This window comes from Phoxinus phoxinus (genome assembly GCF_949152265.1).
Source record: "Phoxinus phoxinus genome assembly, chromosome: 20".
NCBI lineage: Eukaryota > Metazoa > Chordata > Actinopteri > Cypriniformes > Leuciscidae > Phoxinus > Phoxinus phoxinus.
In genome coordinates this window covers 4,385,621-4,457,709 of record NC_136895.1, presented here as the reverse complement: position 1 = coordinate 4,457,709, position 72,089 = coordinate 4,385,621, and the positions used below count along the sequence as shown (strand labels likewise).

The following is a 72,089-nucleotide window of genomic DNA, read 5'->3' as shown; positions in this document are numbered from 1 at the left end:
AAATATTACTTGTTGGCGAATTAACATTTCTCTCAAATCAAAATAATATAAATAAAATGGTAAAAGTTGAACAAAGTGTAAATGCCATTAGATGTCGAAGACCTAGTCTTTTGAAATGTACTTCTATCAGATATAACCACTTTAAGAGTGTGTAGGCCTATGTTTTATGACTGTATGAGTAGCAGGCTTTTCAGGTCCTTCAATCAGAAAACATAAATTATGATTATCTCCACCCCTACCGTAACGCCTGCTCTATCGCACACACACACCACCTTAGTTTTGCTCCCCTCACCAATGTTGCGCTCTTTCGGATTTACTCAGCTCTCCACACGGACATGCAGCTGAAGTCAGAAGCTTTTTGAGACTTTCTTCACAGCTTTTGGCCCAAATATAATTAAGTTTAATAACAACCGAACCTTTACGTTAGATCATAATTTATAAAGTGGAGCGCGCTAGACCGTATTAATGCGAAAAACACACACACAAAATACAGGCTAATGATTTAAATATAATTGAACAATAATGTATTGAATTATTTTATAAAACATACATTTTACAACATGTTTTAAATAAAAACTATTTCATCTTCAAGTGTGCAAAATTAGTTTCTATTAATTTATACGGGGAAACCGGGAGTACCCCACTAACACTAACGTTTAGGGAACGTTAGTTTATGGTTCTCTAAAGGTTAGTTTGAACCAAACCAAAAACGAACGTTTAAGGGACGTTCCCTCAGGGTTATAACGTTCCCTAAACATTAAGGGAACCAACCAACTAAAATGTTCTCCTGTGGTTGCACTGTACCTCCACACAATGTTCCCGTTTGGTTGTTTTTGGTAATGTTTATTTAAACAAGCTCCATTTAAGTTTTTGACGTAGCATATAAAAGGTTTGCAGTCAGTTGATTTAATTCACTCAAAAATGATTGGTCTTATGAAATCCAAGTAAAATAAGCAGATTATCAAAAGAATACATTTAATTTTAGACTGATCAATTTAGCAAACAATACTTTTGTGCTTGATTTCGTTTTTTTTTACTGTATTAGTTGGAAATACTTAAAACAAGAATCTATCAATCGAACGATTTTCACAAATAAGAAAATTCACTTCCAACAAAGTAGCTAAGTTCAGTGTACAAATTCAACCGTTACACCCCCACGCCAGTAGGGGCAAGTGCCTCTGTTTTCAGGTGACCGATTGAAATCCTGTCCTGTGTCCTGACTTCCGTGTTCTGCGATTTACACCAAAGTCCTTCTGGATACACAACTTGGAATCCGTCTTCTTTCAGTGGCTTTCGTGTAAATGGACGCTCAAGATAAATTGTTTGAGCACAGGTATGGACCCCTTAACGTTATAGTGCTAGTTCATTTTGTATGAGGATGTTATAACACACTTCCTGTTTCCAATATTCGCCATAAATTAGTTTCCTCACCACGACCAAACCGTTCGAGATATCAAAAATCCCCTGGCAATTTTTCATCCTCAATGTCTTGACTTCATGCACACCGAGTTTCGTGGCGATTGGTTGAGTATTTTAAATTCCATTGCATGTGTTTTTTAAACTACCCCAAATAGCCGACTTCCTGTTGGGCTGGGGTCAAAAGTCAGAGCATGAAGGATATATGAACCGATGAGATCTATAAGTGTACCGAGTTTCATATTATTTCATGCAAGCGTGTTTGATTTATGGACCAAGTTTTCGGACCCCGTTCCAGGGGGCGCTGTCGAGCCCCCCTGCCACGCCTGGGTACCAGCTTCAGTCCGGCTCTAATGGCCGCGGGTTCTGACCCGTGTGCAAAGTTTCAAGAGTTTTTGAGCACGTTAAGAGACCCAAAAGTGGCAAAAACCTTGAAAAAAAATGTATTATAAAGAAGAAGAAGAAGAAGAAGAATAACAAAAAATCCTTAGAAGAACAATAGGGCTCTGCGCCCTTTCAGGGCTTGGGCCCTAATAACAAATAATCCGAAGAAAAACAATAGGGCCTTCGCCTTTTTAAGGCTTGGGCCCTAATAATAATACAGGCTAATAATAATGCGGGTGAAATGGTGGCTCAGTGTGCATTGTCTATGCTAAGTTTAATGGTTTCTCATGCGCACACGAAAGTCTGCATATGTGTTATTTTTGCAAAGATCGTTTAGTGGCTCTGTAATACGCTGCTAAGAACATCATGAGAAGAAACAAAACGCTTATAACCTGCATATTGATGCCGCAGCCAAGGCGACATCTAGTGTACACATCTATGGCCTATTGGAACGAAAGTGGCGAACTTCTGTCAACCTCATCTATAAGCAAGGACAAAAATGTAACAATTTATTTTAATTCTCTACTAAGCAATACATTAAAATGTAGCAAAATTAATAAGCGCTCCAATCATGAGCACATTGGATTATCTAAGATAATAAACTGAATGAATGTCAAGTGACCTTAATCTATATATATATATATATATGATGACGTTATAATTTGCATCAGATGACGTTATTATTTCCTCAGACTAACATTACTGTACCCTCGACATTTTGATCAATTATCACATTAATAACCAGTAATTAGCAATTAACTGTATATATTTTGTATCTGTTCATTCGTTATACGTGTTATTACTCCTGTTGTTTTATTAATTCATTATTAGCCGGCTTTAAGTTTGTTCTTCATCGTCAGTTCGTCAAGTTGTAGGTAAGTATGAATTAAGCAGCCTTTTGACATCTTAAAGTTTATTATAAAGAATTATTATACATTAATATAACACACAGACACAAACCACAAACACCGTAACTAAAACAAATAGCGGAAAATATTTTGCGTTTTTTCCTTTCCTCACACAACAGCGGTGAGTGACGACAACACAGAGCGGGAAAAAAGCTGCTCTGATTGGTCTAGACCGGGGCGCCCAAACTCGGTCCTGGAAGGCGCTGTCCCGTACAGTTTAGCTCCAACCTGCCTCAACACACCCAATAAAAGCTCGATAAGCTGGTCCGGGTGTTTAATTGGGTTGGAGCGGATTTCTTCAGGACAAAGGCTCAACAGGAGCAAGATTGGCCGCCCCTGGTTAGACGAGGAGAAAGAAACAACTGTGAAGCGCTGTTCTACTTAACACTGGTTTCCGAAACCTTAGTGGACGTTATCGAGTGTAAAATCACTCCCATGTTGCACACTCAACGAGAAGGGTATTCCTGCACAACCGGAGGCTGCAGTTTCAGGACCCTAGTTATTTTGTTACAGCGCCACCTACCGAACTGGATCACCAAAAACAGTAATTTATGATGGACGACATGGACACCAATCAGACTGTGAGTATTCAATTAAGTTTTATTTTATAACGTTTAAACGAAGCAGAGTTTACATAGCCAAAGTGAGAGCTGCTAACTATGAATTAACTAATTTGCATGAATTTAGAATTCTTGTTTTAGTTGTATTAATTACTACGACGTTCGTGGCCATGATGTAATAAATCCTTGTTGGGTTTTATAAGTATATCTAGCCAGCACATTAATTAAACTTAAAAAGATGACACTAGCATGTTGATGTGAGGTGTGTAATATTGACCTGCTTATTCTGTATTCGTGTGAAAACTTGCTTGTTGTTTGACCATATTGGTTAAGTATAAAATAATTAAACTGCCTGGTTGCACAACAATATGTGTTATTGTCGTCTTGGCGTTGTTTTGCAGTCATGAATGAGACGTTTGGCAGTTTTTATAGTTACAATTTATAACAGTGCATAAGTGTTAAACCAGAGATTTCAGTTGAACATGTTAAACAAATGTTTCTTATGTAATCCTCTCTCTCTCTCTCACACACACACACACACACACACACACACACACACACACACACACACACACACACACACACACACACACACACACACAGAGCTGAAGCCTACCTACAGCCATATGTCTGTGCAGCAACTGATGGAAAAAGGGGGTCTTTTTGGTGCTGTTGTTATTGATTGCAAGAATGACATAAATATATACATTTTTGAATCATTCTTGAGTCTTGTCTTGCCTCTCTACAACCTTTAAAATATCTGGCTGTATTTTAGTGACTGCATAATATGCTGATTCCATCTTTATTTTACCTGATAATGAGCTAATTAGTTAAACTTGAGGTTAATCAATATACAGTATAATTCAAGAAACTAAGACTTGTTCCACTTTTTCAGCTGTTTAAAGATTGATATACATTTTTCATTTATATTTTGTGTAAATTAATTTGTTTAAATGTAAAATTGTGACTCACTGAGATTAAATATCTTGATACTATGTACAAACTAAACCACCTGGTTCCTAGAACTGCGGTCCTGAAACTGCAGCCTCCGGTTGTGCAGGAATATACATAGACATGTCTATGGGAATATACTACTGCACTCAACGGCTGTCGAAATCGCTTACTCGTTTTCCTTGACTCCTCCGAATTAACTGTGTTGAGTGAGCCGTGTTAACGTTACCATGCAGTGGAAAGGCGCCATTGGCCCAATGTTGGGACGATGTGTGCACGAGGCGGAGAGCGGCCCGGATTACACAAGCACTAAACATGATGGTCATTATGCAAAACACACTATTTGTCAACAAGTGGTGTTAAACACGAATAAGTTACCTTCACGACGATGACACTCATCACCGTCCTCCACCGACTTCGGGACTCCCCGAAGGACGGAGGCGCGCGCGCGGACATAAGAAGAGTGACAGCAGCGAACAGCCAATCGCATGCGCTGAACCAGAGAGTCGGAACTCACTTCTCGCGAGACTAAGCGCTACTCAACTCTCTCATCTGAAGATTCGACTGAAGATTATAAAATACATAAATGCATTTAGACAGCAAGAAGAAAATATCTTGCTATAACAAAAACATTTGTTTGTCTCATTTATACTCCACAATATAAACTAAAGTCTAAATTTATTTAATAAAAAAAATGCAGTAAAACGACAAAATTGTATAACAAATTAATAAACTTTTTTTTTATTTTAAAATGCTATTTATTCCTAGGACGCAAAGCTGCATTATCGGCATCCTTACTCCAGTGTCACATGATGCTTTTGGAAATCATTCTAATATGATTTAATGCCCAAGTAACATTTCTTATTATCAAAGGATTATCACCATAACCCCTGGAATAAATACAAAAATGAGATATTTACATAAAATTACAATTGTGTTTATTTTGATAAAATATATGTACCCTTTTTTTAAACAGGGACAATGTGAAATATACATTAAGCTTAAAAGGAGAGATGCAGTATACCAGTTGTAGCACTTGTGCTAATGTCCCCCTGTCGCTGGGCAGGCTGAGGTCAACAGTCTTACAAAACATAAAACATAAATAAAAAATGAAATACACATGTTAATAATACCTTTATCCCAAAAACAGCACAACAATGATCACACCCTTCATTCATTCCACAACATTTACAAATACAATCTCACATACATATCAATTACAATACATTATGTAAACATGTTTATTTTAAAAGAAGCCATTTTTTGGCCCGATGTGAAAAATGTTAAATTGACGCATGTGGTCAGCTCTGTTGGCAGTTTATTCCACTGTCTGATGGCCACAAGAGAGCATAAGAGACTTATTTCAAAAACTATATACATATCCTTCTTACCAACTTTTGTGTAGACTTCATATGCAAAAGCCTCTACGGGCCGTCTGACCAGTTCTTATAAAAAGAGCATTTTTATCAGACATTTCTTAGGTTCAGTAATTTCACTTTAATGGAAAGGAATAGGTCCTGTTCAACAAAAAAATCACACACGTGGCATTGAATTCGTTACTAGATATACTGCGTCAGCAGAGTTCAAACCTGCCAAAAGACTCGAGGACATTGCTACGAACACTGCGTTTGAACCCTGGAATACAGGACAGGCTGGGGGCCAATGTTGCCATTAGGGATTGCTGAAGTCCAGTAGATCTGCTCCATCAGAACATCGAGCTCCTGAGCAACACACACTGCAGCTGCAGATCAACACTGACGGCCCTCTTCAAGAGTTCAGCAACACATCTGGCCCACAACTTCAGTGCTTTTAATATGAGGAACACCTGAACAAAAGACTTCTGAGGAAAACAACATGCCCTCTGAGTCAAATAATAGAAAGGTTCTCAGAGTCAAGTCACCTTTATTTATATAGCGCTTTTTACAATACAGATTGTATCAAAGCAGCTTCACAGTGATAACATGAAAATAATACAAAAAACTATTTCATCATTGTCCACCTTTAAGGCAGATCTATAATATTGTTGAATATTAAATGTCCCCAACTAAGCAAGCCAGAAGGAAGGCAACAGCAGCAAGGAACCAAAACTCCATCAGGGACAGAATGGAGAAAAAAACCTTGGGAGAACTATGAGTAAGAAATAAATCATTTTCAACACAAGAATCTGAAGATGTTTATTTTGAAACATTAATTGCTAAGTATGTAAGTAGTAGTGCATTGCGTGGATTGCAAAAGTTAAGCAGACTGGCAATTTTGTCAAGTGATACAATTTACTGCACTGCATTTACTACTTTTCAACACTAGATGGGGATGTTTCAGAATTAAATACAGAAAAAGCGCTGTATGCGTGTAATCCACAATATATGTGACGTGTTATTATATTTTAATGTAATGGGCTATTATTCAATAATTCCATAAGTTAGATGTACATCTCAGACATCGTTGTATTCATGGTGTTGCTATTATGGTAGGCCTAAAATTCAATTAAAATTTGGTATATTCAATTAAAAATAAAGGCAACCAGATATGTAAATATGCATAGGTCTGTGTACACGTCAGAGAATAAATGTACCTTTCAGGTGGATCTTTTGTCTGCGATTCCAGTGGAATGATTTGTATAATTTTACATTTTGTGTTATAGCAACTAAATGTGCAAATGTTTGTTTTATTTTGTTTTTATTTATTTAATAACACATTGTCTGATACGTCATCATCCTGTGCATGCTAAACTTATATCTAAATATTTAACAATTTTAAAGTAAATTAACATTGCTCTTAAGGGGGTCATCTTCCCACATCTTTCTACACATTACCCTAAATGTTTTTATATGAAACTTGGATTTCAAAAGACGCGAGCGCAACGGTCAAAACCAACAGAACTGTTGAAAAGCAGCGCACTGGCATGACAAAACACGTTCTTTGACACTTTTTCAAGACTTTCTTCACAGACAACAGAAGTAAGTGTTATCATAACTGCCTTTAAATTTGAACATTCACATTCAGACAAGCTAATCAAAATTGTATCTGAAAAGTTTGCCTTTAGTAGCTAGCCTACTGTTCATTAATGACTGTCAAGATGACATTAGTCAAAAGTAGGCCTAGCCTATTGTTCAATGACGTGTTCACATGGTTTTAAAACATTAATTTAAAGTTTTTGTTTAAACAATAGCTCAGTTATTTATTTATTTTATTTTTTACATTTTTGCCTAAATAATTGTGTAATTTTTAGTCACTGGCATGTTGCTTTTCATAACCTACAGTTCTGTCATTTTGTTTTACCTCTGGATTAGCAGTTGAAATGTGGAAGTTCCCGCGGACTCGTTACGCGGACTGTAACGGCTCAGAGGCGAGCGAGGAGACGGAGATTGCTGTGAACATCGGTGGTGTCAAGTACATTCTCTACGGGGACGTGCTGAACCGATATCCCGAGACGCGTTTGGCTGAGCTGGTGAACCGAGCCACGGATTCCACACGAGAAGACCTTTCTGCTCTCTGCGATGACTTCGACGACTTAAAGCGAGAGTTTTATTTCGATAGAGACCCAGCGGCTTTTAAATGCATCCTAGAGCTGTATTATTACCAGAGAAAGATTCAAATAAAGCGAGGAATCTGTCCCATTCACTTCAAGAGAGAGATGGACTTTTGGGGAATCGACGTGAAACATCTAGATGGACTCTGTAAAAGCAATTTAGATGAGACGGAAACTAAGTTGGTGCAAATAGCAGAGAAGGTCAAGGTCCTTCTGAACGCCCAGAAAGAGGATGTGACGGTCACTAGAGGCCAGAGGTTCCAAGCGTCGCTGCGGAACCTAATTGGGAAACCAAAGTCATCTTTAGCAGCGCGCGTAATCGGAATTGTGTCGGTCACGTTTATCCTGCTCTTCACTGTGACCATGTGTGTGAGCACCATGCCGGAGCTCCGAGTGCAAGATGCCGAGGGTAACCTGGTGGAACACCCGATCTTTGACTCCATCGAGAAGACTTGCATCAGCTGGTTTACAGTGAAATATATTTTGCGATTCGTGGCCTCTTCCAAGAAATTATGTTTTATGAGTTCCTTCATGAACATAATAGACTTTCTAACCATCATGCCTTTTTACTTGATGTTGATTCTGGATACTGCCAAGTTGGAGCACGAGCAGGGACATGTTCAGTGGGCAGCGCGAGTGTTGCGCGTCACGCGCATTGCGTTGCGCGTCATGCGTATTGCGCGCGTCTTCAAACTTGCGCATCATTCATCGGGTCTGCGAACTATCGCAATAGCGCTTAAAAGCAGCATAAAAGAGCTGAGTCAGCTTTTCGTATCCACGAGCGTGGTGATTTTCCTGTTCTCGGCGTTGGAATACACAATAGAGGAGAGCCACCCGGAATCTATGTTCACCAGCATCCCACAGTCCTTCTGGTGGGCCGCAAGTTCCATGTCCACAGTGGGTTATGGAGACATGTACCCTAGAACCATACTAGGCAAGTGTAGCGCCGTTGTCAGTGTTGTGTGTGGCATCTTAGCTATTACATTGGCACTTCAACGGATCATAAAGGCTTTCGGCGAGACTTACAAGAATCAACTTGAACTTGACACCATTGCTAAGCGAGAGATAGAATTCACAAAGTTACGCACGAAGTATGAAGCGCAGGGGTGTCAGGAGGCTGGACACATCTAAAAGATGCAACTTCAAAATAATAAAACCGATCAATATAGACAGTTCACTGTGGTTTATATTACAACAAGAGCATATTTTTCTCCAGCCGAAGAACATGACGCAGGGTTGTAATCGATATTTGTTATCCATACTGAAATTATATATTCTCAACACTGCAGTTAAACTTTTATGTTGACATTTTGGGATGAAATAAAACATTTTAACACTTGATAAACATGTGAGCAGCGTAGGGACTACAAAAGCTAGCCAATTGTATCACGTGGCACAACTTGCTGCCTTGCAGTGTCAACTTTTCGAAACTAGAGGGAGATATTTTAATATAGATCTAGGTGAAGTGCGCGTGTATTCTGGGGGAATGCTGTTGACACAAACGACAAGCAGAACATTTTCAAATGTTTTCTAGCGTGCACTCATTTGTATTGAGTGGAGAAAGTAGTGTTTGACACAACAAAATATTACTTGTTTTGCGAATTAACATTTCTCTCAAATCAAAATAATATAAATAAAATGGTAAAAGTTGAACAAAGTGTAAATGCCATTAGATGTCGAAGACCTAGTCTTTTGAAATGTACTTCTATCAGATATAACCACTTTAAGAGTGTGTAGGCCTATGTTTTATGACTGTATGAGTAGCAGGCTTTTCAGGTCCTTCAATCAGAAAACATAAATTATGATTATCTCCACCCCTACCGTAACGCCTGCTCTATCGCACACACACACCACCTTAGTTTTGCTCCCCTCACCAATGTTGCGCTCTTTCGGATTTACTCAGCTCTCCACACGGACATGCAGCTGAAGTCAGAAGCTTTTTGAGACTTTCTTCACAGCTTTTGGCCCAAATATAATTAAGTTTAATAACAACCGAACCTTTACGTTAGATCATAATTTATAAAGTGGAGCGCGCTAGACCGTATTAATGCGAAAAACACACACACAAAATACAGGCTAATGATTTAAATATAATTGAACAATAATGTATTGAATTATTTTATAAAACATACATTTTACAACATGTTTTAAATAAAAACTATTTCATCTTCAAGTGTGCAAAATTAGTTTCTATTAATTTATACGGGGAAACCGGGAGTACCCCACTAACACTAACGTTTAGGGAACGTTAGTTTATGGTTCTCTAAAGGTTAGTTTGAACCAAACCAAAAACGAACGTTCCCAGCCAACATTTGTATGTGGGGCCCATATGGGTATGAAATGGGCTGAAAAAATGGGCCACATGTAGGATTGTCCGCAGGTTACATTATGGCCCCATGTTAATTGCCCAGATGAATTTCATGTAGGATTGCACTTGGTACTAGGTGGGACCCAAGTGGGCAACATGCACAAGACCCATCTCGGTCCCAGCTTAACCCAACGGACATTTGTATGTGAGGCCCATGTGGGTTTGATATGGGCAGAAAAATGGGCTCTATATGGGATTGTCCGCGGGTTACATTATGGCCCCATGTTAATTGCCCAGATGAATTTCATGTAGGATTGCACTCGGTACTAGGTGGGACCTAAAAAAACTTAGGTTTGAATGAATGATTTAATTCCTCAATCAAATACAATTGTTTCATAGATGAATCAGCATCTTTGAACGAATCTCCTGAATGAACGATTCAATCACAAATGTTTTTTAAAAGTAATTTGTCGCCATCTGGTGGCGTAACAATATAATCGATCCAATCGTTATTTGAAGTGCAAAGCTACTTTCAAAAGGTGACATGGTACAGTATACAGTGTTACATGTAAAAACCGTGCTAATTTATTTATATGACCACTGATTGAAGCTTGAAAAAGTTTGCTTAACTTTTTCAAATCTGGACAGTCAGATCCCAAACAAGCAAAAATCGTTTCCGCTGATCAAAAAGGAGACCACGGTGGACACAGTAGCCTAGTATCGATATCTCGTTATTTCGACATAAGGGGACATTCTAATCTGCATTAAGCCACATTAAGCGTTCTTATAGCCTAATGGTTTTCTATGGGAGGAAAATGCTTAACCGTTCATATTATGGGCTCATCTGATTTTTTGTACATAGCATCGCCTATTTGTTAGGATTTTAGTATCATAATGATTAGGCTTATAAATGCCCGCACAATTATCCGTGAACTTGATTTGAACAAATGCCTTTCAGCTTGTGTGTGCAAAATTCAGAATTAAATTAATGTGCAGAAATGTGTAGGCTACAAATAGAGAGTAGGATATGTAGGCCTACTATACTGTTGTAGCCATTAAAAAAGCGCGTTTCATATTTGTTATAATATTATACCTTTTTTTTTTTTTTTCATTGATTTCCATTTGATTTATGAAAAGTGAACAGCACGACCGAGATAGGGTGCGGAATATGAGACATTGATTTTGACCGTTGAAGTTGAAGTTGTTATAGAAAGCCTTTCTTTAAAGTGAATTTCGTTTTGTATAAATTGTATCTTAATTTTAATCAATTTTTCATCAACCAATTGCCTGTATTTAATGAATAGGCCGACGAAACAAATATAGCCTAACGGAGGCGCCCGCGCGGTCACTTGCATTGCACGTGAACTAGAGCACATCCTAACTTAACGAAACTCAGTGTATGCCTCACACAGACATGACAAATACATCAAATACACAAAGCTTGAAATGTCTTTAAACGAAATAATTCAAAACGAAAAAAGAAAAAGGCTACTCTCTGATAATCCATTATTAGGCTTATTTATGTGCATTTCTTTCTATAAGCGCGTTCACACGGAGATGGCGATCGTCAACTTCATCTTTGCAGCCGAGTCGACACTTTTAGAGAAAACACTTGTTTATTAATAAAAATCAATACACGCGTCACCGGATTTACAGATGCACGCACACATTATTTCGAAATAACGAGATATTGTGTTGAAATAACATTATTATTAATAATAGCCTACATCTTTGTTAAAATAATTTAACAAATGAACGTGAACTAGTTCATTTTTAGATATGTGAACTTAGTTCATTTAAAAAAAAAAAGAACTATGACATGAACTAGTTCATTATCATCTGTGTGAACTGAACTTTGAGCTAGTTCTTTTTAAGTATGAACTGGCACAACACTGATCGCGATGCTGAGCTACAGTGAAAAATGATAGAAAAGACATGATCTGTGTTAGCAATTCGCCTCATTCGCGCAAACTGGATGCGCGAATGAGGCTCGCGTCTACCGCGCCGCGCTAAACACCGCGCCGCAGGACCTCTAGACGCGCGTTACATTGACTTAACATTGAAATCACTCGCGCCAGACGCTCAAGAGTGAGTGAGTAATCATTTTAAAATAAAATTGACTTTAATCAAACCACGGATCCGTGATAAGTTTTGTGATCCGTCTCGCCACTAGTAGCACTATGATCACTTTGAGGGGGGGGATAAATTTATCCCCACCGGGGATACAAATAATTAAGCAGAGGCAGGGATACATTGACCAGAAAGGGGGAAATCCCACGCATCCCCCCCGGCAAATCGCACCCTGGATATATTATTGAAAAAAATCAAACGTAAAAGGGCGGGGCCCCGTATTGAGCGGGGCCCATGGGCTTGAGCCCAGTCAAGCCCAATGGTAAGTCCGGCCTTGGTGATGAGTGTCATCGTCGTGAAGGTAACTTATTCGTGTTTAACACCACTTGTTGACAAATAGTGTGTTTTGCATAATGACCATCATGTTTAGTGCTTGTGTAATCCGGGCCGCTCTCCGCCTCGTGCACACATCGTCCCAACATTGGGCCAATGGCGCCTTTCCACTGCATGGTAACGTTAACACGGCTCACTCAACACAGTTAATTCGGAGGAGTCAAGGAAAACGAGTAAGCGATTTCGACAGCCGTTGAGTGCAGTAGTATATTCCCATAGACATGTCTATGTATATTCCTGCACAACCGGAGGCTGCAGTTTCAGGACCGCAGTTCTAGGAACCAGGTGGTTTAGTTTGTACATAGTATCAAGATATTTAATCTCAGTGAGTCACAATTTTACATTTAAACAAATTAATTTACACAAAATATAAATGAAAAATGTATATCAATCTTTAAACAGCTGAAAAAGTGGAACAAGTCTTAGTTTCTTGAATTATACTGTATATTGATTAACCTCAAGTTTAACTAATTAGCTCATTATCAGGTAAAATAAAGATGGAATCAGCATATCATGCAGTCACTAAAATACAGCCAGATGTTTTAAAGGTTGTAGAGAGGCAAGACAAGACTCAAGAATGATTCAAAAGTGTATATATTTATGTCATTCTTGCAATCAATAACAACAGCACCAAAAAGACCCCCTTTTTCCATCAGTTGCTGCACAGACATATGGCTGTAGGTAGGCTTCAGCTCTGTGTGTGTGTGTGTGTGTGTGTGTGTGTGTGTGTGTGTGTGTGTGTGTGTGTGTGTGTGTGTGTGTGTGTGTGTGTGAGAGAGAGAGAGAGGATTACATAAGAAACATTTGTTTAACATGTTCAACTGAAATCTCTGGTTTAACACTTATGCACTGTTATAAATTGTAACTATAAAAACTGCCAAACGTCTCATTCATGACTGCAAAACAACGCCAAGACGACAATAACACATATTGTAGTGCAACCAGGCAGTTTAATTATTTTATACTTAACCAATATGGTCAAACAACAAGCAAGTTTTCACACGAATACAGAATAAGCAGGTCAATATTACACACCTCACATCAACATGCTAGTGTCATCTTTTTAAGTTTAATTAATGTGCTGGCTAGATATACTTATAAAACCCAACAAGGATTTATTACATCATGGCCACGAACGTCGTAGTAATTAATACAACTAAAACAAGAATTCTAAATTCATGCAAATTAGTTAATTCATAGTTAGCAGCTCTCACTTTGGCTATGTAAACTCTGCTTCGTTTAAACGTTATAAAATAAAACTTAATTGAATACTCACAGTCTGATTGGTGTCCATGTCGTCCATCATAAATTACTGTTTTTGGTGATCCAGTTCGGTAGGTGGCGCTGTAACAAAATAACTAGGGTCCTGAAACTGCAGCCTCCGGTTGTGCAGGAATACCCTTCTCGTTGAGTGTGCAACATGGGAGTGATTTTACACTCGATAACGTCCACTAAGGTTTTGGAAACCAGTTTTAAGTAGAACAGCGCTTCACAGTTGTTTCTTTCTCCTCGTCTAACCAGGGGCGGCCAATCTTGCTCCTGTTGAGCCTTTGTCCTGAAGAAATCCGCTCCAACCCAATTAAACACCCGGACCAGCTTATCGAGCTTTTATTGGGTGTGTTGAGGCAGGTTGGAGCTAAACTGTACGGGACAGCGCCTTCCAGGACCGAGTTTGGGCGCCCCGGTCTAGACCAATCAGAGCAGCTTTTTTCCCGCTCCGTGTTGTCGTCACTCACCGCTGTTGTGTGAGGAAAGGAAAAAACGCAAAATATTTTCCGCTATTTGTTTTAGTTACGGTCAAGTCAAGTCAAGTCATCTTTATTTATATAGCGCTTTTTACAATACAGATTGTATCAAAGCAGCTTCACAGTGATAACATGAAAATAATACAAAAAAAAAACAATTTCATCATCATCCACCTTTAAGGCAGATCTATAATATTGTTGAATATTAAATGTCCCCAACTAAGCAAGCCAGAAGGCAAGGCAACAGCGGCAATGAACCAAAACTCCATCAGGGACAGAATGGAGAAAAAAACCTTGGGAGAACCCAGGCTCAGTCGGGGGCCAGTTCTCCTCTGGCCAATGAGTGAACAGTGTATGAAGTTCAGAATGAATCAGAGTATTTGTCCAGTTCCGGTTGGTTGAAGTCGGAGTGGAGAGGAGGAGAGACTGGTTGACACTTCAGGTCAGCGTCGTCGTCGTGTCCTGGCGCTGGTCCTTCATCAGATCTGGATACGGCCTGGTTCCGGAGGACAGCAGTAAACCTCGGGATAGACAGAGAGACTAATATTAGCGTAGACGCCATCCTTCTTATGATGTACCAAGTACATCAGGATTTACGGGAAGTGTTCCCGGTCCCGGCTGTTCTAAACTATGCAGCCTAATTATAGAAGTTGATAATGTGTTATGTGTATGCTAGGCCGAAGAGATGTGTTTTTAGTCTAGATTTGAACTGACAGAGTGTGTCTGCTTCCCGGACAATGGTAGGAAGACTGTTCCAAAGTTTTGGTGCTAAGTAGGAAAAGGATCTACCGCCAGCAGTCGATTTTGATATTCTAGGTATTATTAACTGGCCGGAATTTTGAGATCGCAGTAGACGTGAAGGACTATAATGCGTTAAGAGCTCGCTCAAGTACTACGGAGCTAAACCATTTAGTGCTTTGTAAGTGATCAGCAATATTTTAAAATTTATACGATGTTTAATAGGCAGCCAATGCAGTGTTGACAGAACGGGGCTAATATGGTCATACTTCCTGGTTCTAATAAGAACTCGAGCTGCTGCGTTTTGAACTAGCTGTAGTTTGTTTATTAAGCGTGCAGGGCAGCCACCCAGTAGAGCATTACAATAATCTAGCCTTGAGGTCATAAACGCATGAACTAATTGTTCTGCATTATTCATTGAGAGCATATGACGTAATTTAGATATATTTTTAAGATGGAAGAAAGCGGTTTTACAGATACTAGACACATGACTTTCAAATGAAAGATTGGTATCAAAGAGCACACCCAGGTTCCTAACCGACGACGAAGACTTAACAGAGCAGCCATCAAGTGTTAGACAGTACTCTAGGTTATTACGTGTGGAAGTTTTTTGTCCAATAATTAGAATCTCTGTTTTTTCTGAATTTAGTAGTAGGAAATTACTAGTCATCCAATTTTTTATATCAGCTATGCATTCCGTTAATTTTGTGAATTGGTAGGTTTCGTCAGGGCGTGAAGAAATATACAGCTGAGTATCGTCGGCATAACAGTGAAAGCTAATTCCATGTTTCCTAATGATATCTCCTAAAGGTAGCATATACAGAGTGAACAGCAGCGGTCCTAGTACTGAGCCTTGTGGTACGCCATACTGAACTTGTGATTGATAAGACATCTCTTCATTTACTGCTACAAACTGATAACGGTCAGATAAGTATGATTTAAACCATGCTAGTGCAATTCCACTAATGCCAACATAATGTTCGAGTCTATTTAAAAGGATGTTGTGGTCAATGGTGTCAAATGCAGCACTAAGATCCAGTAATACTAATAGAGAGATACAACCACGATCGGATGATAAGAGCAAATCATTTGTGACTCTAACGAGAGCTGTCTCGGTACTATGGTACGGTCTAAATCCGGACTGAAAATCCTCGCAGATATCATTTCTTTCAAGAAAGGAACACAGTTGTGAGGACACTGCTTTTTCTAATATCTTTGACAGAAATGGCAGATTAGAGATCGGCCTGTAATTGACTAGTATTGTAGGATCAAGTTGCTGTTTTTTAACAAGCGGTTTAATCATAGCTAGCTTAAAGGTTTTTGGTACGTATCCTAGAGACAAAGATGAATTAATGATATTAAGAAGAGGATCTATGACATCTGGAAGCATCTCTTTCAGCAGCTTAGTCGGTATAGGGTCTAACATACACGTTGTCGATTTAGATGATTTGACGAGTTTGCAAAATTCTTCCTCTCCTATAGCATTGAATGAATAAAATTTTCCCTCAGGGAGACTACAATGCACTTCCTGATGCGATACTGTATTAGACGGTTGCATAGTTATAATTTTGTCCCTGATATTATCGATCTTATAAGTGAAGAAGTTCATAAAGTCATTACTGCTGTGTTTCTTGGAAGCTTCTGGGCTTGAAGCTTTCTTTTTCGTTAGTTTAGCCACTGTTTCAAATAAATACCTAGGATTATGTTTATTTTCTTCTAATAGGGTTGAAAAATAAGCAGATCTAGCAGCTTTTAAAGCCTCTCGTTAAGCAATCGAACTCTCCTTCCATGAAATCCGAAACACCTCTAGTTTTATTTTCTTCCAGTTGCGCTCCATTTTTCTGGCTGCTCTCTTAAGGGCCTGAGTGTGCTCGTTGTGCCACGGCGTTGGACTATGTTCTTTAATCTTCTTTAAGCGCAGCGGAGCAACTGTGTCTAAAGTGCTGGAAAAGAGAGAGTTAAAAGTTTCTGTTGCAATATCAAGTTCTTCTAAGCTATCCGGGATGCTGAGATGATGAAACTGATTAGGGAGATTATTGATAAAGCAATCTTTAGTAGCAGAAGTGATCGGTCTAACATATTTATAACACGGAGTCGGCTTTGCAGCCTTGGCTAAATGTAATTTACACGAGACCAGATAATGATCTGAGATGTCATCGCTCTGCTGCAGTATTTCAACGGCATCAACATCTATTCCATGTGATAGTATTAGATCTAGAGTATGATTACGACAATGAGTCGGTCCTGACACGTGTTGTCTAACTCCAATTGAGTTTATAATGTCTTTAAATGCCAATCCCAATGCATCTTTTTCGTTATCTACATGTATATTAAAGTCACCAACAATTAGCACTTTATCTGCAGCCAATACTAATTCTGATAGAAAGTCCGCAAATTCTTTGATAAAGTCTGTATGGTGCCCTGGTGGCCTGTATACAGTAGCCAGCAGAATTTTCAAACGGGATTTATCGTTTACACTATATATTTTTACATTAAGCACCAACACTTCAAAAGAATTATATTTACAACTAGATTTCTTAGTGGTTTTGAAAATATTACTATAAATTACAGCAACACCTCCTCCTTTGCGTTTCAGACGAGGTTCATGTTTATAACCGTAATCTTGTGGGGTTGACTCATTTAAAGCAATGTAATCGTTTGGTTTTAGCCAGGTTTCTGTCAAACACAGCACATCTAGGTTATAATCTGTAATCATATCATTGACTATTAGCGCTTTTGAAGTAAGAGATCGAATATTCAGCAACCCAAGCTTTATCATTTGCTCATTTGTATTATATCTGTTTTTTATTTGTTGAAGATCAATTAAATTTTTAACCTTAGATGGGTTTGAACGTATTTTTGATTTCCAAGTTCGGGGAACAGACACAGTCTCTATATGATGATATCTAGGTGAAAGAGGCTCTATGTGATGATATCTAGGTGAAAGAGTCTCTATGTGATGATATCTAGGTGAAAGAGTCTCTATATGATGATATCTAGGTGAAAGAGTCTCTATGTGATGATATCTAGGTGAAAGAGTCTCTATGTGATGATATCTAGGTGTAGGTGAAAGAGTCTCTATGTGATGATATCTAGGTGAAAGAGTCTCTATGTGATGATATCTAGGTGAAAGAGTCTCTATATGATGATATCTAGTGAAAGAGTCTCTATGTGATGATATCTAGGTGAAAGAGTCTCTATATGATGATATCTAGTGAAAGAGTCTCTATGTGATGATATCTAGGTGAAAGAGTCTCTATATGATGATATCTAGGTGAAAGAGGCTCTATATGATGATATCTAGGTGAAAGAGTCTCTATGTGATGATATCTAGGTGAAAGAGTCTCTATGTGATGATATCTAGGTGTAGGTGAAAGAGTCTCTATGTGATGATATCTAGGTGAAAGAGTCTCTATGTGATGATATCTAGGTGAAAGAGTCTCTATATGATGATATCTAGGTGAAAGAGGCTCTATATGATGATATCTAGGTGAAAGAGTCTCTATGTGATGATATCTAGGTGAAAGAGTCTCTATGTGATGATATCTAGGTGTAGGTGAAAGAGGCTCTATATGATGATATCTAGGTGAAAGAGGCTCTATATGATGATATCTAGGTGAAAGAGTCTCTATGTGATGATATCTAGGTGTAGGTGAAAGAGTCTCTATGTGATGATATCTAGGTGAAAGAGTCTCTATGTGATGATATCTAGGTGAAAGAGGCTCTATATGATGATATCTAGGTGAAAGAGTCTCTATATGATGATATCTAGGTGAAAGAGTCTCTATATGATGATATCTAGGTGAAAGAGTCTCTATATGATGATATCTAGTGAAAGAGTCTCTATGTGATGATATCTAGGTGAAAGAGGCTCTATATGATGATATCTAGGTGAAAGAGTCTCTATGTGATGATATCTAGGTGAAAGAGTCTCTATGTGATGATATCTAGGTGAAAGAGGCTCTATATGATGATATCTAGGTGAAAGAGTCTCTATATGATGATATCTAGGTGAAAGAGTCTCTATATGATGATATCTAGGTGAAAGAGTCTCTATATGATGATATCTAGGTGAAAGAGGCTCTATATGATGATATCTAGGTGAAAGAGTCTCTATATGATGATATCTAGGTGAAAGAGTCTCTATATGATGATATCTAGGTGAAAGAGTCTCTATGTGATGATATCTAGGTGAAAGAGTCTCTATGTGATGATATCTAGGTGAAAGAGTCTCTATATGATGATATCTAGGTGAAAGAGTCTCTATATGATGATATCTAGGTGAAAGAGGCTCTATATGATGATATCTAGGTGAAAGAGTCTCTATATGATGATATCTAGGTGAAAGAGGCTCTATATGATGATATCTAGGTGAAAGAGTCTCTATGTGATGATATCTAGGTGAAAGAGTCTCTATGTGATGATATCTAGGTGTAGGTGAAAGAGTCTCTATGTGATGATATCTAGGTGAAAGAGTCTCTATGTGATGATATCTAGGTGAAAGAGTCTCTATATGATGATATCTAGGTGAAAGAGGCTCTATATGATGATATCTAGGTGAAAGAGTCTCTATGTGATGATATCTAGGTGAAAGAGTCTCTATGTGATGATATCTAGGTGTAGGTGAAAGAGGCTCTATATGATGATATCTAGGTGAAAGAGGCTCTATATGATGATATCTAGGTGAAAGAGGCTCTATATGATGATATCTAGGTGAAAGAGTCTCTATATGATGATATCTAGGTGAAAGAGTCTCTATGTGATGATATCTAGGTGAAAGAGTCTCTATGTGATGATATCTAGGTGTAGGTGAAAGAGTCTCTATGTGATGATATCTTGGTGAAAGAGTCTCTATGTGATGATATCTAGGTGAAAGAGGCTCTATATGATGATATCTAGGTGAAAGAGGCTCTATATGATGATATCTAGGTGAAAGAGTCTCTATATGATGATATCTAGGTGAAAGAGTCTCTATATGATGATATCTAGGTGAAAGAGTCTCTATATGATGATATCTAGGTGAAAGAGGCTCTATATGATGATATCTAGGTGAAAGAGTCTCTATATGATGATATCTAGGTGAAAGAGTCTCTATATGATGATATCTAGGTGAAAGAGTCTCTATGTGATGATATCTAGGTGAAAGAGTCTCTATATGATGATATCTAGGTGAAAGAGTCTCTATGTGATGATATCTAGGTGAAAGAGTCTCTATGTGATGATATCTAGGTGAAAGAGTCTCTATGTGATGATATCTAGGTGAAAGAGTCTCTATGTGATGATATCTAGGTGAAAGAGTCTCTATATGATGATATCTAGGTGAAAGAGTCTCTATATGATGATATCTAGGTGAAAGAGGCTCTATATGATGATATCTAGGTGAAAGAGTCTCTATATGATGATATCTAGGTGTAGGTGAAAGAGTCTCTATGTGATGATATCTAGGTGAAAGAGTCTCTATGTGATGATATCTAGGTGAAAGAGTCTCTATATGATGATATCTAGGTGAAAGAGTCTCTATATGATGATATCTAGGTGAAAGAGGCTCTATATGATGATATCTAGGTGAAAGAGTCTCTATATGATGATATCTAGGTGAAAGAGTCTCTATGTGATGATATCTAGGTGAAAGAGGCTCTATGTGATGGGATTTATCTGACCTTGGTGACGTGAGGCCGCTAGCAGCCGGTCGGTTAAGCCAGTCTGTCTGCTTCCTGACCTGAGCCCCAGATTGTCATGTTTTATCTCTAAGACTATGAGCCAAATTACTAGAGAGAAGAGCAGCACCAACCCAGGAGGGATGAATACCATCTCTTTTCAACAGGTTTCAATACGGTGTTTGTGGTTTGTGTCTGTGTGTTATATTAATGTATAATAATTCTTTATAATAAACTTTAAGATGTCAAAAGGCTGCTTAATTCATACTTACCTACAACTTGACGAACTGACGATGAAGAACAAACTTAAAGCCGGCTAATAATGAATTAATAAAACAACAGGAGTAATAACACGTATAACGAATGAACAGATACAAAATATATACAGTTAATTGCTAATTACTGGTTATTAATGTGATAATTGATCAAAATGTCGAGGGTACAGTAATGTTAGTCTGAGGAAATAATAACGTCATCTGATGCAAATTATAACGTCATCATATATATATATATATATATATATATATATATATAGATTAAGGTCACTTGACATTCATTCAGTTTATTATCTTAGATAATCCATGTGCTCATGATTGGAGCGCTTATTAATTTTGCTACATTTTAATGTATTGCTTAGTAGAGAATTAAAATAAATTGTTACATTTTTGTCCTTGCTTATAGATGAGGTTGACAGAAGTTCGCCACTTTCGTTCCAATAGGCCATAGATGTGTACACTAGATGTCGCCTTGGCTGCGGCATCAATATGCAGGTTATAAGCGTTTTGTTTCTTCTCATGATGTTCTTAGCAGCGTATTACAGAGCCACTAAACGATCTTTGCAAAAATAACACATATGCAGACTTTCGTGTGCGCATGAGAAACCATTAAACTTAGCATAGACAATGCACACTGAGCCACCATTTCACCCGCATTATTATTAGCCTGTATTATTATTAGGGCCCAAGCCTTAAAAAGGCGAAGGCCCTATTGTTTTTCTTCGGATTATTTGTTATTAGGGCCCAAGCCCTGAAAGGGCGCAGAGCCCTATTGTTCTTCTAAGGATTTTTTGTTATTCTTCTTCTTCTTCTTCTTCTTTATAATACATTTTTTTTCAAGGTTTTTGCCACTTTTGGGGGCCTTAACATGCTCAAAAACTCTTGAATCTTTGCACACGGGTCAGAACCCGCGGCCATTAGAGCCGGACTGAAGCTGGTACCCGGGCGTGGAAGGGGGGCTCGACAGCGCCCCCTGGAACGGGGTCCGAAAACTTGGTCCATAAATCAAACACGCTTGCATGAAATAATATGAAACTCGGTACACTTATAGATCTCACCGGTTCATATATCCTTCATGCTCTGACTTTTGACCCCAGCCCAACAGGAAGTCGGCTATTTGGGGTAGTTTAAAAAACACATGCAATGGAATTGAAAATACTCTTCCTAGATGATTCAAACAATCGCCACGAAACTCGGTGTGCATGAACTCAAGACATTGAGGATGAAAAATTGCCAGGGGATTTTTGATATCTCGAACGGTTTGGTCGTGGTGAGGAAACAAATTTATGGCGAATATTGGAAACAGGAAGTGTGTTATAACATCCTCATACAAAATGAACTAGCACTATAACGTTAAGGGCTCCATACCTGTGCTCAAACAAATTATCTTGAGCGTCCATTTACACGAAAGCCACTGAAAGAAGACGGATTCCCAGGCAAGTTGTGTATCCAGAAGGACTTTGGTGTAAATCGCAGAACACGGAAGTCTGGACACAGGACAGGATTTCAATCGGTCACCTGAAAACAGAGGCACTTGCCCCTACTGGCGTGGGGGTGTAACGGTTGAATTTGTACACTGAACTTAGCTACTTTTTTGGAAGTGAATTTTCTTATTTGTGAAAATCGTTCGATTGATAGATTCTTGTTTTAAGTATTTCCAACTAATACAGTAAAAAAAAACGAAATCAAGCACAAAAGTATTGTTTGCTAAATTGATCAGTCTAAAATTAAATGTATTCTTTTGATAATCTGCTTATTTTACTTGGATTTCATAAGACCAATCATTTTTGAGTGAATTAAATCAACTGACTGCAAACCTTTTATATGCTACGTCAAAAACTTAAATGGAGCTTGTTTAAATAAACATTACCAAAAACAACCAAACGGGAACGTTGTGTGGAGGTACAGTGCAACCACAGGAGAACATTTTAGTTGGTTGGTTCCCTTAATGTTTAGGGAACGTTATAACCCTGAGGGAACGTTCCTTAAACGTTCGTTTTTGGTTTGGTTCAAACTAACCTTTAGAGAACCATAAACTAACGTTCCCTAAACGTTAGTGTTAGTGGGGTACTCCCGGTTTCCCCGTATAAATTAATAGAAACTAATTTTGCACACTTGAAGATGAAATAGTTTTTATTTAAAAAATGTTGTAAAATGTATGTTTTATAAAATAATTCAATACATTATTGTTCAATTATATTTAAATCATTAGCCTGTATTTTGTGTGTGTGTTTTTCGCATTAATACGGTCTAGCGCGCTCCACTTTATAAATTATGATCTAACGTAAAGGTTCGGTTGTTATTAAACTTAATTATATTTGGGCCAAAAGCTGTGAAGAAAGTCTCAAAAAGCTTCTGACTTCAGCTGCATGTCCGTGTGGAGAGCTGAGTAAATCCGAAAGAGCGCAACATTGGTGAGGGGAGCAAAACTAAGGTGGTGTGTGTGTGCGATAGAGCAGGCGTTACGGTAGGGGTGGAGATAATCATAATTTATGTTTTCTGATTGAAGGACCTGAAAAGCCTGCTACTCATACAGTCATAAAACATAGGCCTACACACTCTTAAAGTGGTTATATCTGATAGAAGTACATTTCAAAAGACTAGGTCTTCGACATCTAATGGCATTTACACTTTGTTCAACTTTTACCATTTTATTTATATTATTTTGATTTGAGAGAAATGTTAATTCGCCAACAAGTAATATTTTGTTGTGTCAAACACTACTTTCTCCACTCAATACAAATGAGTGCACGCTAGAAAACATTTGAAAATGTTCTGCTTGTCGTTTGTGTCAACAGCATTCCCCCAGAATACACGCACACTTCACCTAGATCTATATTAAAATATCTCCCTCTAGTTTCGAAAAGTTGACACTGCAAGGCAGCAAGTTGTGCCACGTGATACAATTGGCTAGCTTTTGTAGTCCCTACGCTGCTCACATGTTTATCAAGTGTTAAAATGTTTTATTTCATCCCAAAATGTCAACATAAAAGTTTAACTGCAGTGTTGAGAATATATAATTTCAGTATGGATAACAAATATCGATTACAACCCTGCGTCATGTTCTTCGGCTGGAGAAAAATATGCTCTTGTTGTAATATAAACCACAGTGAACTGTCTATATTGATCGGTTTTATTATTTTGAAGTTGCATCTTTTAGATGTGTCCAGCCTCCTGACACCCCTGCGCTTCATACTTCGTGCGTAACTTTGTGAATTCTATCTCTCGCTTAGCAATGGTGTCAAGTTCAAGTTGATTCTTGTAAATCTCGCCGAAAGCCTTTATGATCCGTTGAAGTGCCAATGTAATAGCTAAGATGCCACACACAACACTGACAACGGCGCTACACTTGCCTAGTATGGTTCTAGGGTACATGTCTCCATAACCCACTGTGGACATGGAACTTGCGGCCCACCAGAAGGACTGTGGGATGCTGGTGAACATAGATTCCGGGTGGCTCTCCTCTATTGTGTATTCCAACGCCGAGAACAGGAAAATCACCACGCTCGTGGATACGAAAAGCTGACTCAGCTCTGTTGTGTTCTCTTATCACGTTGCTAATTGATAAATGTCCACTAGATGGAGATATTGTTCGAGATACGAAAGTAGGAAGGTGGAGAAGAAGAGTGTGTTGTAGAAAAGGATGGAAGAATAAAAAGTAAAGAGATCTGTTCGCTACTCGGTGTGCTCTCATTTATTTTCATGTGATTACACAACAATTGGCGACGAGGATGGCAGTTCATCTTCCTTCTACATACTTACAATGTCCTGGTGAGCCTGCAGTTTCGTTTGGGATATGGACGCAAATGTTTGAGAACTACTTGTTGGCGATTCATGCTGAGGGAGATGACTGGCCTGATACTCGTAAGCGTGCTACACTTCTTCACTGCCTGGGCACAGAAGCACAGAGAATTTTCTACACTCTTCCTAATACCGGTACGACCTATGCATCTGCTCTTACGGCTCTCAGAACGCATTTTGTACCGAAAGTTAATGTCATTGCTGAACGACATAAATTTCGTCAAAGGGAGCAAAGGCATGACGAAAATATACTTCAGTATGTGGCCGCGCTCCGTGATATGGTGTCATTATGTGCATTTGGTGACAAAGAAGATGAAATGCTAAGAGATCAAATTGTGGAGAAAGTGCACAGCAGCCGAATTCGTGAACGCTTACTACTTGAAGCGGATTTAACGTTAGACAGAGCAGTACAAGTGGCCGTTCAAGTTGAAAATGCCATGGCTAATGCGAGTGAATTTGCTAAACCTGCCGACTTACCAGTTCAACGGCTTTACGTCAGAAAAAAAGAAACGACCATGCGTAGAACCACACAAGGTAAAACCCAGAGCGATTCTGCACGCAAATGTTATCGCTGTGATTCCAGCGGTCATTTGGCAAATTCCAAACAGTGCCCTGCTGTAAATAAGACATGTAAATTATGTGGTAAAATGGGACATTTTGCAAAAGTCTGCCGCTCTGGACGAAGACAGGACATCAGAGAAATCGAAGTCCCTGAATTGACTGTTTTGTACATGACTAACACATTTGCTGCTGCAAACAAAATTGTGTGTGACATTGAAATGGACACATTTTCTGGTACTACAATGCAAGAACTAATTGTTGATACTGGATCATCCGTATCTTTGCTTCCAGAGCATATATATAAGCAATACTTCTCTGAACTACCCTTGGAACAGTCAGATGTGCGTCTTGTCACATATTCAAAAGATGACCTTCCAGTGCTGGGATGTATTAAGACGTCTGCGCGACATGGTGAACATTCAGTGCCTGCCACATTCTATATTGTGAAAAGTGGAAACGCACTTATGGGCATGGACTTGATATATTCCTTGAACTTGTGCATAACAGGAAATAAAGTACTCACCCCCAAACAGTCGGTGCAACAAGTGTTCCATACTGATACGCCATCCTTTGGCTACGCAAAGAACTACGTACACAAAGTGAAAATGCATGAAAACTTCATTCCTGTGCAACAGAAGCTACGCAGATTACCTTTTTCTGTAAGGGATGCTGTTTCTGCAGAGCTGAACCGCCTACTAGCAGCAGATATTATTGAAAGAGTGGATGCTTCGCCGTGGGTTTCGCCCATCGTAGTTACTCAAAAGAAATCTGGAGACATCAGAATGTGTGTGGATCTGAGGGAACCCAACAAAGCAATCGTTGTGGACAGCTACCCCATTCCACACATTGATGAACTCTTTTCACAGTTGAGAGGTGCTGTGATGTTTTCTACAATCGACCTAGCAAATGCTTACCATCAGGTACCACTACATGAGGACAGTAGGGACCTCACTGCTTTTATAACACATGAGGGTTTGTTTCGTTTCAAGCGAGTTTGCTACGGATTAGCATCAGCCCCAGCGGCATTTCAAAAACTGATGTCTACTATTCTCAAGGGTGTTACAGGCGTCCAGTGTTATCTGGATGACATAATTGTGTTTGGTGACTCTGTTACTAGCCATGATGCTCACCTAAAAATAGTGCTGCACAAACTACAAGAAGCAGGTCTGCATCTGAATGAGAAGAAATGCACATTTCGCCAGGAGAAGCTCACATTTCTGGGACATACCATCTCTAAAGAGGGACTGCTGCCAGATCTCAGCCACTTGGAAGCAATACGCAATGCTCCACCACCTTCGGATGCGCCCACACTAAGATCATTTCTAGGTCTCACCGCTTGGTATGCTAAATTCATTCCTAACTATGCAGCTGTTGTTGAGCCTATGAGAGATGCCCTTAGAGGAAATTCAAATTTTGCATGGACTAAGAAAGCACACGAAAGTTTCCAGGAAGTAAAAGAACTGATTACACAAAGCTCTGCATTGGCTTTATTTGATCCTGCTTTGCCCACAATGGTTACAACAGATGCCTCAGACTACGGCATAGGTGGCATCCTGACTCAGCTTCATCCAGATAAGTCAGAAAGGACCGTGGCTTTCGCATCCAGAACCTTGACATCGGCAGAAAGGAAATATTCTGTTGTTGAAAAAGAAGCCCTTGCTTGTGTCTGGGTCATTGAGCGTTGGAGAACATACCTGTGGGGCAAACACTTCGAATTAAGATCAGATCACCAAGCCCTAACTACACTTTTGACTACTAAAGGTATGGGACGAGCTGGACTGAGAGTAGCACGATGGTCTGCCAGACTGCTCTGCTTTAATTATACTATGCAGTACAGACGGGGTGTTGACAACCAGGTAGCGGATTGCCTTTCGCGTCTTCCATTGTCTAATGAAATTAATTCTGACTTTGATTCTGAACCTGAAACTGTTGCTGCTATCACTACACTCCTGTCAGCTGTTCCTGTGGCCGAGTTTGCTGCTGAAAGCTCCTCATGTCCTGAGCTTGCCAAACTTCGTCAATACATTGAGTATGGCTGGCCTGCTACATCCAAAGCCCTGCATCCTGACATGTCCAGGTACTTTCCAATACGAGACGAATTGTCTATTGTGGACTCGTATGTGCTAAGAGGACCACACAGACTGATTGTGCCGCTTAGTTTACGTTCACGTTTAGTCACCCTCGCTCATGATGGCCATCAAGGCATTGTGAGAACCAAGCAACGGCTTAGGGAGCTATACTGGTGGCCTAAGATGGATTCGCAGGTACAGTCCACAATTGCAACCTGCGTCACCTGCCAACTCAATGATAAAACTGCTAGAACCACACATGCACCACTTACCCCAGTTGACTATCCAGTAGGTCCGTGGCAGAAATTGGGCATCGACGTGGTGGGTCCTTTTGACATTGGCCCTGTTAGTTGTAGATACGCTATCACATTGATTGACTACCATTCAAAATGGCCAGAGGTAGCTTTTGCACCTAATGTGACTGCATCTACCATTAGCTGTTTTCTGAGGTCAGTGTTCAGCCAAAAAGGGAATCCTCTGGAGATTGTTTCTGACAATGGGCCTCAGTTCCTGTCAACGGAGTTCAAACTATTTCTACAAGAAAGAGATGTAAAGCACATTCGTACTTCTATATATCACCCGGAAGGAAATGGAGCTGTGGAGCGTTGGAATAAGGTACTGAAGGAGGCTATTCTGACTGCAGAAAGGGAGAGAGTCCCTTGGACATCGTTCATTGCGGATTTTCTGCAAACTTACCGAGCCACACCTCACGCCACGACAGGCATTTCTCCTTTTGAGCTGATGTTTGGAAGAAAAATGAGAACAAAATTGACAATTCTTCCAAAGTGCAATGTGAATCCTGCTATAAAAAAGCTGAAAACAAAAGTGATGCGAAACCAGAGGAAAATGAAAGCATACCTGGATACAAAGCGCAAAGCAAAGATTCCGGGGCTCAAGGAAGGCGACTTTGTACGGGTGAGAAAACCTGTGCATGTGAGAAAAGGGAAGTCAAAATTCAGCAACCCTATGCAGATTGTTAGACGGAAGGGGACACATAGTTTTGAACTGAGTGATGGACGAACTTGGGACGTATCTCATTTGGCACCGTTGCACACAGAATTTACTCAGGTTCCTGAACACTCTGAACAGTCAACTCCTACTGCGTCACCTGGAAGTGGTAACAACCAGTTGGAGGGACGTTGTAGAAGGAAGCCAGTATGGTTGAAAGACTATGTAACTTAAACTGCCATAGTAGGCAAAGAAGAAAATAAAAACCAGAAGTTTAGTTCAGGAAAGTTGTGGTTTGACCTGAAAAGGATGTTCATGTGACTATTCATGCTATATATGTTTGTCAAGAGACATTGTTCTGTGTTTTCTAATATAAGTAAAGAAATTCGGTAAGAAAACAAAACGACTGAATATATTGTTTAGCAATGTTCATTGTAACTGCAGATAGAAACAAATTAAGTCAGGGGAAGATGTTGTGTTCTCTTATCACGTTGCTAATTGATAAATGTCCACTAGATGGAGATATTGTTCGAGATACGAAAGTAGGAAGGTGGAGAAGAAGAGTGTGTTGTAGAAAAGGATGGAAGAATAAAAAGTAAAGAGATCTGTTCGCTACTCGGTGTGCTCTCATTTATTTTCATGTGATTACACAACAAGCTCTTTTATGCTGCTTTTAAGCGCTATTGCGATAGTTCGCAGACCCGATGAATGATGCGCAAGTTTGAAGACGCGCGCAATACGCATGACGCGCAACGCAATGCGCGTGACGCGCAACACTCGCGCTGCCCACTGAACATGTCCCTGCTCCAACTTGGCAGTATCCAGAATCAACATCAAGTAAAAAGGAATGATGGTTAGAAAGTCTATTATGTTCATGAAGGAACTCATAAAACATAATTTCTTGGAAGAGGCCACGAATCGCAAAATATATTTCACTGTAAACCAGCTGATGCAAGTCTTCTCGATGGAGTCAAAGATCGGGTGTTCCACCAGGTTACCCTCGGCATCTTGCACTCGGAGCTCCGGCATGGTGCTCACACACATGGTCACAGTGGAGAGCAGGATAAACGTGACCGACACAATTCCGATTACGCGCGCTGCTAAAGATGACTTTGGTTTCCCAATTAGGTTCCGCAGCGACGCTTGGAACCTCTGGCCTCTAGTGACCGTCACATCCTCTTTCTGGGCGTTCAGAAGGACCTTAACCTTCTCTGCTATTTGCACCAACTTAGTTTCCGTCTCATCTAAATTGCTTTTACAGAGTCCATCTAGATGTTTCACGTCGATTCCCCAAAAGTCCATCTCTCTCTTGAAGTGAATGGGACAGATTCCTCGCTTTATTTGAATCTTTCTCTGGTAATAATACAGCTCTAGGATGCATTCAAAAGCCGCTGGGTCTCTATCGAAATAAAACTCTCGCTTTAAGTCGTCGAAGTCATCGCAGAGAGCAGAAAGGTCTTCTCGTGTGGAATCCGTGGCTCGGTTCACCAGCTCAGCCAAACGCGTCTCGGGATATCGGTTCAGCACGTCCCCGTAGAGAATGTACTTGACACCACCGATGTTCACAGCAATCTCCGTCTCCTCGCTCGCCTCTGAGCCGTTACAGTCCGCGTAACGAGTCCGCGGGAACTTCCACATTTCAACTGCTAATCCAGAGGTAAAACAAAATGACAGAACTGTAGGTTATGAAAAGCAACATGCCAGTGACTAAAAATTACACAATTATTTAGGCAAAAATGTAAAAAATAAAATAAATAAATATCTGAGCTATTGTTTAAACAAAAACTTTAAATTAATGTTTTAAAACCATGTGAACACGTCATTGAACAATAGGCTAGGCCTACTTTTGACTAATGTCATCTTGACAGTCATTAATGAACAGTAGGCTAGCTACTAAAGGCAAACTTTTCAGATACAATTTTGATTAGCTTGTCTGAATGTGAATGTTCAAATTTAAAGGCAGTTATGATAACACTTACTTCTGTTGTCTGTGAAGAAAGTCTTGAAAAAGTGTCAAAGAACGTGTTTTGTCATGCAGTGCGCTGCTTTTCAACAGTTCTGTTGGTTTTGACCGTTGCGCTCGCGTCTTTTGAAATCCAAGTTTCATATAAAAACATTTAGGGTAATGTGTAGAAAGATGTGGGAAGATGACCCCCTTAAGAGCAATGTTAATTTACTTTAAAATTGTTAAATATTTAGATATAAGTTTAGCATGCACAGGATGATGACGTATCAGACAATGTGTTATTAAATAAATAAAAACAAAATAAAACAAACATTTGCACATTTAGTTGCTATAACACAAAATGTAAAATTATACAAATCATTCCACTGGAATCGCAGACAAAAGATCCACCTGAAAGGTACATTTATTCTCTGACGTGTACACAGACCTATGCATATTTACATATCTGGTTGCCTTTATTTTTAATTGAATATACCAAATTTTAATTGAATTTTAGGCCTACCATAATAGCAACACCATGAATACAACGATGTCTGAGATGTACATCTAACTTATGGAATTATTGAATAATAGCCCATTACATTAAAATATAATAACACGTCACATATATTGTGGATTACACGCATACAGCGCTTTTTCTGTATTTAATTCTGAAACATCCCCATCTAGTGTTGAAAAGTAGTAAATGCAGTGCAGTAAATTGTATCACTTGACAAAATTGCCAGTCTGCTTAACTTTTGCAATCCACGCAATGCACTACTACTTACATACTTAGCAATTAATGTTTCAAAATAAACATCTTCAGATTCTTGTGTTGAAAATGATTTATTTCTTACTCATAGTTCTCCCAAGGTTTTTTTCTCCATTCTGTCCCTGATGGAGTTTTGGTTCCTTGCTGCTGTTGCCTTCCTTCTGGCTTGCTTAGTTGGGGACATTTAATATTCAACAATATTATAGATCTGCCTTAAAGGTGGACGATGATGAAATAGTTTTTTGTATTATTTTCATGTTATCACTGTGAAGCTGCTTTGATACAATCTGTATTGTAAAAAGCGCTATATAAATAAAGGTGACTTGACTCTGAGAACCTTTCTATTATTTGACTCAGAGGGCATGTTGTTTTCCTCAGAAGTCTTTTGTTCAGGTGTTCCTCATATTAAAAGCACTGAAGTTGTGGGCCAGATGTGTTGCTGAACTCTTGAAGAGGGCCGTCAGTGTTGATCTGCAGCTGCAGTGTGTGTTGTTCAGGAGCTCGATGTTCTGATGGAGCAGATCTACTGGACTTCAGCAATCCCTAATGGCAACATTGGCCCCCAGCCTGTCCTGTATTCCAGGGTTCAAACGCAGTGTTCGTAGCAATGTCCTCGAGTCTTTTGGCAGGTTTGAACTCTGCTGACGCAGTATATCTAGTAACGAATTCAATGCCACGTGTGTGATTTTTTTGTTGAACAGGACCTATTCCTTTCCATTAAAGTGAAATTACTGAACCTAAGAAATGTCTGATAAAAATGCTCTTTTTATAAGAACTGGTCAGACGGCCCGTAGAGGCTTTTGCATATGAAGTCTACACAAAAGTTGGTAAGAAGGATATGTATATAGTTTTTGAAATAAGTCTCTTATGCTCTCTTGTGGCCATCAGACAGTGGAATAAACTGCCAACAGAGCTGACCACATGCGTCAATTTAACATTTTTCACATCGGGCCAAAAAATGGCTTCTTTTAAAACAAACATGTTTACATAATGTATTGTAATTGATATGTATGTGAGATTGTATTTGTAAATGTTGTGGAATGAATGAAGGGTGTGATCATTGTTGTGCTGTTTTTGGGATAAAGGTATTATTAACATGTGTATTTCATTTTTTATTTATGTTTTATGTTTTGTAAGACTGTTGACCTCAGCCTGCCCAGCGACAGGGGGACATTAGCACAAGTGCTACAACTGGTATACTGCATCTCTCCTTTTAAGCTTAATGTATATTTCACATTGTCCCTGTTTAAAAAAAGGGTACATATATTTTATCAAAATAAACACAATTGTAATTTTATGTAAATATCTCATTTTTGTATTTATTCCAGGGGTTATGGTGATAATCCTTTGATAATAAGAAATGTTACTTGGGCATTAAATCATATTAGAATGATTTCCAAAAGCATCATGTGACACTGGAGTAAGGATGCCGATAATGCAGCTTTGCGTCCTAGGAATAAATAGCATTTTAAAATAAAAAAAAAGTTTATTAATTTGTTATACAATTTTGTCGTTTTACTGCATTTTTTTTATTAAATAAATTTAGTCTTTAGTTTATATTGTGGAGTATAAATGAGACAAACAAATGTTTTTGTTATAGCAAGATATTTTCTTCTTGCTGTCTAAATGCATTTATGTATTTTATAATCTTCAGTCGAATCTTCAGATGAGAGAGTTCAGTAGCGCTTAGTCTCGCGAGAAGTGAGTTCCGACTCTCTGGTTCAGCGCATGCGATTGGCTGTTCGCTGCTGTCACTCTTCTTATGTCCGCGCGCGAGTCCCGAAGTCGGTGGAGGACGGTGATGACTGATGAGTGTCATCGTCGTGAAGGTAACTTATTCGTGTTTAACACCACTTGTTGACAAATAGTGTGTTTTGCATAATGACCATCATGTTTAGTGCTTGTGTAATCCGGGCCGCTCTCCGCCTCGTGCACACATCGTCCCAACATTGGGCCAATGGCGCCTTTCCACTGCATGGTAACGTTAACACGGCTCACTCAACACAGTTAATTCGGAGGAGTCAAGGAAAACGAGTAAGCGATTTCGACAGCCGTTGAGTGCAGTAGTATATTCCCATAGACATGTCTATGTATATTCCTGCACAACCGGAGGCTGCAGTTTCAGGACCGCAGTTCTAGGAACCAGGTGGTTTAGTTTGTACATAGTATCAAGATATTTAATCTCAGTGAGTCACAATTTTACATTTAAACAAATTAATTTACACAAAATATAAATGAAAAATGTATATCAATCTTTAAACAGCTGAAAAAGTGGAACAAGTCTTAGTTTCTTGAATTATACTGTATATTGATTAACCTCAAGTTTAACTAATTAGCTCATTATCAGGTAAAATAAAGATGGAATCAGCATATCATGCAGTCACTAAAATACAGCCAGATGTTTTAAAGGTTGTAGAGAGGCAAGACAAGACTCAAGAATGATTCAAAAGTGTATATATTTATGTCATTCTTGCAATCAATAACAACAGCACCAAAAAGACCCCCTTTTTCCATCAGTTGCTGCACAGACATATGGCTGTAGGTAGGCTTCAGCTCTGTGTGTGTGTGTGTGTGTGTGTGTGTGTGTGTGTGTGTGTGTGAGAGAGAGAGAGAGGATTACATAAGAAACATTTGTTTAACATGTTCAACTGAAATCTCTGGTTTAACACTTATGCACTGTTATAAATTGTAACTATAAAAACTGCCAAACGTCTCATTCATGACTGCAAAACAACGCCAAGACGACAATAACACATATTGTAGTGCAACCAGGCAGTTTAATTATTTTATACTTAACCAATATGGTCAAACAACAAGCAAGTTTTCACACGAATACAGAATAAGCAGGTCAATATTACACACCTCACATCAACATGCTAGTGTCATCTTTTTAAGTTTAATTAATGTGCTGGCTAGATATACTTATAAAACCCAACAAGGATTTATTACATCATGGCCACGAACGTCGTAGTAATTAATACAACTAAAACAAGAATTCTAAATTCATGCAAATTAGTTAATTCATAGTTAGCAGCTCTCACTTTGGCTATGTAAACTCTGCTTCGTTTAAACGTTATAAAATAAAACTTAATTGAATACTCACAGTCTGATTGGTGTCCATGTCGTCCATCATAAATTACTGTTTTTGGTGATCCAGTTCGGTAGGTGGCGCTGTAACAAAATAACTAGGGTCCTGAAACTGCAGCCTCCGGTTGTGCAGGAATACCCTTCTCGTTGAGTGTGCAACATGGGAGTGATTTTACACTCGATAACGTCCACTAAGGTTTCGGAAACCAGTTTTAAGTAGAACAGCGCTTCACAGTTGTTTCTTTCTCCTCGTCTAACCAGGGGTGGCCAATCTTGCTCCTGTTGAGCCTTTGTCCTGAAGAAATCCGCTCCAACCCAATTAAACACCCGGACCAGCTTATCGAGCTTTTATTGGGTGTGTTGAGGCAGGTTGGAGCTAAACTGTACGGGACAGCGCCTTCCAGGACCGAGTTTGGGCGCCCCGGTCTAGACCAATCAGAGCAGCTTTTTTCCCGCTCTGTGTTGTCGTCACTCACCGCTGTTGTGTGAGGAAAGGAAAAAACGCAAAATATTTTCCGCTATTTGTTTTAGTTACGGTCAAGTCAAGTCAAGTCATCTTTATTTATATAGCGCTTTTTACAATACAGATTGTATCAAAGCAGCTTCACAGTGATAACATGAAAATAATACAAAAAAAAAACAATTTCATCATCATCCACCTTTAAGGCAGATCTATAATATTGTTGAATATTAAATGTCCCCAACTAAGCAAGCCAGAAGGCAAGGCAACAGCGGCAATGAACCAAAACTCCACCAGGTGACAGAATGGAGAAAAAAACCTTGGGAGAACCCAGGCTCAGTCGGGGGCCAGTTCTCCTCTGGCCAATGAGTGAACAGTGTATGAAGTTCAGAATGAATCAGAGTATTTGTCCAGTTCCGGTTGGTTGAAGTCGGAGTGGAGAGGAGGAGGGACTGGTTGACACTTCAGGTCAGCGTCGTCGTCGTGTCCTGGCGCTGGTCCTTCATCAGATCTGGATACGGCCTGGTTCCGGTGGACAGCAGTAAACCTCGGGATAGACAGAGAGACTAATATTAGCGTAGACGCCATCCTTCTTATGATGTACCAAGTACATCAGGATTTACGGGAAGTGTTCCCGGTCCCGGCTGTTCTAAACTATGCAGCCTAATTATAGAAGTTGATAATGTGTTATGTGTATGCTAGGCCGAAGAGATGTGTTTTTAGTCTAGATTTGAACTGACAGAGTGTGTCTGCTTCCCGGACAATGGTAGGAAGACTGTTCCAAAGTTTTGGTGCTAAGTAGGAAAAGGATCTACCGCCAGCAGTCGATTTTGATATTCTAGGTATTATTAACTGGCCGGAATTTTGAGATCGCAGTAGACGTGAAGGACTATAATGCGTTAAGAGCTCGCTCAAGTACTACGGAGCTAAACCATTTAGTGCTTTGTAAGTGATCAGCAATATTTTAAAATTTATACGATGTTTAATAGGCAGCCAATGCAGTGTTGACAGAACGGGGCTAATATGGTCATACTTCCTGGTTCTAATAAGAACTCGAGCTGCTGCGTTTTGAACTAGCTGTAGTTTGTTTATTAAGCGTGCAGGGCAGCCACCCAGTAGAGCATTACAATAATCTAGCCTTGAGGTCATAAACGCATGAACTAATTGTTCTGCATTATTCATTGAGAGCATATGACGTAATTTAGATATATTTTTAAGATGGAAGAAAGCGGTTTTACAGATACTAGACACATGACTTTCAAATGAAAGATTGGTATCAAAGAGCACACCCAGGTTCCTAACCGACGACGAAGACTTAACAGAGCAGCCATCAAGTGTTAGACAGTACTCTAGGTTATTACGTGTGGAAGTTTTTTGTCCAATAATTAGAATCTCTGTTTTTTCTGAATTTAGTAGTAGGAAATTACTAGTCATCCAATTTTTTATATCAGCTATGCATTCCGTTAATTTTGTGAATTGGTAGGTTTCGTCAGGGCGTGAAGAAATATACAGCTGAGTATCGTCGGCATAACAGTGAAAGCTAATTCCATGTTTCCTAATGATATCTCCTAAAGGTAGCATATACAGAGTGAACAGCAGCGGTCCTAGTACTGAGCCTTGTGGTACGCCATACTGAACTTGTGATTGATAAGACATCTCTTCATTTACTGCTACAAACTGATAACGGTCAGATAAGTATGATTTAAACCATGCTAGTGCAATTCCACTAATGCCAACATAATGTTCGAGTCTATTTAAAAGGATGTTGTGGTCAATGGTGTCAAATGCAGCACTAAGATCCAGTAATACTAATAGAGAGATACAACCACGATCGGATGATAAGAGCAAATCATTTGTGACTCTAACGAGAGCTGTCTCGGTACTATGGTACGGTCTAAATCCGGACTGAAAATCCTCGCAGATATCATTTCTTTCAAGAAAGGAACACAGTTGTGAGGACACTGCTTTTTCTAATATCTTTGACAGAAATGGCAGATTAGAGATCGGCCTGTAATTGACTAGTATTGTAGGATCAAGTTGCTGTTTTTTAACAAGCGGTTTAATCATAGCTAGCTTAAAGGTTTTTGGTACGTATCCTAGAGACAAAGATGAATTAATGATATTAAGAAGAGGATCTATGACATCTGGAAGCATCTCTTTCAGCAGCTTAGTCGGTATAGGGTCTAACATACACGTTGTCGATTTAGATGATTTGACGAGTTTGCAAAATTCTTCCTCTCCTATAGCATTGAATGAATAAAATTTTCCCTCAGGGAGACTACAATGCACTTCCTGATGCGATACTGTATTAGACGGTTGCATAGTTATAATTTTGTCCCTGATATTATCGATCTTATAAGTGAAGAAGTTCATAAAGTCATTACTGCTGTGTTTCTTGGAAGCTTCTGGGCTTGAAGCTTTCTTTTTCGTTAGTTTAGCCACTGTTTCAAATAAATACCTAGGATTATGTTTATTTTCTTCTAATAGGGTTGAAAAATAAGCAGATCTAGCAGCTTTTAAAGCCTCTCGTTAAGCAATCGAACTCTCCTTCCATGAAATCCGAAACACCTCTAGTTTTATTTTCTTCCAGTTGCGCTCCATTTTTCTGGCTGCTCTCTTAAGGGCCTGAGTGTGCTCGTTGTGCCACGGCGTTGGACTATGTTCTTTAATCTTCTTTAAGCGCAGCGGAGCAACTGTGTCTAAAGTGCTGGAAAAGAGAGAGTTAAAAGTTTCTGTTGCAATATCAAGTTCTTCTAAGCTATCCGGGATGCTGAGATGATGAAACTGATTAGGGAGATTATTGATAAAGCAATCTTTAGTAGCAGAAGTGATCGTTCTAACATATTTATAACACGGAGTCGGCTTTGCAGCCTTGGCTAAATGTAATTTACACGAGACCAGATAATGATCTGAGATGTCATCGCTCTGCTGCAGTATTTCAACGGCATCAACATCTATTCCATGTGATAGTATTAGATCTAGAGTATGATTACGACAATGAGTCGGTCCTGACACGTGTTGTCTAACTCCAATTGAGTTTATAATGTCTTTAAATGCCAATCCCAATGCATCTTTTTCATTATCTATGTGTATATTAAAGTCACCAACAATTAGCACTTTATCTGCAGCCAATACTAATTCTGATAGAAAGTCCGCAAATTCTTTGATAAAGTCTGTATGGTGCCCTGGTGGCCTGTATACAGTAGCCAGCAGAATTTTCAAACGGGATTTATCGTTTACACTATATATTTTTACATTAAGCACCAACACTTCAAAAGAATTATATTTACAACTAGATTTCTTAGTGGTTTTGAAAATATTACTATAAATTACAGCAACACCTCCTCCTTTGCGTTTCAGACGAGGTTCATGTTTATAACCGTAATCTTGTGGGGTTGACTCATTTAAAGCAATGTAATCGTTTGGTTTTAGCCAGGTTTCTGTCAAACACAGCACATCTAGGTTATAATCTGTAATCATATCATTAACTATTAGCGCTTTTGAAGTAAGAGATCGAATATTCAGCAACCCAAGCTTTATCATTTGCTCATTTGTATTATATCTGTTTTTTATTTGTTGAAGATCAATTAAATTTTTAACCTTAGATGGGTTTGAACGTATTTTTGATTTCCAAGTTCGGGGAACAGACACAGTCTCTATGTGATGATATCTAGGTGAAAGAGGCTCTATGTGATGATGTCTAGGTGAAAGAGTCTCTATGTGATGATATCTAGGTGTAGGTGAAAGAGTCTCTATGTGATGATATCTAGGTGAAAGAGTCTCTATATGATGATATCTAGGTGAAAGAGGCTCTATATGATGATATCTAGGTGAAAGAGTCTCTATATGATGATATCTAGGTGAAAGAGTCTCTATATGATGATATCTACACAGTAAAAAACGCAGTGTCAAATTAACACTTAAAGTGTTAATTTTAACACTACTCCGGATCATATATGGTCCCAATCTATCTAGAGTAAAAAGTACACCGTTTGTAGTGTTGAATTTACAGTGTTAATATAGCACCTTACAGTGTAGAAAAATTACACTTCGAGTGTAAAGTGTTACACTTAAATTGTTGTTTAAGTTTTACACTTGGGGTTTTTAACACCCCTGGTGTTGATTTAATTCCATTGGATTTACACTATTGGATTACACTATAAGTGTTATTTATAAGTATTCTGTTCAGTGCAAAAACTATTTACACTATTATATAGTGTTAATGTACAAGATAAAATCAAGAGTCTTCAGACAGATGTATAAATCCAAAGTTTATTTAACAAATAGGCAAAGTGGCTCCTTTATAACATATGCCAGATGTGTAAAGGTCAAATTATCACATTCATGAGGAGTTGCAAGAAAAAAAAAGTCAAGAAAAAACATAAAATCATGTTAATTTGCCTAGACATGAAGAAATATGACAGGTAGATTTGAACAAGATTGCAGAAAACTACTTGTCAACAGTTGTGTAGCATCCATGTATGCAGTTCCTCTTTGTCCCATTCAGCGAACAGGAAGTAGTATTTGAGTTTATTGCCATATCAGCATCACCGGCCGCGAGCAGGTATGCTGTGTGGTCTCTTCAATGCAGTCAAGGTGGTCTTGTATGCTGGTCCCTGCCAAAGACAAAAATAACACTCAAAGTCAGCTCTCCAATTGGCCGTCTTTATATTCGTTTTCCACAATACAATCAACACAAATGGCAATATTTTGAGGCAGACAATAGGCAGTGTGACAAATGTCCAAATGTACCTTTTTGGAGACGACAAGGTGTTGTTCAGCTTGATATGAGGACATCTTTCCAGGTCTCTTGCAGGAGACGAATTGATGCAAGATCGCTGCCCCATTCTAAATAACACGTGACAACTTCAGCAAAATGCATTCATGCAATGAACGTGTATAGATAATCTTATTCTGAACTATAGTCTAACCTGAATCATCATTTTCATCATCTTGCACAGCAGATTCTGCAGTCAATCAGGTCCTTGAAGGTCTTGGGAGAAGCCTTTCCAGGAACTTAGCGGAGGTCTTCTAACCAAAAATCAAAACAAAAACAATCAAACAGTTACATAGCATAATGACAACCATCTCTCTCAGGAACAATTCTGTTCAGATGATTGTGTAGTCACAGAGTATTACCGTTCACACCTGGCATTAACATTCATCTTGCACAAGCGAACAACTCGAAGTACAGGTGTAAACGCACCCAAGACGCATTGAGATTCGATTGTTCTGATGAGGTCTAGGCCACATTTTTTTATTAAAGGGATAGTTCACCCAAAAATTTTAATTCAGTAATTTACTGACCCTCATGTCGTACCAAACCCGCAAGACTTTCTTTAGTCTTTGAAACACAAATGAAGATATTTTTGATGAAATCTGACAGCTTTCTTTCCCTCCATTGACAGCTACACAACTACCACTTTGACGGTTCAAAAAGTTAACAAAGAGATCTTAAAACTAATCCATGAACCAAGCAGTTTAGTCCAAATTTTCTTTTTCTTCTGTTTATGTTGGTTGATTCATGTTTATATGTGAATAAAAGTCTAAATTCAATCTATTCATCACAAAGCGATCAAGTCTCTTCAGAAAATTTGGACTAAATGGCTCAATTCATATGGGTTCGTTTTATGATCTCTTTATGAACTTTTTGAAGTGTCAAAGTGGTAGTTGCGTGCAGTATTCTTGATATATTTATTTGAGTTTCGAAGATGAACAAAAGTCTTTTCGGGTTTGGAATGACATGAGGGTGAGAAATTACAACAATTTTACACTTGTGTGTCAACTAACCCTTTAACTTTTTGCAGTTTAATATCTTGAATTAACACAATGACATAGTGATTGATGTGTCATCATGAATTATGACAATCAAGATACATCAATCACCCAAGACACATGTACATTTCAGGTCTGAACAAAGGCATTGTGTGGTTGCCCAGTTAGGTTTAAATGTTTCATGTTAATTCGTCATGTATTAAAATTTGTACTGCACATAGAATAAAATATAATGACACTCACGATTCTGGATTCATCTTCAGCATTCTGTTGCTTTCGTCTTCATTTCTGTTGCTTGGTTTCTGTAGCAATCTCATGAGAGGAGCTTCCTTCACTTGACACTGGAGGGTTCTGGGACAAATCTATTGAAAAAGGATTTGAAAAAAATATGTCAGTTGATGCTAATATTTCCAAAATTCAGTAATGCAATACAATTTAAATTGGGGCTGTAAATAAGGTAAAAATAATTGTGATTATTGTGATTACCCTTAATTTCGATTATGCTGAGAGATGTCTATAAAGCATGGGTGTAAAATTATTTATATTCAAAATGTGCATTTAATCTGATTATTGAATACATTTATATAAGTTAAATGAGTAATAAGGCATCTTAAATTTAACTTGATTTTAATACGCATTTAGAATTTATTTTACCCATAATTTATTAATGGTATTTATAATGTGAACAGAACATACAGATTCATAATAATAAAATGCAGACAGATAAATAGTTAGGACATAATTTATCCCAAAATAACATGCAGTATGAATTGATAAAGACTGATTTCAAGCTAAAGTACCTGTATGCTCTGCCAGTGCATACGCAAATGTTACCTGTAAACTGAATTGAAAGACAGATGGATTTACAGATTAGCTTTAATGCACTTTCACAATGTTTGAAAAAAAAAAAAAAAAAACTTGATGGGAAGTTCGTATGTTTGTGTCTTGACGGCGCAGATATGACGACATGATATTCAGTGATAAGAACAAACATACAGATATGTAATTCTCACTTAAACATAGGGCGAATAAAACGTTTTTAAACGCTCCCTCACCTCAGTCTACAAAAAGTGCATTTGTTGTTTGCACTGCGCGCTAATTTACAAGATACTTAAACGAGCTGTTAATAATGCGCATGCGTCACAAAAACGGAACCGTTAACGCGTTCATGTATAACACAGCCACTTTTATACACACAAAACGAATATAAACTTACCATTTGAAGAATTCTCTCATCTGCGCAGAAAAAATAGGCCCAAATGCTGCTGCTGTTTCAGACCTCCTCATCAACTTTACTGCCAGGCTTGTCGTAAGACCGGTTGAGGCCTCGGCGCGACTGAGGGCGGGAAGGCTTTCTGTCAACAAACCAAAATGAAATGAGCTAAAAATATATTTGTAATACAAATATAATTTATAATACAAACGTATTTTAAACGTTAAATCACCTTCATCCAGGAAATCAAATCGTCATGAGAAACCTTCACATCATTCTGTAACGTTACATCTCTGCATCTCATGAACTTGACGAGCTTCCTTAATCCTGACAAAAACGCGCAGTTTATCATTTCTAAATGTGTTCACCACCATATTTTACCAAAAATGTTAACAAGTGTATTTACTTTTTTATTTTAGAAAGAAAAAAGCAATTCAACCTACCGTCTCGCTCGCATGAAGATAAAATGGCGTCGTCGTCTTTCGAGACAGCAGTCATCGAGGGGCGGAGTCAATACAATTCGGCGCTTTTTTTTTTTGCACTTTCAGTGTAAAAATAAAATTACACTTGTAACTACACTGAAGAGGAGTGTTTTTTAACATTGTTGATTGTTAATTTAACTCTTTGGGAATTAATAACTTTTAACACTGCAATTTTTACACTGCCGATTTTACTGTGTAGGTGAAAGAGTCTCTATATGATGATATCTAGGTGAAAGAGGCTCTATATGATGATATCTAGGTGAAAGAGTCTCTATATGATGATATCTAGGTGAAAGAGTCTCTATATGATGATATCTAGGTGTAGGTGAAAGAGTCTCTATGTGATGATATCTAGGTGAAAGAGTCTCTATATGATGATATCTAGGTGAAAGAGTCTCTATATGATGATATCTAGGTGAAAGAGGCTCTATATGATGATATCTAGGTGAAAGAGTCTCTATATGATGATATCTAGGTGAAAGAGTCTCTATATGATGATATCTAGGTGAAAGAGTCTCTATATGATAATATCTAGGTGAAAGAGGCTCTATATGATGATATCTAGGTGAAAGAGTCTCTATATGATGATATCTAGGTGAAAGAGTCTCTATATGATGATATCTAGGTGAAAGAGGCTCTATATGATGATATCTAGGTGAAAGAGTCTCTATATGATGATATCTAGGTGAAAGAGGCTCTATATGATGATATCTAGGTGAAAGAGTCTCTATGTGATGATATCTAGGTGAAAGAGTCTCTATGTGATGATATCTAGGTGAAAGAGTCTCTATATGATGATATCTAGGTGAAAGAGGCTCTATGTGATGGGATTTATCTGACCTTGGTGACGTGAGGCCGCTAGCAGCCGGTCGGTTAAGCCAGTCTGTCTGCTTCCTGACCTGAGCCCCAGATTGTCATGTTTTATCTCTAAGACTATGAGCCAAATTACTAGAGAGAAGAGCAGCACCATCCCAGGAGGGATGAATACCATCTCTTTTCAACAGGTTTCAATACGGTGTTTGTGGTTTGTGTCTGTGTGTTATATTAATGTATAATAATTCTTTATAATAAACTTTAAGATGTCAAAAGGCTGCTTAATTCATACTTACCTACAACTTGACGAACTGACGATGAAGAACAAACTTAAAGCCGGCTAATAATGAATTAATAAAACAACAGGAGTAATAACACGTATAACGAATGAACAGATACAAAATATATACAGTTAATTGCTAATTACTGGTTATTAATGTGATAATTGATCAAAATGTCGAGGGTACAGTAATGTTAGTCTGAGGAAATAATAACGTCATCTGATGCAAATTATAACGTCATCATATATATATATATATAGATTAAGGTCACTTGACATTCATTCAGTTTATTATCTTAGATAATCCATGTGCTCATGATTGGAGCGCTTATTAATTTTGCTACATTTTAATGTATTGCTTAGTAGAGAATTAAAATAAATTGTTACATTTTTGTCCTTGCTTATAGATGAGGTTGACAGAAGTTCGCCACTTTCGTTCCAATAGGCCATAGATGTGTACACTAGATGTCGCCTTGGCTGCGGCATCAATATGCAGGTTATAAGCGTTTTGTTTCTTCTCATGATGTTCTTAGCAGCGTATTACAGAGCCACTAAACGATCTTTGCAAAAATAACACATATGCAGACTTTCGTGTGCGCATGAGAAACCATTAAACTTAGCATAGACAATGCACACTGAGCCACCATTTCACCCGCATTATTATTAGCCTGTATTATTATTAGGGCCCAAGCCTTAAAAAGGCGAAGGCCCTATTGTTTTTCTTCGGATTATTTGTTATTAGGGCCCAAGCCCTGAAAGGGCGCAGAGCCCTATTGTTCTTCTAAGGATTTTTTGTTCTTCTTCTTCTTCTTCTTCTTCTTCTTCTTTATAATACATTTTTTTTCAAGGTTTTTGCCACTTTTGGGGGCCTTAACATGCTCAAAAACTCTTGAATCTTTGCACACGGGTCAGAACCCGCGGCCATTAGAGCCGGACTGAAGCTGGTACCCGGGCGTGGCAGGGGGGCTCGACAGCGCCCCCTGGAACGGGGTCCGAAAACTTGGTCCATAAATCAAACACGCTTGCATGAAATAATATGAAACTCGGTACACTTATAGATCTCACCGGTTCATATATCCTTCATGCTCTGACTTTTGACCCCAGCCCAACAGGAAGTCGGCTATTTGGGGTAGTTTAAAAAACACATGCAATGGAATTGAAAATACTCTTCCTAGATGATTCAAACAATCGCCACGAAACTCGGTGTGCATGAACTCAAGACATTGAGGATGAAAAATTGCCAGGGGATTTTTGATATCTCGAACGGTTTGGTCGTGGTGAGGAAACAAATTTATGGCGAATATTGGAAACAGGAAGTGTGTTATAACATCCTCATACAAAATGAACTAGCACTATAACGTTAAGGGCTCCATACCTGTGCTCAAACAATTTATCTTGAGCGTCCATTTACACGAAAGCCACTGAAAGAAGACGGATTCCCAGGCAAGTTGTGTATCCAGAAGGACTTTGGTGTAAATCGCAGAACACGGAAGTCAGGACACAGGACAGGATTTCAATCGGTCACCTGAAAACAGAGGCACTTGCCCCTACTGGCGTGGGGGTGTAACGGTTGAATTTGTACACTGAACTTAGCTACTTTTTTGGAAGTGAATTTTCTTATTTGTGAAAATCGTTCGATTGATAGATTCTTGTTTTAAGTATTTCCAACTAATACAGTAAAAAAAACGAAATCAAGCACAAAAGTATTGTTTGCTAAATTGATCAGTCTAAAATTAAATGTATTCTTTTGATAATCTGCTTATTTTACTTGGATTTCATAAGACCAATCATTTTTGAGTGAATTAAATCAACTGACTGCAAACCTTTTATATGCTACGTCAAAAACTTAAATGGAGCTTGTTTAAATAAACATTACCAAAAACAACCAAACGGGAACGTTGTGTGGAGGTACAGTGCAACCACAGGAGAACATTTTAGTTGGTTGGTTCCCTTAAAGGAGAACTCCAGCGCAAAATGAACCTTTGGTCTAATTACACATTGTTACCTAGTCAACCGTTATCTGAGATTTGTTTTCATGATTATCGAATGTAAATAGTTTTATCTCTAAAAACAGTTTAGCCTATAACGCTAGTATAACGCTAGTATATGGGGCATGGAGTAATGACAAATAAAAATCGTTTGTTAATACCACTAACAAGGCTCAAAATAGCCCCACACTAACACGGCAGCATAATGAGGGTCCCTACCTTCAAACCGAAGCATTGAGAACTGTGTAAGTGTACAGACAGTTTAATAAGAAGATATTGTATACATACTGTCAACTTCACGTATATAAGCAGAATCCATCTTTGAAAAACAGTCTCTATCAATCGATCTACGAACCACCGATCCAAATGCGCTGAACTGTGTAGAATCTCATATGGTCCAGCGCATTTGGATCGGTGGTTCGTACATCGATTGATAGAGTCTGTTTTTCAAAGATGGATTCTGCTTATATACGTGAAGTTGACAGTATGTATACAATATATTCTTATTAAACTGTCTGGACACTTACACAGTTCTCAATGCTTCGGTTTGCATGTAGGGACCCTCATTATGCTACCGTGTTAGTGTGGGGCTATTTTGAGCCTTGTTAGTGGTATTAACAAGCGATTTTTATTTGTCATTACTCTACGCCCCATATACTAGCGTTATACTAGCGTTATAGGCTAAACTGTTTTTAGAGATAAAACTATTTACATTCGATAATCATGAAAACAAATCTCAGATAACGGTTGACTAGGTAACAATGTGTAATTAGACCAAAGGTTCATTTTGCACCGGAGTTCTCCTTTAATGTTTAGAGAACGTTATAACCCTGAGGGAACGTTCCTTAAACGTTCGTTTTTGGTTTGGTTCAAACTAACCTTTAGAGAACCATAAACTAACGTTCCCTAAACGTTAGTGTTAGTGGGGTACTCCCGGTTTCCCCGTATAAATTAATAGAAACTAATTTTGCACACTTGAAGATGAAATAGTTTTTATTTAAAACATGTTGTAAAATGTATGTTTTATAAAATAATTCAATACATTATTGTTCAATTATATTTAAATCATTAGCCTGTATTTTGTGTGTGTGTTTTTCGCATTAATACGGTCTAGCGCGCTCCACTTTATAAATTATGATCTAACGTAAAGGTTCGGTTGTTATTAAACTTAATTATATTTGGGCCAAAAGCTGTGAAGAAAGTCTCAAAAAGCTTCTGACTTCAGCTGCATGTCCGTGTGGAGAGCTGAGTAAATCCGAAAGAGCGCAACATTGGTGAGGGGAGCAAAACTAAGGTGGTGTGTGTGTGCGATAGAGCAGGCGTTACGGTAGGGGTGGAGATAATCATAATTTATGTTTTCTGATTGAAGGACCTGAAAAGCCTGCTACTCATACAGTCATAAAACATAGGCCTACACACTCTTAAAGTGGTTATATCTGATAGAAGTACATTTCAAAAGACTAGGTCTTCGACATCTAATGGCATTTACACTTTGTTCAACTTTTACCATTTTATTTATATTATTTTGATTTGAGAGAAATGTTAATTCGCCAACAAGTAATATTTTGTTGTGTCAAACACTACTTTCTCCACTCAATACAAATGAGTGCACGCTAGAAAACATTTGAAAATGTTCTGCTTGTCGTTTGTGTCAACAGCATTCCCCCAGAATACACGCACACTTCACCTAGATCTATATTAAAATATCTCCCTCTAGTTTCGAAAAGTTGACACTGCAAGGCAGCAAGTTGTGCCACGTGATACAATTGGCTAGCTTTTGTAGTCCCTACGCTGCTCACATGTTTATCAAGTGTTAAAATGTTTTATTTCATCCCAAAATGTCAACATAAAAGTTTAACTGCAGTGTTGAGAATATATAATTTCAGTATGGATAACAAATATCGATTACAACCCTGCGTCATGTTCTTCGGCTGGAGAAAAATATGCTCTTGTTGTAATATAAACCACAGTGAACTGTCTATATTGATCGGTTTTATTATTTTGAAGTTGCATCTTTTAGATGTGTCCAGCCTCCTCCCAGCCAGCAATGACATGTGGGGCCCAGATGAGGGCTTCATGGGCGGCAAATGTGGGCCCCATTATGGGCTTGCACCCGGGATCCACATTGGGGCAAGCCGTGGAAGCCCAGACGTACTAAAAGTGGGACCTGTAAGGGTACTGCATGGGTCTTAATTGGGCAATTCATGTCAGACCCATTTGGGCCCCACCTGCCCAAAGGGGTCCAAAGTGGGCTTTGCAACATGGCTACACAGATGGGCTTTAAATTGGATCTGTAAGAGTCTTATGTGGGTCCTAACTGGGCAATTCATGCCAAACCCATTTGGGCCCCACCTGCCCAAAGGGGTTTAAAGTGGGTTTGCAACCGGGATGCATATGGGGCCAGCCGTAGATGCCCAGATGGGTTTTAAGTGGGATCTGTAGGGGTCTTATGTGGGTCTTAACTGGGCAATTCATGTCAGACCCATTTGGGCCCCACCTGCTTAAAGGGGTTTAAAGTGGGTTTACACCCGGGATCCACATGGGGGCCAGTCTAGGATGCCCAGGTGGGTTTTAAGTGGGATCTGTAAGGATCTTATGTGGGTCTTAACCGGGCAATTTGTGTCAGACCCATTTGGGCCACACCTGCCTAAAGGGGTTTAAAGTGGGCTTGCACCAGGATTCAACCGTGAATGCCCATATGGGCTTAAAGTGGGCTCTGTAAGGATCTTATGTTGGTCCTAACTGGGCAATTAATGCAAGGTAAGCCCAACCATTCATTTAAGGAAACAATCTAAGAAAAATTTAAATAAATACAAGACACTTGATGCTTTGAACTGCAAGAAATATATTAAATTGAACAACAAAAATTATCTTTAAAAAACAGTCACAACATACAGTAAACTAAAAAATATATTTTAAAAAAACCTCCAAAAATACAATACAAAATACACATTATATAATACATTGAACAATAAACATAATCTTTAACAATTTAAATTTTACAACGTAAAATGTCTGAAAAAACCCCAAAACAAAACATCTCTCCAAAAATACATCTAAAACAGTCATGGCGTTTGTGTTGATGTTCTTTTTTCTCTTAGGGCTCTAGCAGCCCTCTCCCCGCCACGGTCACGTGCGCCTGTGAACCATTTCCCCAGTGCCATTTCCACATCCTTTCGGTTCACATTCTGTGTAATAGCGTTATTCTTCGGTGCACCTAAAAACAAGGGAGCATAAGTCAATTTAGCAAGGTTCTTTTTTGCTCCAACTTGCAACTCTTCAAATCATTCATTCAAGTAACATTTCCACATGTGGTAAGCTAAAATGTTACCCCTAGGGTGACATTTACCATGGAGTTTTATGCCAACCTATAACCCTTTTTCCATTACATGTTGAAATTTAGCCTCAAATGCACACCAGATTTGAGCGACATTAGAAACAGTTTACCATGAATATATCATGTCATATCACATAACTTCCAGTCGAATCACAGACACGACAGCTGCCAGTGAAATGTGAAGCGCTGTCAGATGTTCAACACCAGCGGAGATCATATACATCTGGAGACTCAGAACAAATTGATAAGGATGTGCGCATACATGCAGTGCTTTTTAGGTGAGATGACTCCGTATGCTGCTCATTCCAAATTACTACATTGAAGCCACCGTAGGGTGATGAACAGTTTATATTGCAAGTTTGATTATTTTATTCAATGTTTCTGTCTAACAGCTAACTTAACCTTTGGAAGTGATTGCGGGGTATGTAAAGTAGTTGTTTTAAGATAAGCAAAACTTTGTCTATCACAAATTTGTCTTCGACTTGATCAACAATAGGGGATTATCACGCTGAAACGTAGTACTTCTGCTTATAGTGATGTTTGTGCACTGCCGCTTCCAGTGAGGACCTTAAGTTTGTTTACATATACTGCGTCTAGGCGATACTACTGCGATGTGGACCAAAAGTCATATCCCTATATATTTAGGCTGAATATGGCCCAGCCAGCAGAGCCATGTGGGGCCCAAATGGGTTTAACCTGGGCTACCTAACTGGGACCCAGCCAGTTTTGCACCCAGTTTCCATGTAGGCCCCACATGGATTTGCCCAGATGAAATTAACACTGCTTAGTGTGCACACTACAGGGTGTTTAATGTAACACTTAATCAGTGTTGGAGGTAATGAAATAATTAAGTGATTGAATAATGATTTTGTATTAGAGAAGAACACCTGCTGTTAACAAGCATAATCACTGAAGGAAAGAGAAACACAAGAACTACTTCCAGCCACAGCCTTGGATGAAATCAACTGAAGATAAAATACATTACATCTCTCAAGATCTGATTAAACAACTCCACAAACAGCATTACCAACTTCACTTATTACTAACCAGACTGACTTTATTTCTGTCAGACATCTACAGAAGTTCGTATTAAGAATTAAGAAGAGGCTTAGATGTTGATTACTTATTTGAAAGTAATAGTTTGATTTGATGTTACCATTGTGGCGATCAGTGTGTGCTTTAGTCAGGCTCTTGACTTTTTAACATTTGTTTTTCTCAGGCAGCTGTGTCTGTTTGTTATGGTGAGAACAGCAAGAGAAAATATAATCAGATGTTATAAGCTGATTGATGATAAGAATATAATCATCATATATTGGCTTAACTCATTGATATTATGTGGGAGGTTTATACGGGTTATTAATTCTGTTTTATTGTTATGATTCTACAGCAAGAGAATAATATAATTTAATCAGAACATCAAACTATTTATAACACACCATTTACATATTTTGGGCTCCTATGAGTTTTACTCGCACACAGACATCAAGAATCAGCATATGAATCTCAACAATAGTGATATGCTTCATGGTGCAATGCATTCTGGGTGCTTCTCAATTCTTATTTGTGCATCCTCGTTTCCTTTCCTCGCGTCTCAGCTCCACCCCCTGTAGGACGCCAGGGAAGGCTGCAAGGAAAGAAAAGGAGGGCGGAGGAATCGAATGAAATGGTTTTTATACATTGGAATACTTGATCACTCGAGCGTCACTTCAAAGCGTCATCAGCAACGCTCAAAGGATCTGCCCTTATGTTGTTAACGTTTGGTTATTTAAGAAATTCATAATAAATAATAATAAAGCAAGGTACCCTGTTGAAATATGTGTGATGTGTGGTTTATATAAACTGCATAGGTAAATTATAAATAAAAATGATGGTGACCGATGTGAAGGGGGAGGAGAATTGATACGTGCGTCACGTTTAGTCGATAAAACTCTTCCGCATAGGATACACCTGTGTATCCTCGCTTATGACTCCTCAGGAAGCCTCCTCACTCCTCCATCCTAGACTGCTCGTGGTGCAATTAGAGAATTTAGATGTCCTTCAAGATGGCTGAGCTCGATCGGTTTCCGAGTCATAGGATTGAGGAGAGAGGAGCGAGGAGACGAGGAGGGATATTGAGAAGCACCCTCTGAGTGCATCATACGAAACTTATCCACGGCTCCCAGAATGCATTGCACCATTGAAGCATGTCACCATTGTTGAGATTCATATGCTGATTCTTGATGTCTGTGTGCGAGTAAAACTCACAGGAGCCCAAAATATGTAAATAGTGTGTTATAAATCGTTTGATGTTCTGATTAAATTCTATTATTCCCTTGCTGTAGAATCACAACAATAAAACAGAATGAATAACATACTACCTATATAAACCTTACACATAATCAGTCAAAAGTCCTGGGCCCCATTCCAAGTAGAAGGTTTAACAAATTGTAAAACCAACCCCGATCTCTGAGCTGATTTACCCTGCAAACAAAAACCCTAGGTTGTTCTTGTGTCCGCAGCCTAAGGAAAGCTATCATCAATGGAGCTCGGATACAGCGATTCACCATGACAACGAGGGAGAAAAGGACGTGATGCAGTCATTTTTTCATCGGATGTGTCACAAGAAATGCCAAACCGCTTAGACGCAAGATAGAATGCTCGTTACTTTATTGCATTTACATTCCTACACTTGACTAGGCTATTTCAAATACAGGGAAACTGTTTGAAATGTGAGAATTCCAATGATGTGTAGGCTAAATGCAATCCCGCTGTGTTCAGGCATAATAGGTAGCAGTTGAAAATGAAATATTTTAAAATATTCTGCTTGACATTCATATTTGGTGACAACTTCAGGTTTGTGAAACTTCACAAGAACGCAGATTTTAGTAGAGCTCCAGGTCCATCCAGCACTGATTTTATGGATTTTTTTTTTTTTTACAGAATAGCAGGTTTTAGTTAATGGTTTTAAATCCAGTAAGCTGTTTTTAAACTCAGGACTCCCACAAGGTTGCGTTTTATCTCCCATTCTCTTCTCTGTCCATCTCTTGCAGCAGTGAATGAATGACTCTTTAAATATGCAGACGACATGGCCTTAGTAGCCCATCTGACATGTGCCAATGCGCTGTCTGACTACCATCAGGCAGTTAGCAATCTGGCCAGGACTTTTAAGGCAAGTTTCCTCGAGCTCAACATTGGAAAGACCAAGGAACTGTGTTGTGGTAGCAGAGGAACACCACGACACAAACACAGCTTTTCCAGCCAATCAGCATTTATGGCCAACCTGTAGAACAGGTCAAATCTTTTAGATACCTCGGAACAGAAATAGACGGATCCCTCTCTTTCTTCGAACACACAGAATATGTGTACAAGAAGGCCCAGCAGCGCCTCCACCCGAGAAAGCTCAGGACTTTTAATGTCAGCAAGGACATTTTAACCACAGTCTATACATCACTGATAGAATCCACTCTCACATTTAACATCACTTCTTGGTACAATGCACTCACCACTAAATACAAAACAAACTTCACACAAATAACACAGGCTGGCAAAATAATTGGCTCCCCCTAAACCCCCCTATCAGACCCAAAATGGGTCTATAGGCCTACATTTTATTCGCCAGTGATTTAGGTAGGAGACCTGCACACAGTATAGGCACAATGTTGCTAAAGTGTTGACGGGCCCCCCTTAGAAACAATTAAAGTATCACTGGAGTAGTTCAGTTCACTTACACATTTTTTAATTTTTTAAACAGTGTATTGGAGAAAAGTTGTAATATACTTCAAAGATAATACTAACTGTTAAAGTGTGGATTTTGCAGAGAAGAATCCTGATTCTGCGAGAACAATTCTTGAAGTTGATTTGTCGCCCATTAAGGCAAATTAATGTAATAATTCAAGTCATAAATTTGGCATATTTTCACAAGACACGAAAATGGGCACTACACTCATGCCAGTAGAACGAAACCTACCAAATTTGAGATCGATTGGGCGAGTGGTTAGAGAGTTGCATGTGGAACAGACCAGTAAGGCTGAAATTGTCCTTAATGTTATGTTAAAATGTTGATAATCTCCAACTAAATTGTGTTTTGACAAACTACTGTATCATTTAACTTTGGATAAATAAAAGAAAGGCCAAAGACAAGTTTCATTGAGCAATTAAAAAACTGACTTTACCATAGAAAACTTCAAAAAGACGCAGATCTTTGAAGCACAGCTTGCCCATCCGTCCGGTCACATTGTACTGCCGTTGCAGTTCTGGCACCATCATGAACTTCGTCATCCTCCTAGTGGCATCTTCAAGTGAGGAACCCCCTATCTATGTCTGCAACCATGGCAACCTTAAGAGTATACAGTAATAGAGCACAGTACATTTAAAGTCACAGGATCAGAAAACACCATATTAAGTCAGTAAATATCATAAAATATTCTCTGTCCCCATTACATAGCCAAACACCCCGCTTTAAACCTGGCATCCTTATTTTTGGCATGTCAATAATAATAATAATAATAATAATAATAATAGAGTGTTAAACCAATTATGTGCGTAGTTAATATTAGAGATTTTTCAGGTTAAACAGCAGACAAAAGCCAGAAGAGGGTGCTGGCCACACAAATATTTTTTAGGTTATTGTATATTGTTCTCATGTGTGTCAAGTTGTACAAGACTGTGTTTTGTAAGTAATGATATAATATTTCATTCATCATTTTAGTTTTATGCACTTAAAAGTATTGAATATAAAAATCCAAAATCGCATCCCTTGAATATAAAAATCCAAAATCGCATCCCAATATTTGTCAGAAAAACTGCAATTAGGTCAAAATTGTGCACCCCGCCAAACGCTATGGCGATTTCAATCAGTAGTCATGTAATGTTGAAGTCTTGTACGACTATATTGTTTGTGATCCCTACCTAGTGCCTACCACTCTTCTTTTACACCAGTCAAATTGGTGGAAATCGGAGGATTACCAGTCAGCGACGACAATTTTGTTGTTGGGGTTATCCGGTTATTGAGGGGGTGGGTTGCTGAGAAAAAATATCACCGTGGGTCCTCAATCCTGCGTTCGGCCTATTATGCCTATTATAACACGGGAGTCAATGGGCAAATCAGCATTGTTTTCCCCAATATGGTGCACGTGGTGGGGGCGGGAGCAAGGCTGTTGGGGCGTATCCAATTTTGCCAACTGTAGCTATACAAGTATAATGGTCTTAATAACTTGTCTATTTAGCTAAGGACTGTTTTGTTGAAGACAATTACCATCAGATTTGAAATTAAGATTAGTCAATGCAGCAGTGAACTGATGTTCAAGTATACTTAAGTCTCTTCCGTATTGGGACTACATGTAGGTGAAAAATGTTAAGTTGTAGCAGACATGGTTGATTTGAAGCAACCTGGCATGAGACTTGAACTCTGCAAAGTTTAGTGATTATGCATGGGAAGGATTTTGTCAGAAGAAAGAAAAAGAAAACACAGGAAAACAATAGGATCTGGCCTCCAAAAACGTACCACTGCAGATTATTATCAATCTAAATTAATCTTGTTTTTAATTTAACTTAATTTTGTTTTTCTTTATTTAAATTTCGTTTTTTCTTTATGTAAATTTCGTTTTTTCTTTATTTAAATTTCATTTTTCTTTATGTAAATTTCATTTTTTTCTTAGTTTAAATTTCGTTTTTTTCTTTATTTAAATTTCGTTTTTTCTTTATTTAAATTTCGTTTTTCTTAATTAAAATTTCGTTTTTTCTTTATTTAACTTTCGTTTTTTCTTTATTTAAATTTCGTTTTTTCTATATTTAAATTTTGTTTTTCTTTATTTAAATTTCGCTTTTTCTTTATTTAACTCGTTTTTTCTGCATTTAAATTTCGTTTTTTCTATATTTAAATTTCGTTTTTCTTTATTTAAATCTACCCTTTACTCTGTCAGTAATTTGTTAGTCAGAAAAATATTGGACTACCTTAAAAGTATTGCTTAATTTAACAGACCTGTGTGTGTGCGTTTTATCACTATAGTGCAGTGTCCGCGTTCTCAGAGCATAAGCCCAGCCCGCGTTGAGGCGCGCCGCTTCCCGCTCACGCTGTTCTATAGTTTATTAAAAGTTTATTAATTCTGAACGTGTGGCGTCTCACGTGTCTATCTATATTGCACCAAATCGACACTGCACTCCCTTGTGAAGTCGATTGGATGAACGGTTCTCGAAATAATCAAAATGCAAACAGACATACAGACACATGATTCCTGCTTTTATTAGAGAGAAGATTATGTTCAGCACCCTCTCTCCGAAGCTTCGAATATTCTCGATGTTCATTACTACCGATGCTTAGAAGCTCAAAAAATGGTATTCGGACCAGCCCTAGTCATAAGCATTTGAAATTAACATAATTTGTCAACGTCTTAAGGGTTCGGGAGGGAACCCAACTCTGATGATATTGACTCAGATGAATTTGAAGTGAAATAATGATGAATATATTTTATCATATCACCATTATTGAATAAAAGTATATTGTGATTTTATTGATACTGAATTATTGTCCAGCCCTATAGCTAAACCAAACAATAGGTTACTGTCGTAACCCCGGTTCTCTGAAACATCGAGTGGAGAGATCCACCTATGGGAAGGGCATCCGTACCTGACCTCTGCAGAAGCATCCAATTGCACCAAGTCTGGCTAGACAGACAGAAGCGCGCAGCCAATGCCAGGTAAGGCCCCGCCCCCTTACCTAGTGGCATATAACGCCTGCAAGCGCTGCTATTCTCCAGTAAGTATATTCGCTTCTCGTGCGGCAAGCGGGGCAAAGCTGGTGGATCTCTCCACTCGATGTTTCAGAGAACCGGGGTTACGACAGTAACCTATTGTTCTCTTTCATCATCTCGTGTTCGAGATCCACCTATGGGAGAGACATGGACAGCTCCCCGATTGCCCAATACACTCACAGTGAGGTTCTGAAAGCCAGAGAAGGACGGTCGCCCCAGGGGGGCGGTGCCAGACACGTCCCATAATCATGAACCTGCAATCCTGACGCACACACATAACTGCTGTGCACATGCAGGACATGAAACATGTATGTGGTAATAACCCCAGCAACACCAATGTGCATATATACACCCAGGAAGGATTGGAAATACGTGCTTGGTGAGAGGAATGTGCATGGCCAGCCGGCCCATTCACTCCTTATTCGTTACTTCCAACGGGGTTACAGGGAAGGGCTAAGAAGACCCCACCCCTAAAACCGAATGTGCTACCGAAATTCTGGTGACATCCAGCCGGTAGTAACGCACAAAGGTATGAGGAGAAGCCCAACTGGCAGCGGAGCAGATGTCCTGCAGTGACACTCCCCTAAACAAAGCCCAAGAGGCGGCTAAGCCCCTTGTGGAATGAGCTCTGATGCCCCCTGGGGGCTGCACTCCTTTTGATTCATAAGCCACAGCTATAGCATTCACAAGCCAATGTGAGAGGCGTTGCTTAGATATGGGACTCTCTTTGTGAGGGGGCGCCCATGAAATAAAGAGCTGGTCGCTCTTCCGGAACGCACTGGTCCTGGTCATATATGTCTGTAAAGCACGGACAGGACACAGAGCATTTAGCCTCTGATCCTCCGGGGAGGAAAACGGTGGAGGGTGAAAAGCGGAGAGCTCCAACACCTCCGAAGTGAACGCAGGGAAGCACTTCGGCATGAAGGCCGGATTAGGCTTAAGGGAAACCTTATCTCCACTAAGAGAGAATTTAGTGCACGAGGGATGAACCGAGAGTGCATGTAGCTCACTGACACGTTTAGCTGATGCCAAGGCCAAGAGCAAAGCTGTCTTGAAGGACAGCAGCTTAAGGGAAATACTTCCCAGAGGCTCAAAAGGATGTTGAGACAGAGCCTCCAGCACCATGGAGAGGTCCCACTCAGGAACAGTTCTCCTGACGACTGGCAAAGAGCGACGGGCACCCTTCATAAATCTGCGGATTAGAGGATGCTGCCCGACTGTTGAGCCCTCAAAGCCCACATGACAGGCCGAAATCGCAGCCAGGTAGACCTTAATGGTGGAAAAAGACCTCCCTTTTTCCATGAGGTCTTGAAGGAAACACAAAATATCAGGAACTGAGCACTGATAAGATGTGAGACCACGCCCATCGCACCACCCTTCGAACACTTGCCACTTACAGCCATATAAGGACCGTGTAGAAACGGCTCTGGCATTCTGTATAGTGGCAATCACACGCGGCGAAAGCCCCAGTGCGCTTAGGTTCGTCCTCTCACGGGCCAGGCCCAGAGAGCCACCCTGTCCGGGTGTGGGTGGTAAATCTCCCCGTTCGCTTGGGACAATAGGTCCGTGCGTGGGGGGAGGCGCCACGGCTCGGCATATAACAGAGGGATTATCTCCGCCAGCCACGGTGCCTTGGGCCACCTGGGTGCTATCAGAATGAGAGACAGGCTCTGCTCTCTCACCCTGGCCAGTGTTGGAATTATCAGGCACAGGGGAGGAAAAGCATACAGCAGCACTCTGGGCCATGGGTGGGCCAGTGCATCTACCCCGAGGGGTGCGTCCACGTCCTTTAGCGAGAAGAACATAGGACAATGGTAGTTTTCGCGCGAGGCGAATAGATCTACGGTTGCCTGTCCGAATCTCATCCATAACATATCCACTATCTGGGGGTGAAGGCGCCAATCTCCGTAGATTGGATTTCCCCTTGATAGAAGATCCGCACCTCTGTTCAGAATGCCCGGAACATGAGTCGCGCGTAACGACAGGAAAACCCGTCTGCTCCACACCAAAAGCTTGTAAGCTAGAGCGTGAAGTTTCGACGAGCGCACGCCGCCCTGACGGTTGATATAAGCCACAGCCGTGGTATTGTCGCAGCGTACGAGAACATGATGTCCCTGCAGGCGAGGCAGAAAATGATTCAGAGCTTTCCAAATGGTCAACAGCTCTAAATAATTTATGTGCGCTGAACGTAGTCTGCTCGGCCACAGACCGTTCACCGTTCTGCCCTCCTGGGTGGCACCCCAGCCTGTTAAGGACGCATCTGTCGTCACAACTTTCCGCATCATAACCGTCCCCAGAGGGGTTCCCTGTGCGTAAAAGTCTGCGCTCTTCCAGTGTCGCACGGCTGCCGAGCAGGCGCGCGTCACTATTACAGAGCGGCAAAGATCGCGAATCGGGCTGAAATGTAGTGACAAAACCCATTTCATGAACGCTCTCATTCTCAGGAGTCCCAGTGGCACAACTTGGATGGATGAAGCCATAAGACCCTGCAGCCTGAGGCATGTGCGATATTGCACTCTCGCCCCCTCTCTGAACTGCGATAGACAGTTCATTAGAGAGAGAACGCGTTCTTGAGAGAGACGCGCTCGCATGGAGACTGAGTTCAACTCCAAGCCCAGGAAAATGACATTCTGACTGGGTGTAAAATTGCTCTTGCTCACATTCACTCTGAACCCGAGAGATGTGACGTGCGCGAGCACACGGCAGGTGTCCTGCAACACTTTCTCCTTCGATTCGGCTATTATGAGCCAATCGTCTATGTATGTCAGAATCCTCAGACCAGACATTCTCATGGGTGCTAAACCCGCCTCCGCACACAGACAAAAACTGCGAGGACTTAGACTGAGCCCAAACGGCAGAACTGTGAATTCGTAACATGTGCCTTGGTAGGCGAAACGAAGAAACTTCCTGTGTGGCGGATAAATGCTTATATGGAAGAAAGCATCTTTCAGGTCTACCGATGTGAACCAGTCGTTCTGTTTTATGGCGCGGGCGAGCGAGCCATGAGTTAGCATTCTGAAATTGTATTTCCTCAAATGTTTGTTCAACACACGAAGGTCCAAGATAGGGCGGAGAGAGCCGTCCTTCTTTGGGACCAGGAAATAACGAGAATAAAATCCCTGATTCATCAGACTGGGGGGCACCACCTGAATAGCTTCCTTGTTTAGGAGGGAGGATATTTCCTCTTTCAGAATGTGTGAAGCGTTCTCTTCCGTGTGTGAAGAGAGAACGCCGTTGAAATGCGGGGGTTTCATTGCAAACTGCAATCTGTAGCCCTGCATTATAGTGCGCATCACCCACTCGGGAGCCGAAACCGCTTGCCAAGCCCGTTCGTGACTCGCGAGTGTTCCCACCCGAGCCGCAGCGGAGCTGTGTAAGCCCAGCTGACTCATTTGTGATGCAATGGCGCCATCTAGTGGATGAACTAGGGGCGGCATGCCGGGGTTTAGAAAGATGTTCTCTCTCTGCAGGGAGATGAATTCTCTCTGCGGAGAGAGATCCTCTCTCCGTAACGAATTCATTTGATTCGTTTGTTTTAATGTGTTTTTGTGTGTTTTGTGTTGGGGGAACACTGGGGCCGAAGCCTTTAATAATTTGGTGAGGGGAAGTGAGTGTGTGCGGTGTGGTGACACTGCTTTGTGACTTTTCCTCACAACAGACCCCTCGAACGTGAGGGGGGAACACACGTTCAACAAACACATGGGCTGGGCAGCCTCGCGAGAGACCCTGCGTCTTTTGGACAGGGGTTCTTGGACATGAAGAGAGTCCAAAGGGCTCGTAGCCCGTGAAAGTGGACTCGATGCCCCCACCGGCCGAACATCAGGCAGGCCGCTTGCGTTTCGAGTCGGTGGGGGTAGGGTTAGATGGTCTTCCAGCCGCGGCCGCGGCCGCGGCGGGAGTAGATTTTCCCCAGTGCTTAGCAGGCGGTGGGTTATTCTGCCGTGGGGCGGGGGGTCTGTTGCGGGGCCTTTCCTTGCCCTGGTGGAAATGTCGTCCCATGGCAGGTGGGTTAGGCAAACGCGCAGGGGGTGCCTGGCGTGGGGCCGCCTTCCTAGGAAGGCATAACTTGAAGGCCTCATCCTCCTTCTTTTTGTCGTCACACCGTTGTTGCATCAATGCGACGGCGGGGCCGAAGAGAGCCCGGCCGGGCTCCACCGATGCGCCCGCGATGCGCCGCTTCTCACTGTCAGGAAGGCCCGACAGGTTAAGCCAGAGCGCGCGCTCTCCCACCACAGAAAGCGCCATAGAGCGCCCGCAGGCTTGGACGGCCTGCCGAGCGTTACGGAGGACGAGGTCGTTCACCGTGAGGATCTCCTTCCACAAGGTTAGAGAAGGAGTTCCCTTTTCCAGCTGTTGCCCTAATTCGTCCAAAATCTCCGCCTGGTAAGCGGAGAGGAGTGAAGAGACGTTCAGGGCCCTGACAGCCAAGGCCGAGGATTTGTATGCGGCCTGGTGAACTGAGGCAGAAAAACGGTCCATCTTGTTGGGCAAGACCGGCTTCGGGGGAGCGAGCAGCCCTCCCTGAGCGGGGTTAAGGTGCCTGGCGATGGAAGGCTCGATAGCGGGGGGGTCACCCATACCATGAGCTGCCATGTCCTTCACCTCAAGACCCGTGAGACCGTGTTTGAAGTCGAGGGGGTCGCTCCAATTGTGCCTCATGTGCTTCGCGCACGCTGGAAGGACGGGGAAGAGTTGTTTTCTCGGACCGGGAGGGGGTCCCAGCACTTTCCCGTCGTAAATATCCCTCTCCTGGTCGGTGGCGCTCTGTGGAGCCGGCCATTCCATGTTGAGGCGAGCGGCCGCTCGCTCACAAACTTCCAGGAGGATGGACTGAGGCAAGGCCGTGTGGGCGCTAGCCTGGGGAAAGCCAGAGGGCGGGATGGCCTCCTCGTCCTCTGAGACCCCAAGAAGGGCCGCGTCATCCTCATCGCCGGAACCGGCCGGTTCGTCGACGAGCGTGAGGTTGCCCGCGAAGATGTCCTCTTCGGGGAATGCGGGATTGGGCTGGTCAGCCCAAATGAGAGAGGCGGCGCCCCGGGAGTCCCCCGGTAGCGCGTCGTCGTCACCGTGTCCCCCATCCGAGTCAGAGAGGCCGAGCTCGGAGCACTGGGTCGCTGCAACTTTCAGACGACGTCGTAAAAGCTTCTTGGGCAGCATAAGGCAGTGACTGCAATTTTCCGGGTTCTCCAAGGCTTCTTGAGCGTGTTTAAGGCCCAAGCAGACCACGCAGAACGGGTGAAGGTCCTTAGCGGCGATGAGCGCACCACACGCGGCCGGGCAGGCCCGTGATAGGCTGTTCCCCGGAGAAGCGGAAGGTTTAGACAGCGACATTCCGGAGAAGAACTCGGAAAAATCCGTGGCGGGCAGCCGTGGAAGGAGGAGCAGGTGAAAAACGGCGAGAGCGCGGGCGGCTCCGAATGCAGAACACAGCAGAAAGGCTGAAAAAACGACTGTCACGTCTGACGGAGGCTGATCAGGCGATATGTCCTCCTGAAGACACGAAAGTGAGCAGCGTAATCCAACCGAACTGTGTCAGTGCAGAGATCGCGAGAAGCGAATGTCAACTGGAGAATAGCAGCGCTTGCAGGCGTTATATGCCACTAGGTAAGGGGGCGGGGCCTTACCTGGCATTGGCTGCGCGCTTCTGTCTGTCTAGCCAGACTTGGTGCAATTGGATGCTTCTGCAGAGGTCAGGTACGGATGCCCTTCCCATAGGTGGATCTCGAACACGAGATGATGAAAGAGAACCCGCTGTTTTTCCTTTTGGTTAGATTCTAACGTTACATCAAACAGCACAAACCAAAAATACAGACTACTGTACAATCTGTAGTGTTATTTTTATGGCAACATAATATTTCAACTTACCTTAATTTTATGGAAATTCGGCGTTGGTCGGAAGAAATATGCACTTCACCTCCAAGTCACAGCCAGCTTGCTTTCCGAATGGACTGTTAACGTTTTGAGCGCGAAACACGGCCTTTGCATACAGGCCCCAGAGATGTCCGAACTGCCTGACCAAATAACAATTTAATACAGTAAAATTCGTAAATTAAAGGATATGTGAGAAAATTAACAAACGACTTAACTGGGTCGCTGGCTTCATTATGAATGAGCCTAATTAGGTGTTGTTGTGCATAACAGGCAGTGGTGGAGAGTACTGAAAATCTGTAGTCAAGTACAATTAAAGGGATAGTTCACTTTAAAATTAAAATTCTGTCATCATTTACTCACCCTCAAGTTGTTTCAAACCTGTATTAATTTATTTCTTCTGCTGAACACAAAGAAAAATATTTTGAAGAATGTTGGTAACCAAACAGTAGACTGTACCCATTGACTTCCATAGTATTTTTTTTCCTACTATGGAAGTCAATGGGTACAGTCTACTGTTTGGTTACCAACATTCTTCAAAATATCTTTCTTTGTGTTCAGCAGAAGAAATAAATTAATACAGGTTTGAAACAACTTGAGGGTGAGTAAATGATGACAGAATTTTAATTTTAAAGTGAACTATCCCTTTAAGTGCATTGCTAAAATATTACTCAATTACGAGTAAAAGTACCGGTGTTAGAGAAATACTCAAGTAAAAGTACAGTTTGTAAAAAAAAATTAAAAAAATGTAAACAAACTAAACAAAAAATTAAAAAGAAAATATTCAGAGTAGTTACTTTTAACCACCGATGTCACCGTCACTTCTCCAGACTAGGGCTTGAAATTGTATGTTTTCCTTTACCAGAAGTTAACATGCCAACAATCTATTAATCATTAATAATTGATAAGATGCTAACAAGTGTTTTTTTCTCATTTAAATTTTTATTTCCTTATTATGCAAATGTCTCCGGCAGACAAAAAACTAAATTACATGAGGAGCCACGACTATTGATTAAATATCCATGAATACATTTTTAACTGGTTAAATTCTTCATTCAGAATCAATGAAATATCAATCATTAATCCTTTTTTTGTTTTGTTTTGTTTTCCGTCCCCATGACCCGGTTTTCATCAGCTTGTTTGCTATCAAATCACCTACTGGCTACAAAAATGCAGATAAAAGGTTTGGATATGAATTAAAATTGTACTCAGTACTCAACTATGATTTTAAAGGTAATTTAGTAGAATACATGGATTAATGAATACTTAATTACAAGTAAAAGTACAGGCTTGAAAATCTACTCATAAAAGTACAAGTACCCCAAAAAACTACTTTATTACAGTAATCTGAGTATTTGTAATGACTTCCACCTACCAGAAACTGGTCCCCAATGTGCAAACTGACCAAAAGCCAATCGGGTAGCAAAATGAGTCCTATGAGACATCAGGGAGGGATTTACCCAACATCTACAGGCAACTATATGTTATAAGCAACTTATGTTAAGTTAGCAAAATATTCATACAATATGAATATTGTAAATATTCAAATTCCAGCAGTAGCAATGCTGTCTCCTTTACACTTATCCCCATAAATCTGTCCCAATCTGGGTCACTGCACCAATGAAAGTGTTTATGTGAATGCTCCATGCACTGTCGGGAGGCTTTCTGCAGCTTTATTCTTTTACTTAAATTGAAAGGGCCTCTGTCCTTACAGGCCTACTTCTTTAACTACATCAGCCCCTCTCTTTACCATCTTAAACCATAAACCATGTATATGTCAATGCATCCTGAAGATCTTCAGATAGCCTAACCAAACAGATCTACTGTACCTTTTACAGCCAACACATCAGTCATTGTTGGTGTATGAGCTACAGCTTGATAGAAACACATGCTACTTCTTAGTCCAAGGACATCTAACAACACAGAAGTGGGAGACAGATTAATGATGAGGCCTCCTGCAAGTCCTTTTTTTTTCTTTTTTCCTCTTGTCCTGTCCAGCATCGAAGCAAGCAGAATGATGCTCTGTCTGCCATGTTGTGACGAGCAGATTTTGCTTTGCCAAGAGGAGCTTGAATGACAGGCTCCCCTTGATATCCTAAGTTAAGCTTATTTTATTTTATTTTATTTTTGATGCTTGTTTGTAGATGAGCTTTACATAATATTGCTGGACCTGAACCAATCACCCAAACCCATGCCCACTTGGCCCATAAATATGCCATTCAAGACCCAAATATGTGTTCCCAGTTCAAACCCATGCCCACTTGGCCCATACAATTTCTATGCAGGACCCATATGTGCATTCCCAGTTCAAACCCATGTTCACTTGGCCCATAAATATGCCATTCAAGATCCATATATGTGTTCCCAGATCGAACCCATGCCCACTTGGCCCATAAAAATATATGCAGGACCCATATGTGCATTCCCAGTTCAAACCCATGGCCACTTGGCCCATAAATATGTCATGCAGAACCCATATGTGCATTCCCAGTTCAAACCCATGTCCACTTGGCTCATAAATATGTCATGCAAGACCCATATATGTGTTCCCAGTTCAAACCCATGCCCACTTGGCCCATAAATATGTCATGCAAGACCCATATATGTGTTCCCAGTTCAAACCCATGCCCACTTGGCCCATAAATATGTCATGCAAGACCCATATATGTGTTCCCAGTTCAAACCCATGCCCACTTGGCCCATAAAAATGTCATGCAAGACCCATATATGTGTTCCCAGTTCAAACCCATGCCCACTTGGCCCATAAATATGTCATGCAAGACCCATATATGTGTTCCCAGTTCAAACCCATCCCCACTTGGCCCATAAAAATGTCATGCAAGACCCATATATGTGTTCCCAGTTCAAACCCATGCCCACTTGGCCCATAAATATGTCATGCAAGACCCATATATGTGTTCCCAGTTCAAACCCATGCCCACTTGGCCCATAAATATGCCATTCAAGACCCATATATGTCTTCCCAGATCAAACCCATGCCCACTTGGCCCATAAATATGTCATGCAAGACCCATATATGTGTTCCCAGTTCAAACCCATCCCCACTTGGCCCATAAAAATGTCATGCAAGACCCATATATGTGTTCCCAGTTCAAACCCATGCCCACTTGGCCCATAAAAATGTCATGCAAGACCCATTTATGTGTTCCCAGATCAAACCTATGCCCACTTGGCCCATAAAAATGTCATGCAAGACCCATTTATGTGTTCCCAGTTCAAACCCATGCCCACTTGGCCCATAAATATGTCATGCAAGACCCATATATGTGTTCCCAGTTCAAACCCATGCCCACTTGGCCCATAAATATGTCACGCAAGACCCATTTATGTGTTCCCAGTTCAAACCCATGCCCACTTGGCCCATAAAAATGTCATGCAAGACCCATATATGTGTTCCCAGTTCAAACCCATGCCCACTTGGCCCATAAATATGTCATGCAAGACCCATATATGTGTTCCCAGTTCAAACCCATGCCCACTTGGCCCATAAATATGTCATGCAAGACCCATTTATGTGTTCCCAGATCAAACCCATGCCCACTTGGCCCATAAATATGTCATGCAAGACCCATTTATGTGTTCCCAGATCAAACCCATGCCCAGATGGCCCATGCCAGTCCCTTATGGGGCCCATGTAATCAGCTCATATGGGCTTCCTATGTGGGACTCGTACTACAAAACCTACATGGGACCCGCTGATTTCACCCAGCCAAAGCCCATGCCCACACAGTACCCATGGAACCCGTAGTTAACCCATCTGGGCCCCACGTGTCATTGCTGGCTGGGCTGACACCCCTGCGCTTCATACTTCGTGCGTAACTTTGTGAATTCTATCTCTCGCTTAGCAATGGTGTCAAGTTCAAGTTGATTCTTGTAAATCTCGCCGAAAGCCTTTATGATCCGTTGAAGTGCCAATGTAATAGCTAAGATGCCACACACAACACTGACAACGGCGCTACACTTGCCTAGTATGGTTCTAGGGTACATGTCTCCATAACCCACTGTGGACATGGAACTTGCGGCCCACCAGAAGGACTGTGGGATGCTGGTGAACATAGATTCCGGGTGGCTCTCCTCTATTGTGTATTCCAACGCCGAGAACAGGAAAATCACCACGCTCGTGGATACGAAAAGCTGACTCAGCTCTTTTATGCTGCTTTTAAGCGCTATTGCGATAGTTCGCAGACCCGATGAATGATGCGCAAGTTTGAAGACGCGCGCAATACGCATGACGCGCAACGCAATGCGCGTGACGCGCAACACTCGCGCTGCCCACTGAACATGTCCCTGCTCCAACTTGGCAGTATCCAGAATCAACATCAAGTAAAAAGGCATGATGGTTAGAAAGTCTATTATGTTCATGAAGGAACTCATAAAACATAATTTCTTGGAAGAGGCCACGAATCGCAAAATATATTTCACTGTAAACCAGCTGATGCAAGTCTTCTCGATGGAGTCAAAGATCGGGTGTTCCACCAGGTTACCCTCGGCATCTTGCACTCGGAGCTCCGGCATGGTGCTCACACACATGGTCACAGTGGAGAGCAGGATAAACGTGACCGACACAATTCCGATTACGCGCGCTGCTAAAGATGACTTTGGTTTCCCAATTAGGTTCCGCAGCGACGCTTGGAACCTCTGGCCTCTAGTGACCGTCACATCCTCTTTCTGGGCGTTCAGAAGGACCTTGACCTTCTCTGCTATTTGCACCAACTTAGTTTCCGTCTCATCTAAATTGCTTTTACAGAGTCCATCTAGATGTTTCACGTCGATTCCCCAAAAGTCCATCTCTCTCTTGAAGTGAATGGGACAGATTCCTCGCTTTATTTGAATCTTTCTCTGGTAATAATACAGCTCTAGGATGCATTTAAAAGCCGCTGGGTCTCTATCGAAATAAAACTCTCGCTTTAAGTCGTCGAAGTCATCGCAGAGAGCAGAAAGGTCTTCTCGTGTGGAATCCGTGGCTCGGTTCACCAGCTCAGCCAAACGCGTCTCGGGATATCGGTTCAGCACGTCCCCGTAGAGAATGTACTTGACACCACCGATGTTCACAGCAATCTCCGTCTCCTCGCTCGCCTCTGAGCCGTTACAGTCCGCGTAACGAGTCCGCGGGAACTTCCACATTTCAACTGCTAATCCAGAGGTAAAACAAAATGACAGAACTGTAGGTTATGAAAAGCAACATGCCAGTGACTAAAAATTACACAATTATTTAGGCAAAAATGTAAAAAATAAAATAAATAAATATCTGAGCTATTGTTTAAACAAAAACTTTAAATTAATGTTTTAAAACCATGTGAACACGTCATTGAACAATAGGCTAGGCCTACTTTTGACTAATGTCATCTTGACAGTCATTAATGAACAGTAGGCTAGCTACTAAAGGCAAACTTTTCAGATACAATTTTGATTAGCTTGTCTGAATGTGAATGTTCAAATTTAAAGGCAGTTATGATAACACTTACTTCTGTTGTCTGTGAAGAAAGTCTTGAAAAAGTGTCAAAGAACGTGTTTTGTCATGCCAGTGCGCTGCTTTTCAACAGTTCTGTTGGTTTTGACCGTTGCGCTCGCGTCTTTTGAAATCCAAGTTTCATATAAAAACATTTAGGGTAATGTGTAGAAAGATGTGGGAAGATGACCCCCTTAAGAGCAATGTTAATTTACTTTAAAATTGTTAAATATTTAGATATAAGTTTAGCATGCACAGGATGATGACGTATCAGACAATGTGTTATTAAATAAATAAAAACAAAATAAAACAAACATTTGCACATTTAGTTGCTATAACACAAAATGTAAAATTATACAAATCATTCCACTGGAATCGCAGACAAAAGATCCACCTGAAAGGTACATTTATTCTCTGACGTGTACACAGACCTATGCATATTTACATATCTGGTTGCCTTTATTTTTAATTGAATATACCAAATTTTAATTGAATTTTAGGCCTACCATAATAGCAACACCATGAATACAACGATGTCTGAGATGTACATCTAACTTATGGAATTATTGAATAATAGCCCATTACATTAAAATATAATAACACGTCACATATATTGTGGATTACACGCATACAGCGCTTTTTCTGTATTTAATTCTGAAACATCCCCATCTAGTGTTGAAAAGTAGTAAATGCAGTGCAGTAAATTGTATCACTTGACAAAATTGCCAGTCTGCTTAACTTTTGCAATCCACGCAATGCACTACTACTTACATACTTAGCAATTAATGTTTCAAAATAAACATCTTCAGATTCTTGTGTTGAAAATGATTTATTTCTTACTCATAGTTCTCCCAAGGTTTTTTTCTCCATTCTGTCCCTGATGGAGTTTTGGTTCCTTGCTGCTGTTGCCTTCCTTCTGGCTTGCTTAGTTGGGGACATTTAATATTCAACAATATTATAGATCTGCCTTAAAGGTGGACGATGATGAAATAGTTTTTTGTATTATTTTCATGTTATCACTGTGAAGCTGCTTTGATACAATCTGTATTGTAAAAAGCGCTATATAAATAAAGGTGACTTGACTCTGAGAACCTTTCTATTATTTGACTCAGAGGGCATGTTGTTTTCCTCAGAAGTCTTTTGTTCAGGTGTTCCTCATATTAAAAGCACTGAAGTTGTGGGCCAGATGTGTTGCTGAACTCTTGAAGAGGGCCGTCAGTGTTGATCTGCAGCTGCAGTGTGTGTTGCTCAGGAGCTCGATGTTCTGATGGAGCAGATCTACTGGACTTCAGCAATCCCTAATGGCAACATTGGCCCCCAGCCTGTCCTGTATTCCAGGGTTCAAACGCAGTGTTCGTAGCAATGTCCTCGAGTCTTTTGGCAGGTTTGAACTCTGCTGACGCAGTATATCTAGTAACGAATTCAATGCCACGTGTGTGATTTTTTTGTTGAACAGGACCTATTCCTTTCCATTAAAGTGAAATTACTGAACCTAAGAAATGTCTGATAAAAATGCTCTTTTTATAAGAACTGGTCAGACGGCCCGTAGAGGCTTTTGCATATGAAGTCTACACAAAAGTTGGTAAGAAGGATATGTATATAGTTTTTGAAATAAGTCTCTTATGCTCTCTTGTGGCCATCAGACAGTGGAATAAACTGCCAACAGAGCTGACCACATGCGTCAATTTAACATTTTTCACATCGGGCCAAAAAATGGCTTCTTTTAAAACAAACATGTTTACATAATGTATTGTAATTGATATGTATGTGAGATTGTATTTGTAAATGTTGTGGAATGAATGAAGGGTGTGATCATTGTTGTGCTGTTTTTGGGATAAAGGTATTATTAACATGTGTATTTCATTTTTTATTTATGTTTTATGTTTTGTAAGACTGTTGACCTCAGCCTGCCCAGCGACAGGGGGACATTAGCACAAGTGCTACAACTGGTATACTGCATCTCTCCTTTTAAGCTTAATGTATATTTCACAGTGTCCCTGTTTAAAAAAAGGGTACATATATTTTATCAAAATAAACACAATTGTAATTTTATGTAAATATCTCATTTTTGTATTTATTCCAGGGGTTATGGTGATAATCCTTTGATAATAAGAAATGTTACTTGGGCATTAAATCATATTAGAATGATTTCCAAAAGCATCATGTGACACTGGAGTAAGGATGCCGATAATGCAGCTTTGCGTCCTAGGAATAAATAGCATTTTAAAATAAAAAAAAGTTTATTAATTTGTTATAGGGGAGAGCGGGGCACAACCTAACGCATTTTGGTTTTGGCTCAATTATTTAAAAAATAATTAGGTTAGATTAATTATTTTTTTTACACAAGAAACATACACATCTCTGCTACAAATGAACACTTAAAGTTTTTTTCTAGGACCTTCCATTTTCGTACAGTTGCACTGAAAGTGACAGAAGTGCAAATGTTACAACTTACCCCATATGCGGGGTTAGTTGTAACAGACAGAGGGGTTAGTTGTAACACTTGTGTGTAACACACATAATTCAGTACTATTTTATCTGTATAGATTAATGTTGTTTGTACATCTGTATAGATAGATATCCATACATACATCCCTCATCCAATCATCCTTCTATTATGGATCAATATCATGGATAGAGATATAGGAAAGGGCTGAACAGTTTTGCATGCAAAATTATTATTATTATTAATAGTAACAGTAATAATAATAAAAACAAGCTTAAAATCACATTTTAAAGTGTTTATTACATGAAAACAGGCAATATTTTTAATAAATTAACAAGTGATCAATATAGTAAACAAATCCCATAGCCTACAATATTGTGAACACTTGGCGGCTTAGTTGTAACACTGTGTTACAACTAACCCCGCTGTGTAAAAAATATTTTAAACCTAGCTAACAGTTGCTAGGAGTTGCTGACATGTTTCAAAATGGTGCCATGTTTTAGCCAACAAGACAGTGATTAAGGCAATATAAAGTTAGATTTGGTGACGTACACACACAACTCAGAAACAGAAAAATACGTATGATGAAAAAAAATACTAACATGGTGTCAAAACACTCTTTGTCCCGTATCTTCACAAAATATTACCAAAAATTTTCACAAATCCACGGGAGACCGTCTTCTGGCAGCGAGAGAAAAAGATCGTAAACACAACCCGCGTGACCCTGAGTAACTACGTAAAAGGTCCGTGTTACATTTAGCCCCGCGTTAGGTTGTGCCCCGCGCTCCCCTACAATTTTGTCGTTTTACTGCATTTTTTTTATTAAATAAATTTAGTCTTTAGTTTATATTGTGGAGTATAAATGAGACAAACAAATGTTTTTGTTATAGCAAGATATTTTCTTCTTGCTGTCTAAATGCATTTATGTATTTTATAATCTTCAGTCGAATCTTCAGATGAGAGAGTTGAGTAGCGCTTAGTCTCGCGAGAAGTGAGTTCCGACTCTCTGGTTCAGCGCATGCGATTGGCTGTTCGCTGCTGTCACTCTTCTTATGTCCGCGCGCGCGCCTCCGTCCTTCGGGGAGTCCCGAAGTCGGTGGAGGACGGTGATGAGTGTCATCGTCGTGAAGGTAACTTATTCGTGTTTAACACCACTTGTTGACAAATAGTGTGTTTTGCATAATGACCATCATGTTTAGTGCTTGTGTAATCCGGGCCGCTCTCCGCCTCGTGCACACATCGTCCCAACATTGGGCCAATGGCGCCTTTCCACTGCATGGTAACGTTAACACGGCTCACTCAACACAGTTAATTCGGAGGAGTCAAGGAAAACGAGTAAGCGATTTCGACAGCCGTTGAGTGCAGTAGTATATTCCCATAGACATGTCTATGTATATTCCTGCACAACCGGAGGCTGCAGTTTCAGGACCGCAGTTCTAGGAACCAGGTGGTTTAGTTTGTACATAGTATCAAGATATTTAATCTCAGTGAGTCACAATTTTACATTTAAACAAATTAATTTACACAAAATATGAATGAAAAATGTATATCAATCTTTAAACAGCTGAAAAAGTGGAACAAGTCTTAGTTTCTTGAATTATACTGTATATTGATTAACCTCAAGTTTAACTAATTAGCTCATTATCAGGTAAAATAAAGATGGAATCAGCATATTATGCAGTCACTAAAATACAGCCAGATGTTTTAAAGGTTGTAGAGAGGCAAGACAAGACTCAAGAATGATTCAAAAGTGTATATATTTATGTCATTCTTGCAATCAATAACAACAGCACCAAAAAGACCCCCTTTTTCCATCAGTTGCTGCACAGACATATGGCTGTAGGTAGGCTTCAGCTCTGTGTGTGTGTGTGTGTGTGTGTGTGTGTGTGTGTGTGTGTGTGTGTGTGTGTGTGTGTGTGTGTGTGTGTGTGTGTGTGTGAGAGAGAGAGAGAGGATTACATAAGAAACATTTGTTTAACATGCTCAACTGAAATCTCTGGTTTAACACTTATGCACTGTTATAAATTGTAACTATAAAAACTGCCAAACGTCTCATTCATGACTGCAAAACAACGCCAAGACGACAATAACACATATTGTTGTGCAACCAGGCAGTTTAATTATTTTATACTTAACCAATATGGTCAAACAACAAGCAAGTTTTCACACGAATACAGAATAAGCAGGTCAATATTACACACCTCACATCAACATGCTAGTGTCATCTTTTTAAGTTTAATTAATGTGCTGGCTAGATATACTTATAAAACCCAACAAGGATTTATTACATCATGGCCACGAACGTCGTAGTAATTAATACAACTAAAACAAGAATTCTAAATTCATGCAAATTAGTTAATTCATAGTTAGCAGCTCTCACTTTGGCTATGTAAACTCTGCTTCGTTTAAACGTTATAAAATAAAACTTAATTGAATACTCACAGTCTGATTGGTGTCCATGTCGTCCATCATAAATTACTGTTTTTGGTGATCCAGTTCGGTAGGTGGCGCTGTAACAAAATAACTAGGGTCCTGAAACTGCAGCCTCCGGTTGTGCAGGAATACCCTTCTCGTTGAGTGTGCAACATGGGAGTGATTTTACACTCGATAACGTCCACTAAGGTTTCGGAAACCAGTTTTAAGTAGAACAGCGCTTCACAGTTGTTTCTTTCTCCTCGTCTAACCAGGGGTGGCCAATCTTGCTCCTGTTGAGCCTTTGTCCTGAAGAAATCCGCTCCAACCCAATTAAACACCCGGACCAGCTTATCGAGCTTTTATTGGGTGTGTTGAGGCAGGTTGGAGCTAAACTGTACGGGACAGCGCCTTCCAGGACCGAGTTTGGGCGCCCCGGTCTAGACCAATCAGAGCAGCTTTTTTCCCGCTCCGTGTTGTCGTCACTCACCGCTGTTGTGTGAGGAAAGGAAAAAACGCAAAATATTTTCCGCTATTTGTTTTAGTTACGGTGTTTGTGGTTTGTGTCTGTGTGTTATATTAATGTATAATAATTCTTTATAATAAACTTTAAGATGTCAAAAGGCTGCTTAATTCATATTTACCTACAACTTGACGAACTGACGATGAAGAACAAACTTAAAGCCGGCTAATAATGAAT

General features: G+C 40.0%; 3 protein-coding genes and 1 long non-coding RNA gene across 5 annotated transcripts; 1 reads left to right on the top strand and 3 right to left on the bottom strand.

Moving 5' to 3' along the window:
• Positions 1 to 7,517: 7,517 nt before the first annotated feature.
• On the top strand, positions 7,518 to 8,899 carry LOC306988524 (voltage-gated potassium channel regulatory subunit KCNF1-like; the record flags this gene model as incomplete). Its single annotated transcript, XM_079593576.1, has 1 exon — positions 7,518 to 8,899. The coding sequence occupies one exon, from the start codon at positions 7,518 to 7,520 to the stop codon at positions 8,877 to 8,879; it is 1,362 nt and encodes a 453-aa protein (XP_079449702.1). The 3' UTR covers positions 8,880 to 8,899.
• A 15,191-nt stretch (positions 8,900 to 24,090) lies between these two features.
• On the bottom strand, positions 24,091 to 29,964 carry LOC306988802 (voltage-gated potassium channel regulatory subunit KCNF1-like; the record flags this gene model as incomplete). The annotated part of the gene is made up of 2 exons (XM_079593950.1): positions 28,965 to 29,964; positions 24,091 to 24,456 (listed from the first exon to the last, which is right to left on the bottom strand). Exons 1-2 carry the CDS (start codon positions 29,949 to 29,951, stop codon positions 24,091 to 24,093), a joined length of 1,353 nt encoding a protein of 450 aa, XP_079450076.1. The 5' UTR covers positions 29,952 to 29,964.
• An 8,871-nt stretch (positions 29,965 to 38,835) lies between these two features.
• LOC306988895 lies at positions 38,836 to 42,067 on the bottom strand. Of its 2 annotated transcripts, XR_013795517.1 has the most exons (8): positions 42,009 to 42,067; positions 41,798 to 41,892; positions 41,569 to 41,707; positions 41,153 to 41,193; positions 40,596 to 40,714; positions 39,509 to 39,608; positions 39,330 to 39,425; positions 38,836 to 39,193 (listed from the first exon to the last, which is right to left on the bottom strand). It is a non-coding gene; the product is annotated as an uncharacterized lncRNA (long non-coding RNA). The 2 variants fall into 2 exon arrangements; XR_013795518.1 differs by lacking the exon at positions 41,153 to 41,193.
• Positions 42,068 to 64,853: 22,786 nt separating this feature from the next.
• LOC306988801 (voltage-gated potassium channel regulatory subunit KCNF1-like) lies at positions 64,854 to 66,219 on the bottom strand (the record flags this gene model as incomplete). Its single annotated transcript, XM_079593949.1, has 1 exon — positions 64,854 to 66,219. Exon 1 carries the CDS (start codon positions 66,204 to 66,206, stop codon positions 64,854 to 64,856), a length of 1,353 nt encoding a protein of 450 aa, XP_079450075.1. The 5' UTR covers positions 66,207 to 66,219.
• Between the last annotated feature and the right edge of the window lie 5,870 nt (positions 66,220 to 72,089).